Here is a 61,042-nt window from a genome sequence, read left to right as displayed (position 1 = left end):
ACCCGGAACTTTATTTTTTTACATTATCAATGACCAGACAAATCATGCTGAATGTACTTACTGCCTGGACTAAGCTTTCAATGTGTTCCTTAGTTCTCTAATAATTGATCCATCGCAAATTGAGCTTCAAGTTTGCATGTTATGAAATTGGCTCAAATTATCAAATTTTTAAGTTTACAACAACCAAGCATAACCGATTTAACTGTATATGAACTAAAACCTATTAGTTATCCCCCTTTGACAAATATTGTTTTATGTTTACATAACTACTGCATGAAATTTACATTCAGTTTGAAATATAACTTTTTTGTATAATATCTCATTAAGTATTGTATGATATGAAAATAACAAACATACATCATCTTTGGCCTTTCTCCTTGACTTTTCATCATCTTCTGTATCACTAGCCACCTCTATTTTCTTCTTCCGTCTCTTCCTTTTCTCTTTCTATAATGTATATACAATGTACCATAACAATCAAAACAAAATAAACTCAAGACAACATGCACTTAGAAAATATAGATAAATATACAGTGTAACTTCTGAAGTCCGTCAAACTTCTAAAATCTGGAAACTTCTGAAATCTGAACAATTTTTAGGGTCCCGAAATTTCTCCTAATTTTTATGTGATTCATACCTCTGAATTCCGGAAACTTCCAAAATCCAAACTTTTTGGCAAGTCCCACAGGTGTTGGGTTTTCAGAAGTTACACTGTATTTTGTTTGGTTGACTAGAACTTGACCGTCTTTTTACAAGTTTTAAGAGTTTTGTACAGGTCATATAAAAAACTATTAACAAAATGTCACCTTTGGGTGTTCTTTATCTTCCAGTCCATACTCTGTGAGCACATGAGGTAATGTAGACTTTGTATGAGTTTTATAATGACTCTGAACCAACTTTGTTACAGGAACACTTCCAACAGAACTTTCTCCAACCTTTGTACTAGCCTTATCTGAAGATTTACCAGCCTTATTGTCTTTTTTTGCTAGTCTTTACATCTTGGTGTTTGTTCCTTATCAGCATTTGTGTTTACATTGTCAACATCTGTATCATTAGCTTTAGTGTCAACATGTTCAGTATTTTTCATCTTTAGTGTCAGAAGCTTTTATCAAAATTGTCATGTTTAGTATTGTCTTTTAGAGTCAAACAGCTTCTGGAATATCACTGTCTTTCTTTGGTGTAGAACTATCAGTTTTACCCTTGTTTTCTGGAAAAAAAAAAAACAACATTAAAATGCCATTGGTCAACAGTGAACGAAGGTTATGTACTTTAATGAATTTTCATATTTTTTTTTAGTTATTTTTTTATATTTATTTTTTATTTTTTTGGGGGGGGGGGGGGGGGGAGAGGGGGGAAGGGGGAGGAGAGTAATCAATTCTTTTCATCATGTTGATTAATCAAAGTTATGCTCAAATCTTTATGTTTCAATTTGAAAAGATAAACAAAAAACAGAGTCTTACCTGTACTTGTTTTCAGTTTTTCATTTTCTTTATCTTTTTTAACCTTGTCCTAAAAATATAAGAAAACTGAAGCAAACTAAAATTAAGATTCATGCTTATGGCATGTTTATCAACATTAAAGCTTTTCTTTCCTGGTTATTTGGCTACCAGTACAGTATCCATCTCTTGTCCAAATATTTAGACGTAAACCGCAGATTTGAAGCTATTTTTTACATTGGTCAAATCCCCTTTAACGTCTAAAGATATCTACATGTATTTATATAAAAGTCCATAGCAAAATGAAATAAACATGCACAATCATTCAAACTCGGACTATCTATGTAAAATGTGACAAATAATGCTTGATATTCATAATTCTACCACAAATGTGTATTCTTCATCTCAAAAACAACTTATTCAACTTTTATTAGTTTTAAACAATTTTACATGTACACAATTCTGTGTAAAATCTTTAGAAAACATTACAGTTTGTTCACAAAGGCATGCAATTTCGTGATTAATAATCTGTCAATTGACATAAACTATAAGAAAGTAAAGTAATTGGTACTTCACATATGCCATTTTTACTTTTAAAATTCACTATAAAACAGGGGTCCTACCAAACACTGCTAAGGTCTAAGGAGGCACAAAGACGATAAAAGAGCAATGCTTAATCTCCTGCATTTGTTTTACATACCTCAAGCTTAAATTTCTGATCTTTATTGAATATGTTGTTGTTTCCTTGTGTCATACAGAAGAAATACTTAAATGTTACAGCTTAAGCCTAATGTATGCGTAAGTTCATTGTTTCCCTTCTTGTTTCAAAATCAAAGCGTTAAGTACCGTGAACGGTAACCAGACAACTCACCCCCCAGACGATTCACCCCTCAAAAAAGCAAGACAACTCACCCCTCAAGACAGTTCACCCCTCAAAATAGATAAGACAATTCACCCCTCATAAATGATAATGAACCCGGGACCCTCGGAATACCGTTCCGCGGCTCTACCGACTGAGCTATCCGGCCGCTTACACATCTTCTCCCCTATATAGTGAACAGTTCTGAACCGTGACATGACTCCCCTGCTATATTGAAATTCGTCCTGAATTTCACAGAGTTACAGAGCAATGTAAATTAAAACTCTGACTATATGCAAGTCTCACGGTTTTCCCCGTTTGGGCGCCAATTCACAGGGTGAGAAAAATGTGCAGCCTGACCGGGGACTCGGAACCCGGGACCCTCGGATACCGTTCCGCGGCTCTACCGAGGGGGGGTGGGGGGGGGGGGGGGGGGGGGGGGGGGGGGGGGGGCGGGGGGGGGGGGGGGGGGGGGGGGGGGGGGGGGGGGGGGGGGGGGGTAAGGGGCTAGCTATCCGGCCGCTTACACATCTTCTCCCCTATATAGTGAACAGTTCTGAACCGTGACATAATGTTCAGCACATATACCATGATGTATACAACAAAAAATATTATGATATTTTTATGCATAAATGATAATCATGTTTATGGTTAAAAAAGAATAAGAAAGTCAAGATATTTATTTATTTTTATTTATTTATTATGTCATACATTTGTATTTACAAAATATAACTGTATAAAATCACATATACCATGATGTATACAACAAAAAATATAATTTTATTCAATCAAAGTAAGTTTATATTGAGGGAAATGCCCATAATGTATGCATTTTTCATAGGCATATTATCTATCATTTTTTAAAGAGTCTTGATATTTTTATTGTATATGATGCAAACATGTACACCTGTTTAATTATCCATTATCTTAAAGTGTTGAAAAACATATTGTCTATTCTACATCCACTTTTTTATCAGAAGCACTTAACACCTTAATCATTGCTTGATTGTCACTTCAACAAAATATATGAAGAAGAAGTACGATTGTATCATTTCTTTTTGGAATATTGTAAGATTTCAAAATGTTATTTTATGTCATTTAAGTATACTCGGAACTCGGTGTTATCGGCGCACCTCTATTATCGACGTATTCCGAAAATACGGTAATTTACATAAAAGCACCCGCCTACCCCATCCCACGTGAGTAAACAATAACAAGGAAGTTCACGCTCCATCAAATCGCTAAATTTTCGTAGAAAAGTCACAAATTCAGGTAAAATTTTTCATTATTAATAAAAATCTATTAAAAATCCTAATAATTTAAATATGCTTATAACCTCAACGTATTTTCCTTTTTTCAAAGCTTTATCCACAATAAATAAACATCGTCTGCTATCACTTTTCAATGTACACTGATGACGTCACTTTTTTTTCTATGGAAGGCCGTTTATGTAATAATTACACTTACATTATTAACCATCCTGAGCAGAGCAAGTTGTAGATATGCATTTTTAGGTAAGTTTTTTTACTCTGTTATTCTTCTTTCAGGTTTCTCATACAGTGACTGCTAAGAGGCGTCTTTCTTTTAGTACACCACACCCAGTGAAACTGAGGCGCCAGTATGACCCAGCAAATCTTCAACGTGCCTATGATGCAACCAATAAGGTATGTCTGCCTATGTGTTCTAGGCTGTATGGGGTGCCAGAATCTACCATCAAGGATAGACGATCAGGAAGGGTTGAGACTGGGGCAAATCCAGGTCCGTTGAAGTTATTTTCATCCGAAGAGGAGCAGAGGTTGGCAGACCATATAAAGCACATGGCCAGCATTTGGGTATGGCTATACTAAGGCCAACGTACAATATCTTGCGCTGATTTTGCAGTGGCTTGTGGCAAGAAAATGACCAGTGACAAACACTTAGTGACAGTTGGTTTATGGTTTCCTAACGAGATGGGAAAAATCTGAAAGTTTGCAAAACCTCAAAAGCTCTCTTTACTTCGAGCTAAATGTGCCTCCAAGGATTGTCCTTGATAATTATTTCAAGGAACTTTGCACCATTATTCTGATAATGGACTCAAAGGGAATCCCGAGCGCATTTATAACATTGATGAGACATGGCATTAATTACAGAGCATGCTCGCCACTTATAGTAATGTGATGCAACCTCTCAGCCACAAGCAGTTACTTCCCAAGATCATCAAACTGTGACAATTATTTGGTGGTGGAAATTGCTGTTGGGAACCCAGATCCCACCTATTACATTTTTTCCAGGGAAACGGTAAATAGTGAATTTTTAAATGGAGCTCCCACTGGTGCAGATGGTGAAATGTCTGATAGTGGTTGGTCTAATTCTCTAATTTTCCAAAATTATCTTACAAACACTTTATAAAGTATGCAAATGTCTCATCTGATACTCCAAACTCTGGTTCTTTTTGATGGACACAAATTCACATGTACAACTCTCTCTTGTTGACTGGCAAGAGAAAAAAAACATAATTCTGTTTGTGCTTCCACCTCACACAAGTCACATAACACAGCCTTTAGATGTTGGGGTATTCGGACCTTTGAAGTCTATGTACTATAGGGAATGTCAACTGTATTTACAGAAACATCCAGGTCAAAAGATCACCAAGTATGAGGTGTCTAAATTAAACTTCAAAGCCATACTTGAAAGCTCTGTGTCCTGAAAACCTCATTTCGTCTTTCCGGAAGACTGGAATATATCCATTCTCAGATTGTACCATCAAAGAGTCCCAGATAGCACACCTCTTCAATTTATCCAAGTGTTCCTGATGTGTCTTCGGTTGATCCTCAATCTCAATGTTTTCAGTGTTCTCCAAGACAAACCAATGTGCCAATAAATGCCCAAGAAACTGACAAAGAAAACATTCCAGAAGGTGTACTTAGTCCTAGAAGTATTTTCTTCAAGTCAAGACCATCACTGGCATCTCTGATCCCAGTAGGAAACCCTAGAAAGAAGTTTTGTACACATTTCTAGCTGGTAGTTTGTCAAAGCCCAACAACATCACAGTGCTTTCAAGCTAAAAAGCCCAAAGCAAATCAAGCAACAATCACAGATAATTCCTCTCAATCTGTAAGATCTGTAAGTAAATCCTCTACTACAAAAGCAGTTCCACCATCTTCTTCAAAACAACTTCCTCGTCCAGTCCTTTCTGCTTATTATGTCAGCAGTTCAGAGGCTGAAACTGAGTCTGGATCTGAGGATGAATCTTCAAATTGCTGTGTGTGCCATAAAATTTTCACCTCAGCTCTTAAGCAGTGTACAAGTTTAGTTATTGTGAAGTGGGCTCAATGCGATAAGTGTCATCACTGGACAATTTGTCCTTCTACACTGAGGTCAGGTTTGTGCGGCGTCATAGTGAATTTTATGTCCCACTGCCAATAAATCACATTTAAAACTGTAAAAAAAACTGTTTAAAGACTGTTGAACTGTTTCCTGTTCCATGTTGACTTTATAAATATCCAGTTAATTGTTTTGAAATAACACTTTGACATTGTTTGGTGACATTTTATTTGGAAAACCCATGAACTTGTTGAATCATACTCTTGACTTGAAACTTTTATAAATCAACCATAATATGTGTGTAAAGTACAGAAAGATAATTATTTGACGGTGGATAGCCAAACTATAAGGTAAGACAAGTTTTCAGTCATTTTTTTTACAACAACGGCTTGCCATAGTTGATCAATGCTGAATACGTCGATAATAGAGTGTTCTCCCTTTAGGAATTGTGTATGCGGTCATGCGTATTGAAGCTAAAACATCTTTGACCCAGTTAAGCATACAAACTGAATTTCTCACGGTAAATTTGTAGAAAAGGTGTTTGCTTTTTCACGCAAAATATAAATTATTTAATCTGACACTGAAAAATAACGCGTACATAGTGGAAACTTTAAGTACGCCGATAATACGGCGTTCCAGGCTATAATCGGGACATTTGGGAAATATTGCATGATTGTCTTTTCATATTGCATGATGTGTGCATATAATGGGGATAAGAAAATGGGGGGTGAATTGTCTGTGTCAAAAATCCAATAATGTGGGGTGAACTGTCTGGGGGGTGAGTTGTCTGGAAAAAACGGCTTAGGGTGAATCGTCTGGGGGGTGAGTTGTCTGTAAGCCCCGTGAACTATGACCAGCGAAGTATGTCTTACGATATTCAGCAAAATAATTAAGTATTGTAAAACATATTTGAAACAAAAACGCACCAAGAAAATCTTCAAATAACGATTTTATACCTTATTTGAAGTTGTTTTCTCTTTTTCAGTTTTATCATCTGTGTCGGCCATGTTGGTTGTCTAGGACGCTTAATATACTGGCGAATGTTAGAAAATAGTGATATCGTTATCATCTACTTATTTTCAATAACGTGAGTTTACGTGACCACATATATCTATGTATTCAATATTTCAAAAAGTTTGGTAGCATATCTATCAACAAGATTTTGATAGAAATCAATGACCTTTGAACATCTTAATTCTGTCTGTGATTTATGGGCAATTGTTTCCCCCATTTAATTAATTTAAAAAAGCGCGCGTGGTATTAGGCCCTACCACAGTGTAAAATTAATTAAATATTAGCTCCGGACCGTATAATTTTCAAGGAAATGTTTAGTAGCAAAGTCTTTTAACACGTTTATAATCGAAGGCTCATAGGCATAATGACATAGATCCAGTTATGGTTAAGACAACCACATTTAATTAAAACTGTAATGTCTAGCTGTTGTCTTGATTCATATATAGAGCGTTGTAGGGTATATGTGAACCATCGGCTATTTTGGACCGCACCTCATTATAACGTTTAGAAGTATATTTCAGTTAGAAATAACAACCAATCGTCCTTTTTTCTGCTGGCTACCACCTAGTGCCTGTACATTATGTGAATATTATAATTTGTTACATGATGTGAAATTTAGGAGAATCATGCCACTGTTTTCTAATAACCTTAAGAAAAAAATAGCCAATACTTAAATTCATAAACCCTATTTATGATATATTTTGTAGAAGTAAACTATAAATTTAGGATAAAAAATCCCCTGATCAACATGTGAGCATATATTAGTTCTTAAAACTACTTGATTCATCATAAAATGTGGTTCCAAAACTCCCGACAACATGATGTAGGGTGTTTTTGGACACGTGAATATCATTTTTTTTATGTTATTAGATATTATAGAAACGTATCATTAACTCAGTGAAGTTGTGTTTGTATGTCAGATATGTTTAAATAGAAAAAAAAACAAAAAACAAAAAAAAACAAAAAACATCTTAAAACAAAATTATAGAAAGGGCAGAGAAAATGAGGATAATGACTCAGACTTAAAGCGGGAAAATCTGAAAAGGGAATTTGACTCCTTAGAGATTCAGTTTATTGTGATGACAATGATCTTGCAGATATGGATACTAGCATTACACTTAAACATGCTACTCCTGCAACATTCCTTTTCTTATTAAAAGTGCTATATAATGTCACGGATATACGTGAGTTCTCACTCGGGAGGATAGGGCGTTCAAAGAGGAACCTGTAAATATATTGTTGGCACACAATAAGATAGAAATACGGAGTCAATGAAAAAAACAACAGCTCTCGCTAAAAGTTCTCATTTCATGTGCTATTGATAATTCCAAGCTATATACATACACATATCATAGTAATTCATGTTTACAATGTTTTATAACCTCAAATATACCTGTAAATATATTGTTGGCACACAATAAAATAGAAATACGGAGTCAATGAAAAAAACAACAGCTCTCGCTAAAAGTTCTCATTTCTTGTGCGCATGCGTAAAGGTTAGCGTGACCGAATTCAAAAATGATGTGAATGAGGCCCGTCAACGTGTTACAGGTCAAATGAAGTTATTAATATGAAGTTGAATAATGATTGAAAAAGAGACGATAGGGGAATGATATAGAGTATGGGTATGAATTACAGAGTATTCAAGCAAAGACAAAATGACCCTGTGACATACTTCCCCGCCAAGGATAAAATGGCGTCCCGACATTTTCAACTCATAAACAAAAATTACTGATACCTGCATATATATAAAAAACCATACTGTCTAACTACAGTAGAACTTATACTAAGGACATGGGACTCGTTAAAGTACTTCTGCCATAACAGTGAAAATACCCATAAAGGTAATGTATACTGGAGGCATTAACAAACCAGAAAAGTGCCCGAAGCACTGTTGGTAATGGTGAACGCGTTCTTTGGGGATTGTGAACCATGCACGTAAGTACACTGACTCGTTTACAAAACTGTAGAACTTGTGTTATGTTTTCACATTACACAATATTCAAAGTAACTATTTCAGAGTAAATAAAATTTGTCAAATCTCTTTTTGAAGAAATTTTACAAATCGGTTAAATACAAACCATACTTACAAAATTATATATGACGAAACCCTACATTATATGATAACACATATGAATAAAACACTAATCTCAAACATCAGTAAACCAACACTGACAATTTGAAATTAAGATTATACAAAAACTCAACTGAAACAATTTATTTTCTCATCTTTTATATAACAATTTACAAAAAATGAACAAAATCAATTTGACATCTGTCTGAGAAGCTGTACTACTATTTCGTACTCAAATTCCAATCATCAGTCATCCAGCGTGGCTTCTCTCTTACTCTAGAAGTTCTTCGAGGAATAAAAGGTGGAGCTTCCGGTCTTAACAAACTATTACCTGGCCGTCTTGCAGGAATAACATACTTATCAGATTCCGCGGATACTAATGATGGATTGTCTGAAATAGAAGTTTTAATGGAAGTACTCGAAGACTAAAAAGGTTTAGGTGCTGCTGTGTCTGAAAAGGAAATAGAATTGACAGGAGAATTTCGCTGAAAACTGCCATTACTAGGAGAGTGAGGTGACAGTCGTTTCGGTTCCTGTAGCGGGAGTAGCATATTACGGTGAAGTAACTTTGGTGCATCATCACTATCTTTCGGCTTTACCTGAAATATAGGTAAATCTAGGTTAGGCTGATCAACTACAGTGTATATAGTTTTACTCAAACGATCAGCTAACTTACACTTACCTTTTAAACCAACGTTTCTCACTAATACACGGTCACCTGGAACAAGACGTACTTCCCGAACACGAAGATTGTAACGCTTCTTGTGCCGTTTCATGTACCAGCACGTTTAAAGCATAGCAAAATCTATGTTATCATAGTACAAAATGAAGACAAGGAAACGAGCAATTGCCGATTTGAGGTTTATTATCCAAGAATGGCGCTAATTAATGCACCTTTTTCGTGCATTAACATCTGCAGAAGCCTTCAGACATTTTAAATCACTCACTGTGCTGTCTCAGATTGTGTCTTCATGCTTCTGAAGATGTTAATGCATACAGAAAGGGGCATTAACCATCTTAATTAGAGTACTTAATCGAAATGAACAGATAAATTTGACCATTTGACCTCACATACTCTATAGATCTATAAAGCATCATAAAATAGTATATTTGATTTAGACTTGTTAATATTAAAACAAATTTTCAATCAAATTAAACTATGCAAAATAAGATTTACTGCTTGATGTTTTGTTACAAAATTTTTACACTAAAATCAATGTGTCCCAAAATGCCCTTCTTTCTGTCCATAAATACTCATAACATAACATAACATAACATAACATAACATAATTAATATTTTGTTCAATGATACACAGTTAGAATTACTCACTACTCAGCTTAACGCAAATACATGTATGATCAGAATATATTTAAATTGTAGATAAAATAAAATTACATATATACATACAAATCTAGCTGAAATTGAAAAGGTTAATCATCTATTTAAATACTCCCTAAGTTATGGTTATTGTTATTATAACTTAAAAGCTTATAAAGTGCATTAATTATTGTATATAAAAGCTGACCCTGCATCAATATTTTTATAAATTATATACTATCGTTGTATTTATGAAATGAAAATTATCCATTTTTTAAAGGTTAAGTATTGATAGGTGAAACATCGCATTTATAATTCCTTTCAAAAGTACTGTATAGTCACCTAACAATAAAGCATGTTTGTAAAACATTATGATTATTATTTTCTCCGAGTATATACTGAAGTTTAATCATTAATCAGTTTTACTTTAACGCTTTTTGAATTGTACTAGTTTTTTTTTAATCGAGTGTACTTATTAGCTGGAGTGCTTTGAAATTAAAAGATTATATTATATTGAAAGTACGCATATACTGTAATACTTGCATTTTAAAATAGATTAAGACGCGTGAATTGCAACAGAACTTAATTGAATGTGTATTGAAGTTCTGTATACATATATTTATAATATGTGAAGAAATGTGTTCGTCAGTAATGTACAAAAACATGATGCTTTAATTCGAGGAGAAATGAGGCTTAAGTGTCTTTCGAATAACAGGAATACATTAAGGTGGTAAAGTTGGAAATAGGAAAAAACGGAGGAAAATGGATGCTATTATGCCAGTTAATCGAAAACTGGCAAGCGGCGAATCTGGAACATCGGCGGAGTTTGTGGCGTTGATAATTGTCTCAGCAACATGCCCATCTCTCATCCGAAATCTTCTTGCTGTACTATATCCAAACTTTATCTTGTTTAACAACAAGTCATTTTGGTAGGTAAAGTTTTTCTCTTTGAGAAGAACTTTTTTTTTATTAAATTCTGGATATATACAAATTAAAATTTAAGGACATTGCAAGGTTATCGTTGAAAATGCGTACATACATAATTATAAGTCTTTTCATAAGTTCTTCTTAAAATTCATATTTAAAACAACTATAACGTAACTGTCGTTTGAGACGATACATAGGGTTAAATAACTTGTAACAGGAAGAGTCGTCAGAAGTCGTGAATTAGAAAGTGTCGACGAAACAAGGCAAAGATTACTTAGAATCGGACAACAATGACTGATAAACTGATAAACTGATAAGAGTACATCAAAGGACATAAGTCTACTGCTTATTTGAGTACCTTCTATTGAAATGGAGCTTTATATAAAGTTAAGAGACGAATTCAAATAAATGTTGCTAAGCGTGAAGTCTGTTGCTGATCACCCCCTCCCCACCCACCCGCCCCCAAAAAAAACAACAACAATCAAAACAATAACAAAACAATAACTTAGAATACACATTACCACTTGGTTAAAGATATAGTATCATGCTCAAATTGGATATTTTAGAATATTGCTTTAAAAATAATATTATATGACATAACAATGTTGTGACTATAGATATGTTATGTTTTAAATCTACGCACTATATGTGTGCACAACATGAATATAATTTATATTGTCATTAAAAAATGGCAGTTTTTTAAAGAAAAAATCAACTTTAATACATAATGCAGCTTAAATTCCAATACATAGTTTATTCATTCTTTTATTCAAATTAGAAATATTCAGTAAGGGTTTCATAGATTTTATTTAATTTCTGTGATAAAAAATTTAACTCAACGATAGGCATAGTGTATCTTTAATAATCAATACTAAGATGATATAATAAATTCGAATCAATCAAAAAAATCTTGACAAGAATTGCGGGAAGAAACAGCATTTATGACAGGGTCAAGTCATAATTTGCTGTGACTATAAATCCATGACGTACATACGAAATTGCAAAAATATGTATCCCTTAGGGAGCGTATGAAATATCATCTCGACCTTTTTGGTAATTAGATTATCTTAAGTACATTTAACCTCTTGACCAGACTATCAAATATTGGTCAACTTTTGTATTTTAATTTAATCCTTTGTAATCTTTGAACCGACTGCGTGACTTATTCTTCTTTATACATATACACATTTCATAACAAATGTTGTCTTTTTCAGCAGTTAGCTCGTTGTCTAATTTTATTTTTATATGAACTTTTTCTATTTTAAGGGTCACACTTGTATTTGAGTTCTGCATAATCATACTTCCTGTGGAGCTGATGATAACATTATGGAATGTTCAATCGCACTACTTCTTACTCATCACGTGGTCCTGCATCATTCTTGTACTTGTGTCCGGCTTGTGCAGAAAGGGGTTTCAAAGCGCTTTTAAATCGACGTCGTTTTTAAAAGTAACAATGTCAAACTGTCCATTTGTTTCATATTTCAGAGCCTATACAAATATATTCACAGGTTTTTCAATTTTAGCTGTTGATTTTAGGATTTACCCGCAATATTTTTATAAGTCACGTGTTTTCGGTACAGCTCTAATGGATTCAGGTCTAGGATTTTATATCATATCAAACGCAATTGTTTCTGCTGAAGCTAGAGGAATAGAAACAACAAAAAGGTAATTTCATTTGAAAAAGTAATTTTAGAGCAGTATTATTGACAAATATAAAACTAGATCTATAAGGCATTTTGCTACCAGATCATTTATGAATTGACAGGATTGCTTGTGTACTTTGTTGATTATTTTCCAAATGCCACAGGGTGAGAAAAATGTGCAGTCTGACCGGGACTCGAACCTAGGACCCTCGGAATACCGTTCTCTACCGACTGAGCTAAATATTGAACAGTTCTGAAGCGTGTCATTCTCCCCCACGATATTGAAATTCATTCCTAAATTTCTCAGGGTTTCATAGCAATACAAATTAAATTCTGAGCTCTATTCAGTCACTGTTCCCCTTTTGGCGCCAAATGTCACAGGATGAAAAAAATGTGCATCCTGACCGGGACTCGAACCTGGGACACTCGGATACCGTTGAGCGGCTATGCCGACTGAGCTGCACATCCTTTCCCCTTAATACTAGTAGTGAACAGTGAGATATACCATTATGAACTCTATGAAAAATAACATGCCTTATACACACTTTCGTTTGAAAATTTACATTTAATAACTCTTACAATATTTATATTGTTCATAACTATATATAGAGTTTACTTTTTTATGTTGATTTTCAGTGCCAAAAGAGCATTGACAAAAGCATCAAAAGATACCATTCCATTGATCTTTCTCGGTGTTGGCAGATATTTTCTTTTGAATTCATTAGGCTATCACTATCCAATTCAAGAATACGGCGTTCATTGGAATTTCTTCTTTACACTGGCAGTTGTCAAGGTAGAAACACATATTTAATTGTTGATAGGAATTTATTTTTGACTAAGAAACCCCTATTCGAGTGCATTGATTTGGAGACAAAAAAGATTAAATGTAATTGTAGGAGGGTTGAAAAAAAGTTTTGACACGGAAAAAGAATTGTCTCCTGTAGTTTTGCTTTTGTGGGTTAATTCCCTTTCAATATAAATGTGCTTAAGCTCATGATATATACTAGTCACTGCAGCGGAGCAAGACATATCATTACCTATTTGGTGTTGCCTTTCTGTGTTGGACTTATTTACTTGCCTATCTTTATATTAAGTTTCATAGACTTTCTGAACAAGACTTGGTGTCGATGTCATAACATTTTTGGAAGAAACTGATTTAAACAGGCAACTAAAGGCTGAAGGTCGTACATATCTTGCATGTAGTTTAAAGAGTTTTAATCATTTACAAAATCCGTCTAAAAGCCTTATCCCTGTTTACAAAGAATCAGAAACATTCCGTTCTGATAATTAGTTAAAAAAGTTTACAGTAAACATTTTTCTCAGTTCTGTCCATATTTCCAATCACATCTTATGTACAAGTACTATAATTGCAGATGGGATCAACAATTATGTTTAGTTTTACTCCTGTGAAGATGTGGAAATTCTTAGGACCTTTAGTGATTGTGGTGCACCAAGGATTACTTTTAACTACAAGCTATCGTAACTTTGTATTGTTTGGTTGGAAGGGAGATGCAGCGCGTGATGGCGGCTTCTTAGAAGCAAATAGAGAAGGTATTATAGCGTCTGTGGGGTTCTTAGCGATCTATTTAATTGGTGTACAGCTCGGAACTCTCCTGATGAAGAAAAGGTAAATATATGATACCTGAAAATAATAACTTATATTTCAATATCTAATAATCTTAAATTATTGTGATGTCTTACTTTTGTACTGTCGTAGCTTACTGTATAACGTACACGTATAAGTGTTCTATCTTATATATTAGGTAAACATACCTCTCCACAGTATCAGTAATTTGGCAATTGATATTTGAGCCGCGCCATGACAAAACCAACAAAGTGCGTTTGCAACCAGCATGGATCCTGATCAGACTGCCCGGATGCTGTTCGCTGTCAGTTTCTCTACTTGTTATAGGATTTGTAAGCGAACAGCATGGATCCTGATCAGACTGCGCAAATGCGCAGGTTGGTCTGGATCCATGCTGGTCGCAAACGCATTACGTTGGTTTTGTCATGGCGCGGCTCATTTAATTTGAATACCATCAGGGAAACTATTGGTGACTGGCTGACTATCCTGCTCTGGCTCACAGTTGTGTGTTCATCCTGTTGGATTATGCTTGAAATAACAAGGTTGACTGTTCAAAGACCATCTAGAAAGTTTGCAAATCTTTCGTACACATTCTTCGTGGTAAGTTAGATCATTTTATGTTTCTAAATATAATGCTAGAGTAACGTTTTTCATCAATTCAACAAACATTATGGTATTATTAATTATCACAATTATAAAAAGAAATATTTCAGCTAATCTAGTGTTATATTGTGAAGCTTTAGAAATATGCTTGAAAATTAAGTAAATTCAAAGTTAAAAAGCTACAGAAATTAAATACATCATGTTCTTGCTTAAACTGGACAAGATTCTGTTATTAATTCAATGAGAAAAATTAACTCTCCTCAACAAAGTTAATGTGTTTGTTTTTTTTAGATTGGTGTAACAAGTCTTCTAATAGTTGAAGGATTGGCATTTGATATTCTCATCAGCTATATCAAACAAGTCACTAACAACAGCATCCAAACTATAGGTATTTCCACTACACTGTATTTGATAGTTATTTTGTAAATCATTTTAAATGCATCTACTATCATTTAAAAATTATCATAATATATAATAGATGTATGTCATGAATTAGAACGAAATATTTCAAAATTAGCATTTGAGCCGCGTCATGACGAAACCAACGTAATGGGTTTGCGACCAGCATGGATCCAGACCAGCCTGCACATCCGCGCAGTCTGATCAGGATCCATGCTGTTGAGTCGCTATCAGTTTCTCTACTTGTTATAGGGTTTGTAAGCGAACAACATGGATCCTGATCAGACTGCGCGGATGCGCAGGCTGGTCTGAATCCATGCTGGTCGCAAACCCATTATGTTGGTTTGTCGTGACGCGGCTCAATTATGTCCATTCGTAACTTTTATTTGTTTATAGTTCTAAAGCTACAATTTCATTTCTTATAATTCAAAATTGATAAAATATGCAAATGCATTAATTACCACAAGATGTACATCTTATATTTGCCGGAATAACTTGAAAAATAAATTGAATGGTCTTTTAAACCTAACCTCATATCTTACATTACCGAATGTTATTCTTTTGATGCTATTTGTTGATTTTACAAAATATGTACTTGTATTAGTATTGATTGATCTCTTGAAATGGAACTAAATTTTGGAAACTAAATTTATTGCTTTTAGCAGCCTCTAAAACAAAAATATGATACATTCGTGTTTTTCACTAAACATGTAGAATAAATGAAAATATTATGAGCCGCGTCATGACCAGCCTGCGTATCCGCGCAGTCTGATCAGGATCCATGCTGTTCGCTATCAGTTTCTCTACTTGTAATAGAGTTGGTAAGCGAACAGTATGGATCCTGATCAGACTGTGCGGATGCGCAAGCTGGTCTGGATCTATGCTGGTCGCAAACCCATTATGTTGGTTTTGTCATGACGCGGCTCTTATTTCTATGCTTTATAGGGATACAATATCCTGGTTGACATGATGCCAAACAAGCAAGAACAATACACAATGTGTATTGTTCTTGCTTGTTTGGCATCATGTCAACCAGGATATTATGTCATATAATGCATTTGCTAATTAATAAGTTAAGAACGAAACAGTTTTATTCAAATTTAGGTTTGAACGTCTGACCACGTTTACTTAAGAGATATAAAGTGTGATAACGTCATATGGAGTATGAAACATATTAGCGTCTACCTTAAACATGAGGTTAACTGGTTTTCAAGTTACCAATAGTTTTATACTTGATGGTGTCTCTTCATAATGATTACCTTAAAATCTTACAGCCTGGGATACGTTGTTATTTTGCATTCATTTCCTTACAGTTGTGTTATTAATGATACCAATGCAACGTTTCCAATAAAATAACACTGCAACATGCTGTTGACATAATCTGGTTGTTTGGCTTATATTTTCCTTCTGATGTTTCATTTATTTGTGTATCAAAACAAGCTCAATATATAATCCATTACGATTTTAAAGTAATATTCGCTCACTATTTATGCTATCTTTTATTTTAGATCAATCAAACATATCAACAGATAGAACATGCAGTCTACTTCAAGCGATCAATTATAACGGTCTCCTTTTCTTTGCCGTCGCAAACTTAATGACTGGACTAATAAACCTCAGCATCGACTCAAAGTCCAAATCCGACAGGGAGGGATTTACAATAGTTACAGTGTATATGATGATTTTATCTGTTTTGTTTTTATATATGTATCGACATAAGATGTCTTTTAAGGCGTTTTTATGGAGGAAAAATCGTACAAAATCTCTACCAAGCTGACAACGCATTGTATGAACAGTAAACAGTTAAAGAAATAACTGCATTCAGTGTCTTGTTTTTTGCACCACATTTGGTTTTAGTATAATTATAAATAGTTGAGATTTTATTAATCCAATTAGAAAGAGGTTTTATTTAATAGAAAAATAAAAGAAACGTTACTTTCTTCGTTTGTTTTATTGTGATAGGAGTTTTCGATCACATTTCGATGTAATATTTTGTTGTAAGTTATGACAGTAATACGAGTATAGTAGTTACAGTGTACAATACATTAAATTTTACTTTATCATATTCGTATCAAAACACTATGGAACAAATAATGATAAATGTTTATTCCATAAAACATCTCCGACGTTTCGAGGTGTTTGAAGACCTCAGCTGCCATTTTGTACAGCAGGCAAGAACGGGATCCTGAATAGAACCACCGTCCTTCGTAAACTAACTAGTATTTTATTCCACTCCACAGCGGAGAAGGGAGAGTGATATAACTCGGCCACCTGAATCATGCGCCACGGCTTGGATTATTCTCCGAGCACCTTTATTTTTATAAACATTTATTTCACTTGTTTCATAACGTACGTTTCATATTTCCCTAACTGTCATTTATCAACAGGCAGGGAATCACCACTTTAAAATCCTCCCGGAGATAAAAGTTGATACTGGTGTCAGGAAAACATAACAAATATTATATCATTATTTTATTTCTCTCAAACCCACTTTTGTTAACACCCCAGTTACACAGAGCCATCGGTGATTGATCGGTAGTTTTTTAGCCAAATTATGGAGTGAACCGATGACAACGTATTTAACACCGATATCACCGATTGGTCACCTGTTTTCCACCTATCAACTGCTATTGGGGAAAGATGAGTTTCATCGGTGAAAAATTACCGATTGGGATTTTTAAACACGTTTAAAATTCTCGATCGGTGAAATTTTTTTAAAAATAACCGACGGTAACCTATTTCACGAGAAATGCAAGCTCTTAATCACCGATATCGCCGATCGGACAAAGATAACCAAATATGAATCACCGGCCATATCTGACGGAAAATGTTTAATCACTGATGACTAGCTATCAAACACCGATTAATCAGCGTTACGCCCGATTTAGCTCCGATTTACAAACGATAAAAACCAAAAGTATTTCAGCATTTAATCATCGACCCATTCCCGTTTGAGTTTGCTTTCTGTCACTGATGGCCGTTTACACAGAAAACCAGAAATAAAATCACGCATGACAACCGATCATAACAGCGAGTAAATTTAATTAACAGAAAACATAACGCTCTTATGTAAAATATTTTACTACTTCGAAACAAGTTTATCTTACCAAATTATATAAAAATATGTAGTTTTAAAGGACCATTATACCCATGAAATGCTTTTATTTTTCAAAGGCTATTTACTTTTGCTGTACTATAATAGTTTCCAAAAAGTTACTCGTTGTCAAATTAGCTAAACCATTCTTGTCTTCTGCAATGTTTTTTTGGCAATGAGTACAGAAATAGTCATTAAGTATTTTGTATGAAAGTCAAAATACTACTTTGTTTACATTTTGTTACCTTTATGACAAATTATTTCACATTCAGCGCTACTTTACTCACGTAAATAGCAACTAACATGCTCCAAAACCATTATTTTAACATTGTATAATTCACGTTTGCCTTTTCTTAAGAAGTAAAACTATTTTTTTGAGGCATAATGTGTCTTTCAACCAAGATTAATGTTATTTTGTCGTTTTCATGAAACCAGGGACTTTCTTGCGCAATCAAAACAATAAGCATTTTCTATTGAAAATTAGCACACATCCCAACACTGACTAATCAAACTTGAATATATACATAAAATTTTAGGATATTGCTTTTGTTGGAAAAGCTCTAATTCAAACAGGAAATTAAACAGCAATAAAAATATCCCCTTAAGCGACGTTAATACGTATTAAACAGCGGTGTTTGAATAAAAAGACTTAAAGATGATCTATAATACACAAGAGCCGGAACGTTCAAAGAACAAAACGTTACAGCATTGTACTTATACACAACAATATTCTATAGATGAACACAATTATGTATGTAAAAAGTTAGTTCACAAAAATACACAGACAAAACAATATAAACTATCGAATACTTACACAGACAATAATTGTTTTAGAAGGAACACACAATAATGTCGCTTTAAAGTGGACAATGAAAATGTTTTGAACTTACTTAGGAAAACCTTATTATAAACAAATTGTTGTTGTTGCATAATAGATGAACTCTATATAAAGCTGTGTCGTTAATACTTATTATGTGGTTAGATATAATCTTTTATTAACTACCATACAATGGACAATGCCAACATGTAACCGAATTAAAATTGTATCATAAGTTGGAAAATATTACGTCATGCGCACTGTGACATAAATAAACTTCTCAAACCTGCTTTGATGGATAGAACACAAATCATGTAAAATGAAAAATTCGGAATATATATGTACATGTATCTAATGAATAACTTCGCACGTTAACAACGATGGTAAAACATGCATGTAATTAATTTGGACAAGAAGACATAACATTGAAGCAGTATTAGTCAAGTTTGTATATATCATTTGTCGTTAATATTGCATTCGCTTAGAAAAATAGATAAATTATTCGAACACTTAGCTATTAAAGTTTGATCGATGAGTGAAAAATGTTAAATCTTATTTCAAAATCTAATACGATTCGTCTATCACAACTTAATGGTAATGATCCGCTTTGATTTTTGGTCCTTTAGTGACATATCGTAAGTAAATTTTATTTACTGCAGTACAATATTTATAGAAATGTGTTGTAGTGAGTTACCTGCATGAATACTGTTGTCGTAAAACAACTCTTGTTGAAAGTATTACTAAATTGATGCTAGAATCTCGTGAAGAACTGAAGTACATTTTGCATTATATACCTAAATTCATGATAAATTGGGAACAGGAAAAGAATCTAGTAAAGATTCAAAATCTAACTTTAAAAAAAAAATAGTTTTTAAAAGTTGATCATCCAGCTCCCTGTAGCTCAGGAAGTGACGTAGATAGTTCTTTAGGTAGTCGATAAGGACATTCTTTGGAGACTGTTGCCTTAGAAGAGGTTGGTTGCTCTAAATTTTCGCGAGGTGTTTGACCAAAGCACACTATCTGCATGGGGCTCTCTTCTAGGTCATAGTGTTTTTTGTTGTAATTCAATGACATACCAGTCGACTCTTTTGAATCCGAAACGATCCGTTTTCGTGTTGGTGATGATGTTGATTTTCTTGGACGGATTTCAGGGAAGCGTTTGTCTCTCTGGTACTGAGTATACAAGTTTGTATTACCCACATGGTCAACACTGTTATGAAGCATGTTGTTTTTGAACACTTTTTGAAATAACGGCGAGCCTCTTGATGAAACTGTTATGTCGTCTGCGTCACTACAGCTTGTAGGTGTTGAAGGCATCAGTGCAAAGCTTACGTTTGTTGGTATTCTTTCCATCTCTGGTTCATAACCATATATTCGAAGATTTGGATCAATGAAAGAAGTTCTGGAATTTCTAGATGCTGTGGATGTATAGACCGATTTAGTGTGTTTCGAAGCTACAGAATGCGTTCCACGGTTTGATGCGTTACTCGACCACGCAGATAGTAGAGCTTTTTCACCCGGTGTCGAATTATTGCTCCGAGTAACATGCTGCGTTCCGTTATTAGCTTCAGATTTTCGCTTGTATTTAGTAAATATTTCATCAACCGGCTGAGCACAAAGAGAACTCAGCCAAGTTGAATGCGTCTGTGCATCAATGTGAAGTGTTTTATCAATCTTTCGCACGAAATAGCAATCAAAGTTTTTCTTTTGAGCTTTAGCCATAGGTCTACTAGCTTTCATAAACTTATACTTAGAAGAGTATTTAGGAGCATTTATATTGTTCGGGATTTGAAGACTTCGGTTTAAACTTGTATATGTCATAAATGGCGGTTGAATGTTGCGCGGTTTCATGCTAGCACGGCGATTGACTGTTGGTGTGGATACCGGACATCTATATGGATCTTCAATATTAGTATCAATCACCGATGGCGACAACCTAGCAAAAGCGTCGTAGTCATAATCTGGTACATCCATGATGTCATCGGGTAACTCATCTAGTCTATATGTTGTTGTTTTCATCTTGATATCTAAAAACAAAACAAAAAGCAATAATAAATTTGATTTATCGTTACAGTAAATCAAAAGGCGAATATGTCAGGTTCTTTTCTTTCATTTTAATATAAATTAGAATAAAATATAGTTGTAACAGAACAGGATTATCTTTAACAAATAAACAAACTAGAAATATGAATTAGAAAGCTTTCACTCGGTAAAATAGCACATAGCAGCACAATTGAGAATGCAATAGGCTCTACTTTGATGTGCCAATCCATGAATAAGAGCCAGCTTACACTACCAAGCAAAATTTAACATTTACTCAGATAATACTGTGTTTTCTTGAAAAGATTTCACAAATGATTGTATATATGTTATGAATATCAAATTAAATGAAGGTTGTTCCTGAAATGTAATGAAAGTACAAACGACAACGAGAAAGTTATGATATCAGTTGGTGTCTAGACTTCAAAATGTACAATACAAACTTTCGTGATCACACGTATAAGACGAAGCTTACTACGACATGATGATATTTCAATCAAGCATACTATTAGGTACAAAATCTAAAATTACTAATTCTAACACGCTTCACACCATTCCCCTATCAAACAGACAAGGCAATCAGGTGCATTATGCACAACATTAAAACAAATGCTTACACTTGATATACGTATCGTCAGATATGACGCCAATAAACTAAATGACGTCAAGAAAATTACTACTAAACTCTCTTTTCATTAGCAATTTAGAATGGAAACACATATGTTTCCTTGCATTAAAGTATACTAATGCACGGTTAATCGTTCAAATGCTTTAATTATATAATCACTCATGCCTATTGGACTTCATGATAATATTCCTGCGCATTTGAAATCGAACCCTACTGTATTCTACAACAAAGCACCAAAAATTGTTATAGATCTATTTCCTGAACATCAAACTACATTCATATATGATTATGCCGCGAAAAGGCAGCCTAGTATTTTATTGTGTACTCATAGCTTGTGTAATGTTTAAGTAATGAAAAATATAGATAACAGTTAGAAACTAATCAGCCTTTTCATTTGAATAAATTTACTGTCAAGTATTTAAAATGTCACATTTGCTTAAATAGTATATGAGTATGCAATATAAAGCTTCAGTGTTTTAGAGACTATTGAATCAAGTTGCAATGGGAATGAATATTTATTATTCCTATGCTACAAATAACTGGTTATTTTGCGTCTTCAAGGACATATTATAAAATGTATATATGTGGTATCCAAATAAAAACTGTATATAAAAAAAACTATTCATCGGAAAACAACTTGAGATATTGTATATAAGAACTTACAAAACCATAAAATCAAATTCTGCACGATGTGAAGTAGATGTTATATAAATAATATATCATAAATTATAAATTGTATAGCTTCAAAATACCCTGGCCATATATAGAATGTCTTAAATTCAAATTTTATGAATACATCGACTCCACAAAGGTTGGTCGACCTATTTGTTTCAGATTATAAATATTGTATAGATTACAAGAAGTAGAAATAACATTATTCTATGAATTACAGGAATGCATGAATATCACCCTATATCAACAAATTATAAATTATAATCTTAGTATAAATGTGTTATAAAGTTCTATATATTAAAGAGCATTTAAACGAACTTTTTCATGACTTTATGATAAAATAAACTCGCTCTTGTAGACAGATTCGCAAGAAAAAGTTATTGTAAGTTGCTTTCATAACAGAAAAAAATATGTTTAAGAATGATGAAAAATAATTGGAAAAGTAATGGAAATGTAATCGGTTATACATTCAGGGAAGGAAATACATTCCATATATGCAAGAATGCTGTTTGTGGGTATCTAGCGGTATCACGGGGGAGGAAGTGTTACACGAAGAATGGAGTTCTTATGATAACTTGTTCAGGAGTTCTTGTGATAACTGTCACGGAGTTCGTCGGAAAACATCTGTATATACTACAAAAACACTCGTTAAAAATGGTTATTTTCATCGTTCAAAAATGAGTTTTAGATGCTAAATTAAACTTTAATGATTAAGCTTGTCTTACATCTTGTATTATGTATCAAAAACTAATTCACATGCCATTTTTAATCGCCTCTTGCTTTAAATCTGGTAGTTTTCAGTAAAATTTCGAAATAATTTGCCAATTCACAAGTTTTGACCTGTTTATTTCTGGTCTTCATCCTTGCCATACATAATTACCTAATTATAATGCAAAATTGCAAATATAAAGCACCGGCTAACAGATATATACCCGATTTTTCAAATGTTCCGGAGTTCTTGTGATAACTCAGTCTGAAGATGTCACAGAGTTCTTATGATAACTTTTGTTATTGCCGATGTGTTTCTTGCGCTAAATCACGGCACGTTTTAGCGTTTTTTATTATTTAATAAGATTGTAAATCATTATGAAATGTAGTACGCTCATCCTTTGCGCAAAAAATAGGATATATAATGTTGGTTTTGAGTGAATTTTAGTTCAAGAGATATTATTTCATACCCCCGTTTCTTTTTCATAGTATTTTTTTTTTGTTTGACGCAGATTTTGTCCGGCTCCTAGCAGTATTCTGGCCCTTTATCATTTTCATCCAGTCATACAGACTATTTTTTTCTCAGTTAAGCATCTATGTTACTGCATCAGTCAGAGAAACAATTATTTTCTATGTAACACAGCAGTCATAATAGTACAGCGATTAATATGTTTCAAAGTTTTAAGTTACATTAGAGAACTTGCGACACTTACAAGCAACACCTGGGGAATTCTAGTTTGAATGCCCATGCACAATAACTGAAATCCCATTCTAGATAAATCACTACTTTTAAACAATATATTTGCAGACGACACGGAAAAGTTTGGGAAGTTATCTACATGTGTATTTGAAAACCCAGCTTAACATTGCTTATTGGTACTGAATTATATTCAAAATAAAAAAGGTTTCGAAAAACTGCTCTGAAATTTTGAATAAATGTGAACAAAGTTGTTACATCTCAGGCCCCTAAATTCCATCAAAATGTAAAATAAAAGAGCAACATTAAAACATGATAATGCTGGACAGGTACCTAACTTTGTTCTGTCAAAGTTTGCACTCTTTGGTTTAGACAGATTTTTACTTTATTTGTTAAAAAGTGCGATTTGGTGCCGGGAACTGCTATGAAACCAGTAGGGCATTTATGTACGTGATAAAATGCGCTTTGAAATACTCAAATATAGTATTTTCATGCCTATTTCTCTGTCGGTGCTTGATGAGTATTTCCCCTGGAGGAAACTCTGCTACTTTTGCTTTAATGATAACAAAAATATAAAGTCAAACTTAGTTTTCGCTTGAACCTGGAGGGACAGTTCAAGTTTGTTCGAAAGATCGGTTGTTTAACATGTATCGTACTTTTTTAAGACATAGGTGTGGAAATTATCCTGGTTATTATACTTATTTATTATGTTATAAAATGATTACAAAATTACTTAGCCCTAGGTAAGGGAAGCATGCCTATATATTGTCTGCTTAAGAAAAGGTGGTTGCCCTTAAAACATGTGAAACTGAGAACAACGTGTACGTTTTGAGACATTTTTTGTTTTGTGGTTTAAGCCATTATACTGCTGAATATCAGTGACCGCTGGTTCAATTTTTATTGTAGATGATAGCCATTCAGCTATTTATCCTTTGCAGACACTTACGACCAACTTTTTATCTACTTTTTTGTGCAAAGGATGATCGTACTGCATTTCATAATGATTTACAATCTTATTGAATAATAATAAACGCCAAAACGTGCTGTGTTTTAGCGCAAGAAACACACTGGCAATAACAAAAGTTATCATAAGAACTCTGTGACATCTTCAGAGTTATCACAAGAACTCCGGAACATTTGAAAAATCGGCTATAAATCTGTTAGCCGGTGCTTTATGATTGCAATTTTGCATTATAATTAGGAAATTATGTATTGCAAGGATGAAGACCAGAAATAAACAGGTCAAAACTTGTGAATTGCCAAGTTATTTCGAAATTTTACTGAAAACTACCAGATTTGAAGCAAGAGGCGATTAAAAATGGCATGTGAATTAGGCTTTGGCACATAATACAAGATGTAAGACAAGCTTAATCATTAAAGTTTAATTTAGCATCTAAAACTCATTTTTGAACGATGAAAATAACCATTTTAACGAGTGTTTTTGTAGTATATACAGATGTTTTCCGACGAACTCCGTGACAGTTATCACAAGAACTCCTGAACAAGTTATCATAAGAACTCCATCCTTCGTGTAACACTTCCTCCCCCGTGGGTATCACAGTGTTAGTTTTAATGTATTCATTTCACGGGTCAGGTAAAGAAATCCCGTCTAACCTTTATTATCATAGCGATTTTTTATTTAATTTTTCGTTTTGTTTTCGTTCTGTCAGTTATTTATTTGGATTAATTACCAATTGGTAAAAAAGATTACAGAGAGCTTTTTCAAAGCTGATGAAGTGCTCTAAGAACGAATTAATGTAAAGAAATCGAAAACTTCATAGTCAGTTAAATATGAAAAATTATTCATAATTATAAAGAATTCTTTATGCAAATGTGATATATAATGAATGATCAAAATGATTACCTTCAGTTTTTAAATCCAGGTAGAACAAATTGGATCACAGACGTAGACAAAATCGTTTATAACATTTCCATTTAAACATTTTGTGTGAAAAAAACTGTTACATTTTCTAAAGAACCTTGCAATCCGTTAACAAGTTTTATAGTCCAATAAATAAGGTAGTATTGTGAAACAAATTAGTTATTTTACACCGTTATTTCAACTATTTACCATCTTACATTTTAATTATGGTAATACGATCTACAGTTTATTTTACAATCTATAGTGGTTCACACAGATATTTCATTTAATTCCAGTTTAAAAACACTGATTTTAAAGCTTTAAGAATCGTAAAGGTTATTTGTGATCGAGTTAATGTGTCTGTAACTATTTGGCGGAAATATTTCATTCTCTATATATTTAATCCTATCGTAATCTCGAACGTTAATAAATCTTAGTAGATTAACGTTAAACCCGTTAAACGTGAATCTATCGCATGATGTATAGACTTGAGTTCAAAGTAAGTTATCGCAATATTATATCTTTCCGACATTAATTTCAATATGTCAATATTTCGGCAAATGAAATATTGCTAGTTCTACTTAATTCAATGCAAGGTGTCCTTAAAACATATGGGCCATTGTGATACGTTTGAGTTAAGAGAAAATTTCCGATCTCTTATCATAGAAGTAGACCGAACATTTAATAATTAATGTTCAACAAATGATAGGAACCGTTGACCTTGTATATTTCATCAAAAATCACAAAACAGTTATTCATGATATGGTTTGAAGTAATTTAAAGTCGTTTAAGTGTATTTTTTTTTCAGACGTTTTTTTTTTATTTAATCAATTTCTTTAAAAGAAAAAAATAAAAGAGATTTACGTGCCTTAAATGTTTCAATATTGTATATGGCCTTGTGATCACCCAATTTTGTAAAACCCAATGTTCCACTTCTTTCTATAATGCACTAATCCAGCTTTGACTATAGCATTAACCATCATTTTTAATTATAGGTAATGTAAAATCATGTGTTCTGATTTGAACCCGTAGTCTGCGGAATAGCCCTACTTTAAAAATGGGAATTCTATTCAAAGTTCAAGGGGTTTAAATATCAAAACAATAAAATATATCTACCAACAGTATAGAATCTGATCAGACTGCGCGGTTGTACAGACTGACCTGGTTCTACAACGATTGCAAAGGCCAATCATTTCCGGTTCCGGCAGCTTTTAAAGTGTTACGTCAGATCGGCGGAGTATCCAAACCAGCTGTCAGCACCAGATCCAGAGTTGTATCAACTATCTAGTGATTTTATAAAAAAAAAAAAAAAAAAAAAAAAAAAAACAAAAAAAAAAAAAAAACAGCCCTAAAACCTTCTATTTTATTTAGTTATAATTATTTTGACTGTCTGGTTGTTGTCCTTATAATGCTAGTTTATCATATTTCATGCTCTTAACCAACTAATTAAGAATTAAGTTTTAAGAAATTTAGATAACATATTTATCATAATTCCGTGAAATCGCAATTTATTAGTTAAATAGTTTAATTCAGCATAAACCGCCTCTTGCTGTAAGTCAAAATAAGCAAATATTGTCGACTTGCATCAGTTAAACGTAATGTACGTTGATTGAACGTAAACGTAACAATGAATGTAGGTAAACCTTTAGTATTTTTTATTTTATGCGGACATTCACAATAAATAAAATAGCTCAATCAGAAATCGTGTAAGGAGCTGTGAACGTTTTGTCAAATAGATAGAATGTACAGACGAAAGTATAGCATAATAAAGAAGTTATGTAAAAAGATTAAAGCAAAATACTTAAAATGGTGCAATCGCATGATATAAAGCAGTGTCACTATATCAATAAATTATCTATAGGTGATATGCACCACTGTGAAGTGCCGTGTTAAAAGAAATTTCGACATTTTTTTTTCATAAAACATTTGTAGAAAAGTAACATGTTTCAAGGTTGTCTTTTAAACTTTTGTTGTTAAAAGATATGCTGCGGGCAAAATTGGATACTGCCCGTCTACCAGCCTGCCTGAACGCCCGTCAACTCGAACGCCCCCGTCTGTATGGGAATTTCTATAACACGACATGTTTTACGAATGGCCGCATTACAAAAGGCATATGAAACTACATGTATTATAAAATGCATAGTTTATTACTTACTTTATCTGTCCGAAAAGTCATTCCATATAATCTTACCCATTTGTTCCTTTTTAAGAATAAAAAAATGTTTTACAAACAGGACATTATAAACACCTTTATGATTATTTCAAAGTCCATTTTCCGGCCAATAGTTGAAACCACTCTTTTTTAGCATGAATATAACTTTTAAGAATCTTATAAAAGAAATTGATAAGAGTGTTGTATAAACATGACCACAGAAGTACGGGAAAGGGAAGTTGAAAACAACGTGCGTTATAAAAACAAATAAATAATAAAAATGAAAAAGCTAGTGTAAATATTTAACGCTTTAAATGTGGCAAGGAGGGTCAATATGTTTTCTTTTGTTTGACTTTATTTAAAAGTGTCATTGACTCGAAAAGTGTAAGCTACCGTATAAATACATTTCTCGTTTCTTTTAACTAGCTCCGCTATTAATAATTTAATGGTAAAGCATTTTATTTTCAGTGTTGTAAAAGGTAGTTAAATCAACATGTTTTGTAAGCACGGGACACTTAATCATTGGCACACATTAGTTTTTTCTTTCTTCTGCATTTGTTAATGTTTGGTTAGTAAGCACTCTGTATAATACTTTCAATGTATTCGACGCATATTTCTTATTCGGTGCTGTAATTAGGTGTTATTATATTTCAATTATGTCTAACATAGCTTCTTAAAATGTCATGTGTTTTATGCCATTAATTGACAATGTCATATGAAAGAAAGCTCATGTAGTCTGACTTGCGTCATATTTATCACTATTTATATTCTAAATATAAAATTAAAACATTTATTTTGAGATACACATGTACAGTTTGCTCATACTTCACTGCCAACTCCTTTTTAAACAATGGAGTAATCAGCAAAAATTTGCTTAGTACATTCACTAACCTTAATTGATAATTAATTATAATCGATTCATTATACTGTTGAGTTTTATCTGTGAGATATAATTTATAACAGTTACAGTATATTTACAGTACAGTATATCAAATTATATCACTGATAGAGATTTGATATCACAGAATGTCACTGATAAAGGTTTTATATTATTTAATGTCACTGATATAGATTTGATGTCACCTAATGGCACTGATACAGATTTGATATCACATAATGTCACTGATACAGATTCTATATCATTTAATTTAGTTGATACAGATTTGATATCACATAATGTCACTGATACAGATTTGATATCACATAATGTCACTGATACAGATTTGATATCACATAATGTCACTGATACAGATTCTATATCATTTAATGACACTGATATAGATTTGATATGACATAATGTCACTGATATATATTTGATATCACATGATGTCAATGATAATAATTTTATATCATTTAATGTCACTTATACAGATTTTATATCATTTAATGTCACTGATATACATTTGATACCACATAATGTCACTGATACAGATTTTATATCATTTAATATCATTGATATAGATTTGATGTCACCAAATGGCACTGATACAGATTTTATATCACGTAATTTCACTGATATAGCTTTAATGAACTTTTGTTTGTGTGTTTATTTTTAGGACTGTGTAAGTTTACATAATATGATTCTGGTTTGTTCTCCCTCCTAATGCATTGAAACTTGGGGTCGTTGGATCAAACCCTAGAAGGGTCAACATTTTTATTTCTTTTAAAATCATGTTTCTCTTGGATCCCTTTTGGAAACAAAAAATATTATTCAATTCTAATTATACATATACAATTATTACAGGTATTTTTGGCCAAATAATGATAAGTTTAATAGAATCTAGCAGATATGGTACTTGATAAGATCAACAAATATACTTTTAAGAAGAGTTAGGCAAACTTTAAAAAAAACATCCCTTCTTTTTGTTAAAATATAGGGATATTTTGAGCAAGGAACTGGTTAAACAAGTATTTAAAATGGGTGGGGTAGGGTACATTTTATTGATATTTCAAACATTTTCAGTAGAAACGATCATTTTGCTTGTGTGATTTGTTAGCTCAAATGATATTATTTGTTTCGTTACAATAATCAATAGGAAAATATTTTTCATAAGAACAGATCAGAACTTTAATTACCATTAGTGCAAAGTATATCATCTACAGATAATATCACGGGGATGATATTCTTGCATATCAGACAGGATTTTCTTGCATATCAGACAGGATTATCTACCGTTTACACCGGTGCTAGAAAACCTTGTCTTACACCCCCATGTAAGACAAGTCGCGTGCTTTAAATGACGTCATTGCTGCGCGCCTTTTATGAATAAATTGCGTTCTTAGGATGACGTCATTAACCGTTATGAATAAAGTTGTACGTTCATACGCTACTATAAGAAAAAAGTGCGTAATGAGAATATCAGTTTTCGTAATTTCTGTTCTGAAAATAATTGATACCAAATATGCAAGAAAAGAATCAAACACCGGCTGTCGGTACAGACGGGAATATCTAGCTCTCGGGTGACTGCTTAGCGGAAACTCGGCAGAGCCTTGTTACCGCCGTAAACAGTCACCCTCGAGCTAGATATTCCGGTCTGTACCGGCAGCCAGTGTAAGATTCATATAATCTACCGTTTACACCGGTGCTAGAGAACTCTGTCTTACACACCATGTAAGACAAGTCGCGTGCTATAAATGACGTCATTGACGGGCGCCTTTTAGGAATGAATCGTGTTCTTAGAATGACGTCATTTTTCCTTTATGAATGAACTTACTATATGTTAATACGCTACTATAAGAAAAAAGTGCGTAATGAGAATATCAGTTTTCATGATTTCAGTTCCGAAAATAATTGACATGTAATATGCAAGAAAAAGAATCAAACACCAGCTGTTGGTACAGACGGGAATATCTAGCTCTCGGGTAACTGTTTAGCGGAAACTCGACAGAGCCTCGGTACTGCTGTAAACAGTTACCCTCGAGCTAGATATTCCGGTCTGTACCGGCAGCCAGTGTAAGATTCTCATATTATAAATGGCTGTGACTAAAAAAAGGATTGGAGCACCACACTAAATACCGTATTCCGGTATATACCGGACAAGGCGCTTGAATGATAAAATGTTAAAATCTTGTCTTTTTACCCAACGGAATGAACTTTAACAGGTCTAATTCATCTTTTCACACCGAATCAAGTACGATAATCAAGAAAAAATGTAAAATTCGGCGAAAACAACGATATTTGTCTATTTTGTGATCATGATTTCTGCAAGCGTCTAGAGGTACTGCTCCAATCCTGTATTGAGTTAAATCCATTATAAATCATTTAAAGTTTCCTCATACCTTTATACATTCAAATATCGTTACTTCATTAAAATTGTATATGATAACAACGCAGTAATGCAAATGAACTGGATTTGTTCGCGCCGAACATCATCTTTAAATGCGCCCATAGAATAGAAAGTAGAAAAAACCTGATATCTTTAAAGTTCTTCATTACCATTATCTTGATAACATCCTTTAGACTGCTTTAGGCCTTCTGAAATAAAATAATGTAGACAAAAAACCTAGCTGAATACGAATAAATTGTTGAGTATTTAAAAAAAAAAAAAAAAAAAAAAAAAAAAAACAACAGCTAAAATCAGTTTTGGCCGGATTATAATATTAAAGAAAAAGAAGAAGAAATAAACACTCAAAAAGGGGCATGTAAAAGCTTTCATGATATACATGTTCATGTATACAGTATACATAAGTAAATTACTAATTACATAGCAAGATGACGTGGCTGCAAGTATTGCTTTTCTTTCATTATTAATGGTTGTCATTCATTAAATAATTAATTAACAAGTTATTTACTTATTTTAGTAATTCTCTATCAAAATATGTAGGGGTAAGAAAAAAATTAATGTATAGATAATACTTACAATCTCGAGAGAGACAGTGTCAGCATCTATTACATGGTGTCCTTAAAATTCGAGATAAATGTATACATGCACTATAAAACACGAACGAAGTTTTGCATTTCACAGACTCCATCCATTGGAGGTACACTACGTGGTTTTCTCTATCTATTCTAGGCGATGAGAGGACATTCTTAAACTTGACACAGCTATTCTATACTTTTTGATCAACAATATCTAAATATCTACTAAAACTGAAATCATTGAAAGTTAGGTAAAATAGTGTTCTTGAAAAATTAGTAATACGGGCATTTGAATCCTGTTTCCATGTGTTGTGTCTCTTACTCTCTGACTGAATATATTGAGAAACATTTTAAAATGCGGAACACCTTGGTTTTGCTATACATTGTTGAAACCTAATCTAGACAATAATGATCGTACGTTCGAAACCTAATTTACTTTTTTACTATCATTTTCACAATCTGCTTTTAATAGTAAGTATGCATGTTTAGTTCTGACATACTTAATTTAAACCAATAACTTATTATTTAACATAATCTGTTAATTTCTACAGTAAATTTACCCAGTTAACTATATACAAAATCATTTGGAGCATGTATCTAAACACCAATTTAAGTTTTACAAAAAAGCCAAAATTTAGATCGTGTACTCTAAAATGAACCACCTGTGCTAAACAATGTTCTTTAGAATTTAAATTGTGATACAATTTCGATGAGACTGACATAGGTTCTATATTTTGAGGTATTTATCCACTTTTTCTCAACATTATCATTTTTTCTTATCAGCAATAACTGTAATCACTATTCAGATAAAATGTTCAAGGCATATTGTATACATTCCGCCGTTTTAGGGAAAATAGTTATATCGTCCGCATACAGTAATAATCATACATTAAAAATACCAGCATACAAAACGGGACAGGCTCTCACCCTCTCACCCTGTCTAAGTCCTAACTTACGAGTAAAAGCTCCACTAATATGATGAAAATGTTTAACTCTTGAGAAAATAACCTTATATATGCTCCTTAAAACTTTGAAAAATATTATCAGTCACTCCAGGTAATAGAAAGAGCATTGAAACACGAGGCTATCTGACTTGTTCGAGGGGGCGTTGCCCCCGAGTATTAATCAGATTGCCGAGTGTTTTGATGTTCTTTCTCTTTCGTATCATAGTGAAACATAAAAACACGTTCCCTGTTGTCACAATATGAAACCCCGGGAAAAAGTAACCAATGAACGAGCATCTGGATATGATATTTTTGTCGCTTTCTCTTCCGTCACAACAAGTAAACCCCAGCAAAAATGAACCATTCAATGGGTATGCTCTGGAGTGCCGGTAACTTATATCTGCACTCCAGTTAACGCACTGTGCATATGTATACGATTTAACTCTGACACATTTTCAACAGAAAGGTCCCAAAACTATGATACAAATCTTATTAATTGTACCACAACGAAATCGTTTCATTTTTATTCAAGCAATGTGAAATAAGAGCATTTAGATAAAAACATTATCAACATTTTTTTCTAAAACCGGTCTGGGCCTCTCTATGTTAACACCATAGGATTCAGCCCAGTTATCTAATTGTCGTGATAATTTTGCAGGAGAACTTAACAATGTAAATACACAGTAGAATTAACCAAAAACAAAGGGTGTTACTACGATTATGTTACAATGTTTAAGTCATTTATATGATCGCGTTAAGATGCAAACTATTTAAACAACTTTTTGATTTTCTTTACCCATTTTCCAATAAAGTATACTATGTATAAAAAAATAACATTCAGCTAGAAGAATTTTTAATTAAACATATAAATATTATAATTCCTTTGCATATGGTCATAATACAGGTTTCAAACTTTAAGAAACTTATACTATACAATTTATATTTAACTTAGAGTACGCAAGAATTGCATATGTTCGGGCAAAAGATAACTTTGGACTGTTTGTCTGACAGATATTTGAGATATTCTTTGGCCGATAAAACGGATAGAACGATTGATATGGTCGATCGCTTTCTGACCAAATAGTTTTGTTTTTATCATCCATTCGGGTTTTGTACCTCTATAGTATTTGTTTTGAGGTTTGTTTCCTAGGCAATACAGTGTTTTTAAAGAAATACCACGATTGAGAAAATTCATAACTTTATACATTTCTAGAATGGTATTAGCTTGCAGTCTTTCGTAAATAATGACATGTAGAGGCATTTTGTACTTGGTCAGCCAATAGAGCGTTGTTTTCATCCAACGGTTTGAAATTCTCATGGCAAACGCCCTCCACCCTGAAAAATACATGAATGCTATTAGCAATTAAACTGTTTTCTTCGAGACATAATAGTTTTCCCTGTTTTTAGGTGATAATGTTCGTTGAATTAAGTTATTCACCTTCGTCTCAGATATCCAATAATTCAGCACTTACTTCATTTATATTTTTGATTGTTTCAGCTTATGATGTTAAGAAATGGTAGCTTGAAATGTTAAAAGCTCCGAAGTTTTGAATGAAAATGTTACATATTCTACATGCTGCAAATACAATAATTATAGAAACTGGTGAACTGGCGTGTAGAAAATAACATAACTCACGTGTACTGTGAAATTCTCTTTTGCTAGCGAAACCCACTTTCCCATTATTTAGTCGATTGAACTCCGCCATTATCGCATCATATGGATTTCTCAAAATAAAAATTGCTCGTGAAAATCTTGATGGTTTACAATTGTTTCGCACTGCAAGATCTGAAGCTTTGTGTGTTTTCACGATAAAGACATCTCCATTCGTAGGACATACTTTCGAGCCTTGGAAATGTGATTTAGGGTCTTTGTAGAGACTTCCGGTATGTATTCCTGTTATATAGAAAATTAACTTTTATAGTAGAATTAAATATGGATAAAGGACAGATAATCTGTCTGAGTACAAACTATGTCCTAACAGAATTTGAGAGTTTGAAGAAATCAAGAGATACAAATTGACAGTGAAGTTGGAATTGAACGGTATTGGCACCAATGCTCAGACTTAAATAACGTACTAGCTTTAAAATTTCCTGAAAAGGTTCATATCAATGCATTCGGTTCTGACGTGAGAACTTTCATTTGAGGTAAAATGAAAAAAACAAAACAAAAACAAAACAACAAAAAAACCGATTGCCCGGTATTTTTACAAGTACTACAGCGTGCGTTAGCTCTATGATTTAAAGTATTGCACTATTATTATTTAATCAAAAAAAAGGAAATAAGATGGAGCAGAAGGAATCAGATGCAGGTTATTAGACAGGACTTTGTTTGATCAATAACTATATAATCTTGAATGATTGGTACTGCACGTCAAGCTTGCACCAGTCATCAAGAGATATTCATAAAGCTTTTATAAATATTTATCAGCCGGGTCGTCTTTGTATCATGATATAAAGGTACATGTAAACATCCATATTTGTCTTTGAAATAAATGCGTGAAGTGTATAATTTATCTAGACTTTGAATATTAAAAGAAGTTGAACTGATTATCATTGTGCTTCTTTTAAATTTTCCAATTGCTCAATAAAAATACCTGAAACACATCTAAATGGCTTTTAAATTAAAGCAAAACAGTCATATGATTGTACATATCATTGTACAATAGGAACACCGCATCATTAAATATTGTTCATGTAGATTTACATGTATTATCCAATTTTTCATCTTACAAAATGAAATATATATCTCTTTGAAAAAACTTTTGCCAAAGTTTTTTCCTCTTCATCATTGGTGAATATACCTTTTTCGTATATGTGGATTATTGCTAACAGAAAGAAATATTTTGTTTTGTAATAACTTATTTTCCATATAAAAGACAATTAAAGGAGCAGTTCGTACAAATTGGCATTGGAAGTGTAAAGAAAATGTACAGATGTGTTAGCAGTGTTCCAAGGTTGAAAAATTAATCACTTTTATGGATGTTAAGAAATTCAAAAATTGTGTGACAAGATACGGTTAGCTCCTCACATAGGTTAAATGTAGAAAAATCAGACTTTTAAATATTGTCATGTAGATTTACTATTAGCCTAAAGAAAAGGGTGTTTTTCAATGTTTAATAAATTTTAATAATGTTTATATACATTGCTAGTCAGTGTATGTTAAGTATTTATGATGAAATTATAATTATAACTTAACGTAGCATGTCATCCATATAGTGTAGACAATGTGATCGGGCCAGGGGCCATACAATAGAAATTAATTGAATTATTTACGATATAAAATAAATTAAGTTTATTGTTTTACCTGTGACTCTTTCTAATAAAACTCGTGTCCATGTGTTACCTGATCCCGGAAAACTTGCCAGTGCAACCAAAGGTGACTTTTTTGTTAAATAATCCATTTTAGACGATGGGCATTGTACATTTTGAATATTTTTACTGAGCAGTGATTTATCAAGACGAAATGGAATCCTTTTAACCTTTTTTCCACTACATTTCCTTTTCAATGATTCAAAAACTGTATGATTTAAGTAATTGTTAAAGTTGTCATAAATAAATGTTTGACAGCCATTTTTATCAGATGAATCGTGGAAACGACCGGTGTAAGTTTTCGATATGCTATATTTATGTCGGCCATACACTGTTGGTTGCAAAATATCTGTCATTGTTCTTTTACCCATAACGTCCTTTCCCATCAGTTTATTTTTGTTTTCACTGGTATCTTTGGATACGTTATTGTTGTTTCTGTCAAATAAATATTGTCCTGTCGTTAGGTCTGTGCTATCATTTATGACAGATCGGTTCAATCTGATTTTGATATTTTCCTCTTGATGAGTATCACTAGCTTTTGTAAAATACAAGTTTGTTCGAACCGTTTTATTTTTAGGACGATTTAAATTACTCGATATGTTATAACTCAGATTGCCTTCTCCTCTCTTTCTTCCACGAAAAAGACTTCCTGTGACAATCGGTACATCTGTTGTGTTATTTTGTTGGTACAAAGTTGAATCAGTTGAATCGTTTTGAGTTTTGTAGTTGAAATGTTCAGTTTTGGTATTATCGTACATGTTAGATTCCATTAAAGTAAACAATTGTATTTTGGTTCTAATTGTCGTCCGTAGTAAATACTGCCTTGTCATGTCTTGATAGACTACTAAAATAATTAATACTGAGAAAGACAGGAAAGCAAATGTAGACTGATACATGTCTTGGTTTTTATTTGTTAATTACTTGTTTATCATTTATTAAAAATGTGGTGATTTCCTATCATGATTTGGTCGTGAGTTACTTTTCAGTATTGCAATGTTCGGTGGCAAAAGCTGTTACTGTACGAAGTTCCACTAAAAGACCAGTACATAAGCATACTATGACTTTATACGTTTATAGATCGTATATCTAAATAGATATACTTTAATATAATCGTTTTATGTTAACGCTAAATCATATAGTACACACTTCATTTTTGACCTTTTTAAAATTTGTTATTCCTACGAAACCGTGAATGTTTACTCCTGCACAATTTCAAACAACGAATCAGCAGTTAAAACTTTATGTTTAGGCATTATCGATACTTTGATTAAATGAAATTGTTTTTTCTTCCTGTCTGGTTTACATTCACTAATATAATAGAATAATTAATAACAGGTAGTCCAATGTAATGTTTTTTCTCCCGACAAAACAAAAGTAATTTACAACGAAAAAGTAAATAAACATTTGTCATTTTAACTTTTATACTCATATTCCGATGTACAGAAATTTGAATAAAATTATTATTAATTTCTTAAACATTTATGCCATAATAATGTTATTTATGATTTTAGTTTTGATAACAGTGTATTTACCCCCTGAAGGCAAACAAATTAAAAAGTAAAACTTCCATAACGCGCCGTGTTTTATGTGACCTTTTTCGGCAAAAACAATTTCTTTTAATTAAAATGTAATAAAATGGAAGCTTTAAAGACATTGAAAATAGTGGTATGCTAGATTGCACCTTAACAGCAGTGCTAAATGCAAGCTACCTTTAGGCCCCATAAAACTATCTTCAGTTAATGCATTGTCTATGTTGTTGTTGTTGTTTTGAGGATTTACCTTTTCAACCATTTCGTGAGATTTCATTGCATTTTTCTATTCCTGTCCATTTTGATAAGCAGTTCACAATGTGACTATATTTTTCCTTCACGATAGGTGATTTCAGACCTATCAGAGCAGATGCTTGTATATATCTATGATAAATGTCTTTTATCTTTGCAAAACAGAGGATGTCATCAAAATAAAACTTACTTTGCTTTATCAGGATGTTTTCAAGTAAATGTTATCAAAGCGTGCAGTATGGAATCAGCCAAAAATATTTATAAATACATAAAAAAACATGAAATAAAAAAAACATAAAGAAATAAATGGGTTTTCACATATCTGTTTTTGCACCGACAAATGAGCTTAAATCAATGAGATACAGCAACAGTGATAGATAAACTTATAATACAATTTTAAATGACATTATTCCATTCTAAATGCAACTTATAAACGTAATGCATATTTTATCATTGTTGCATTTTTTTACAAAGAGGGTTTTTCAACGTGATTAAGTATAATGACATAAAACGCATGTGTAACGCATAAATGTTTTAATGCGGCTACTTTAGAGTTCTCCAGAATATTACCATCATTACGAGGAGGCTATTTCTATAATGAACACATCAAATAAACAAGCCGGATTCTCTACGAATAGAACCGCTAACGAAGGCAGGTAGTACATATATACAAACAATATCACGTAATTACTGAAAAATTTACAGTATAGGACAGTTATATGCCTTAAATATCACCTGCATGCAAAATTTAAACACAATTTACCGTGTGGTTTATGAGTTATGGACATTTTTCTGAGCTAAAACTGCGCCATTAGAAGGGCTTTTTCAGAAATGAGAAAACTCTAAATAATCTATAATATCATCATTATGGAACATGTTTTCCTATTGCTCATTGTTAACAAACAAATAAAGACATTCAGGTAACAAATAAAACAATCAAAAAAATTGTTTCTAAACAAAATGTTTTAAATATGTATAAAAATGTAACCCTACCCCACCCACTTTAAACACTTATTTGACCATTTCCCTATGTAAAAAGCCTTATTCAAAATATCCCTTAAGTTTACCAAAATGAGGGGCGGTTTTAAAGTTTGTATATTGGATTGTCTTGCAAAATATAAAATACTTTTACCATGTAGTTTTTATTTTATTAAACTTTGTAAATATTTGGTGTCATATTTGCCATTAAATTTGACATTTTTCAGCAAATAAATACCTACACTAATTATATAATTAAAATCAAACACTTTTTTCTTCCATAATGGATCTGAGAGATACATAAAAATGTTAAAAAGAAAAAAAAGAAAAAAAAAAGTTGCCACTTTTGGGACTTGAACCCACGCCCCTCAGTTTCAATGCACTTGACAGTGATTCTATCCTATTTAAATACTCTTGAAAGTGGAGATAATGCATTAGAGGTGTACTTTTAACCAATATATGAAAACAGAATGCTTATTATACGAATGTCTGATAGCGGCTTGCCACTAACTAATGTCTGAAATGTAAGGGTTATGAAAATGACTGAGGAAATGGCAGAATCAACATAATGTTACCAACTGCCTCACAAATATATGCATGCCATTGGCCAGGCACGCTGGTGTGACACAACAGCATGGAAGTTACTGTCGGTTAGAATACTCTAGTCGGTGTTCAGGAGGTAGTGGCTGGCATACTCCATATTGGCGTGTCACAAGAATGTTGTTGAAAAAGAATAATGACAGTCCAGCTATAAGGTGAGGATATACATGTAGTAATACAAGCACAAAGAAAAGTTATACTTCGTTTAACAACCTCTTCTAGAAATGATTAATCAGTCATAAAGAAATATAAAATGCCCGCTATGGTGAATAGCTGTAATAATAAGTATAATCAAAATACGACAAACTACTAAGTGCCATCTGATTAATTGGATAGCGCGTATGACGGAAGAAAATATTAACAGACATGAAAAGTCTAATGAATAAGCATTAAATCTTGTCGTCTGCTAGTGTTGCTCATGATAGTATTGACTGTATAAATATATACATGTACATATTATTAATAATACTTATCGAACATACAGGATCCTTACAATAAATGTACCAATACGAACACAATCACGGAGAAATTTATCGTTATATTATAAAAAGAAAACAGAAAAACTATCTAACATAATAGTCCGACATGAATTAACAGGGTCAAAACATCGGTCCGGTAAAATTGTTTTTATTATTTTGGCAACATCATCAAAATTTAACATTTTAGCATGATCCAAATTATGGTCTCATTGGCGTCCATTGCACCACTTAGTCATGTGTACTGTATATCAAATAAAAATTTTAGTCGCATTCAGTGAATTACTAGATTCAAAATTAATATGTTATCATTTGGAAATTTAATACAAATTTAGGACATGAAAGGTGACATGTTCGGGGTCCGTACTCTCAGTGCCCGAATAGGCGGATTGACCCTTATTAAACTTAGAACACATTCACGCTACAAATATTTTTGATAAACAAATATAAACTAATTCTTCGCTTTCATAAAATGTTTGCAATATCCTACAAAGAGTTGAATTTGATTGTAAATATTAGCTGTAAAAATTAATCTCAGAAAAAAATAGAAATGAGGTTAAAAATGAAACATTATAACACATATTGAAAGTGAGCTAAAATCTGACATAGAAATTGTTCTGTAGTGAAAATGAACGAATAAGTGAACAGGAAAAAATGTCTGGATCATAACAATATAGCATTTCAATTCACAAAAAACAGTTGGTATACGTTGACGATTACGTAACCAACCTAAAATGACGTTGTGTAACCGCCACGTGCCCAGATGATAGTCTCAACTCATCTCCTCACACCAGGCATTTTGCCTCAATTTTGACATGATCACAACTGAAGTTCTGAATTTTATTTGGGCAATGGTACAAACCACCTGTAGACAACCTGCAACAGCTGGAACAAGATTGCAAAATTTACCTCAAAATCGCATGAGACGCCTTACTGGTAGTACGAGGAGAAGGTATACAGCTATCACCCGGGCACGTGGCGGTAAACACGTTATAAAAATTTGCCTACATAATGTCATTTTAGGTTACGTAATCATTAACATTTACCAAAAATGTCCACCAGAAATTGTTTTGTAACCGCTCCAACACCATACTTATAAGCACTTATATTTTTTGTATAAAACAAACACATGTGCTTATACTTCAATAATTTGATAAAAATTAACTAAACTCATAAATTTACTGGTTTGTGATTACGAAATCGGTATTGCTACTTATCACATTAATATGTCTTAGTCAGCTCATGAAAGTGCTTTCAATCACAACCAATTTTAAATTTCCAGGGTGTGCTCAACTTATTTCCAGTAGTAGTAATTTTTTTTTACATCTCATCATTGTACAGACATACACAATGTTAAACAGTTAAGCATAAAAGTACAATGCCACTCCAGCATGGAGTTATAGGAGATGAAAAACCTTAATCACACTATTAGAATATATGCATAAATCATTATAACAACGTGTAAGAGATAAAACTGAGAAACTATTGCTATACACAGACTAATAAAATTAAACATCGTGACTACCTGAAAGAAGCAATTTAAGATAGTAAGCATACAACATTAAAACTGAGAAATCGTATAAAAATTAACTAAAATAACGATTTTATTTCAGTAAAAAAATCAAACTAATAGGAATAGCTGATAAGAATAGCTGCAGTATTTCATACAAATGTGAAAGATATAAATATTTACAATTTACATAATAAAAACCGGCGTCTTTGTAAAATTTCAAAACAGGTTTTGACACAAATATGAATCATATCTATGTTTGAAAAAAGAAAACATTATTTGTCATCATCAGACAGTGTCGAAAAGCTGTTACATGCTTTAGCCAACAAATCTCGCCTTATATCATTGTAAAGAGAACAATTCAAGATAACATGCAATTCATTTTCTATAGTATCATTATTGCAAAAACGACAGATCCTGGCTTGCTCTGGTAAGCCTTCATACCTCCCCGTTTCAATTCTGATGGGAGCGACCCAAATACGGAATTTACAGAAAGCAGTTCTATGATTTGGTGGTAATACATGTACAAGCTTACAGTATTTTTCTACTTTAAACTACTTTATTTCTACTTTACACTCGTAGTTTATTACGTTCACGACCAGAGTGCCCAATAACATTGTTGATTTTGTTATACCAAATACTTATAAATTTATTTAATGTTTTTATTTCAACATCATTGGCAAAAAAACGAGGTATAGGACTGATAAAACTGGTGTACAAATGTAAATCATTGACATTATAATAACTCCAGGTGTATAGTACTTATTTCATAAACAACAGACCATAGAAACAACCCAAACTATCTTGATAATTATGCTGGTTAATTAAGAGTAGAGCAAACTTATGTATGATTATAAACAAGGACTATAACTGCAAAGTTGTTTATCGTGGGAGGACTGTTATTGTTTCGTCCGATGACATAAATAGCATTAAAGGTTTGAAAATATAATAAATAACACAAACTGATAGAACGTTAAAAATCTGGCAACAAAGTGATCCCTCGGAAGCATTATTTTAAAATGGTGTCTAAAACAAAATACTAGTACAAGACCCATACAACAAGCGTATTTTGTGCCATTATTTTTCTATCTCATCTTATCTAATGTGATCATGTTTACCGATGAACAATTTATATTAATATAATTAATAAAGTTTCTTATGAATTTTGCAGATTTAGTTTTGTTTTGACTAATAAAATGAAATGACAATATATAACATTTTTTGTTCTGCTCCTGGATGGATTAACCTTTAATCTTTGTCACATTACTATATTACACCGACTCTTTCCAAGCTATTGGCAGATAAGATCTTTACAATTATTTTAAAATCATTTGAAGGATAATAATACGATTTAATTTGAAATAATACTTCAGATGCATCAAATTTTGTTGTTGATATAATTGCAAAATTTTCATTAGCAGAGAGAAAGTGGTTTTATATACAAAGTCGCTGTTTTGTGCAAACATGTAAACGTTTGGCGTCTGGGAATTTTTCATTAAGTCTGTTGTTCACAAGGTAAGATATTCAGCTTCAATCTACATCAGGGGTGTTAATTTGTTTGAATATAGGCCTAGTGATGGATTATGTCTGTTAAACCAATCTAAAAGCATTCAAACAGCTATAAGTTTTATTTGATGGTTAATGAAAAGACTGTCATATAAGAAAACAATTATCAGATACCATTCAGTGATGAGTGCTATATATTTATTGATTTAAATTGCATGAAACACTTTTAATCTAAATGCAATTTCTTTTTAAAATATGATAAACAAGATCAATAAGGAAAGGTGGCGCTCAACGAACAAAGTTTAAAGATAACTGACGTTCCTTAAGCTTATCTTTCATTACCTTGTTTGTGAACGATTAAGAGAATTGGTTGATTTGTGCCAGAAGAATTTTCAAAGGAAAAACTACGTGTTTTCTTACATCTTTTTATTCCTTTGTCATAAATGAATTGACCAATTAACATATGGCATAACATATGAAATGTTAAGTTATTATGTTATTATCGCCCACCGATGGAATCGGAAGGTGTATATTGTTTTTGCGTTGTCCGTCCCTCCGTCCTTCCTTCCTTCTTCCGTCCGTCCGTCCGTCTTTCCGACTGACACTCCATCTGTCCGTCCGAATTTCGTTTCCGCGCTACTTCTCTGCAACTACTGGTTGAAATTCAACAAAACTTTGTGGGTACCACCAATACCAAAGGGAGAGGGGCATATATGTGCCTTGCTTGGGTCAGACACTTCAACACAGAGTTATAGTCCTTGATGAGTTATGAAGTATACATTTAGTCCAAATTTCGTTTCCGCGCTATTTCTCTGCAACTGCTGGCTGGAATTCAACGACACTTTATGGGAACCATCAATACCAAGAGGAAATGCACATATCATTGCCTTGTTTGGGTCAGATCATTCGATATAGAGTTATGGCCCTTGGTTAGTTATGCAGTATGCATATAGCCGAATTTAGTTTCCGCGCTATTTCTCTGCAACTACTGGCTGGAATTCAACGAAATTTTATAAGAACCATCAATACCAAGAGGAGATGAGCACTTTGTTGCCTTGTTTTTACTGTTTATGCCATGATAAATATATAAATAAAGCCTTATGTCTCCAGTTGTTGTGTTAGTAATAACCAATACTCTGCAGGGGATATAAATTCAATAAATGTGCTTGTATATAATTTTTTGATTGATGTATTAATTTAGACATGAGCTTTCACAATCCTCATCATAATTATCATCATAATTGTCTTGATCACGAAAATCGTAATCATTCCTTTCAGTGTCTTATAATGAGCCGTATGTTTTATATTGTACAATATATGGATATCCGCTCGCAAATGAAGCACTTTCTACAGTACAATAGTAAAACAAATATTGAATGATTTTCCCTATCTGCCTCTGCTTATGATTCTAAGAAAAGTTCAGACATAGATAAAGACATAAGTTTTAACCGGGCTTCTGGGGTTCGACTGACACGTGGTTCTCGATCGATTACTATAGTTAAGGAATCAGCTATTGTAATCAACCTTTGAATATTGCTAAGCTAATATGAAAATCTCGGTAAGAATCGATTTGAACATCTCAGGTTCAAGGTCACTGTAATTAGAAATAGAGTGATGTTTTTTTTAGAGCAGGGAACTAGAGCTAGAAGTGAGATATTGTAATCATGCTTGGGATATTAGAACTTTTAGTCAAACAGTGCTTAAAATTGCATTTCGGTCTCCCATGATCAAGTTCAACATCACTGATGCTAAATATAGGAAAATGGTTTTCGGTTAATAGCTTAATAAGGAATGAGATATTATAATCACAGTTAGTTTACTAGCTTACTACCTTGATTAGGGTTGTTAATGGAGCTAATTACTTTGTATATATGTTATTTTACAGTAAGGACTGAGCTTTTGTAAATAAATTATTGTATATAGCAAGTTTTTGATGATAACTTGCTTGGCGTTTTTTCAGGTAAAGGTCATAGTGGAAAACGAATATGCTCCTTTGGTTTCGATATTAGTTTATGGCACATAAAATTGATTAATGTGATAACCAATGTATCGATTTCAAATTCAGCTTAATATATGATTAGGACTTGACCAGCCACACATTAACGAACATTGAAATTCGATCCCAGGCGTACCGTCTCCGGATTTACCCGAACCACTGTTGTTACACGTAGCCATGCTAGATTATCCTTCATATTTATATCGGATACTCAGTAGATTATGCAAAGAAGAAACATGTTTTATAAACGCTTCTGTCAATATTCTTTCTTGAATTCAGAGGTCAGTAATAATGGATTTACTGTTGCCATGAAATTTTATTGTATTGTTGTCGTTTTAGCATTTGGAGATGAGTGGCTTCAACATGATGAATGGTATTGTCAAGATTTAAATACAACACAGGTCATTTAAGATATTTAAACGAGGAAATGCATATATGGTAAATGTGAATACACCAGCATAAAACACTTTCCACAGAATCACGGGACATTTTGTTGTAAAATAACAAAGGATTTTAGATAATATTGATGCAAAGTCAGAATAAATAGAACAATTAATTCCGCAAAGACAGTAATCGGTCATTTATGTTAGCTCAAATCACCAGTAAATTGTATCTATGGCAATAGTTTCACGCCTTAATGTCAGTGCGCAATATCACTACATGTCACGTGATGGTAGATCAGCCAGATTTAGTATAAATACAGCCGGCGAGTAAAATAAATACAGCGGGAGTAGAATATGTTGAACCCAAAGACAAGCGAATTGCATCGCTTCGCCACAACGAGACGAGTTTAGAATGTTATCGGCAATTTTCTTCATTATTCTAGGTACGTACATTATTGTTAACCTGGTTTACATTTACAAATAATAAATAATATATAGTTTCTTTTACTGATAAATTTGTTAAAAAAATGTCTTATAAAAAAAGCATTATTGGGAGAACTAATATCAGAAAAAACAGTGTTTCTATGCAGTGGGCAATAAGTAAAATTGTTCTGCAATTAGAAGAGTTAAAGTAAAGCAATATTGCTAAATGTTTAATTTGGAAGAAAACAAATTCTATAATTTATAAAAGTCAATAGCTACAAAGATAAAGTGGATAAACAAAAGGGAAAGATGCAACAGTTTATCATTTTAAAATATTCACTCTGCTTTTTTTCTAAAATTGGGCTTGTTTATAGAAAGCGGGAAAAATATATCAAAACAGGAAAAACATGGAATCCCTAAAGAACGTTCAAAACAGATTTAAAAGTATTTAAACTATGAAATCAACATGACTGTTTTCACTAAATTATAATTTTATCTATTTCATTTAAATAAGGATATACGAGTTCATGTATGTAATAATCATTGAAATTCTTCCAACAATTCTAATTAGGTTAAATCTCTCTGATTAAATAAATAAATAAATAAATAAATAAATAAATAAATAAATAAATAAATAAATAAATACAACACCAAGATAAAGCGAAGAATAGCCAATACTTTATCTACTTTAAGAGGAAATCAAAAATCATTGGACAAAAATAAATATTGTTGAAATGATAAATTTTTCCATGGATATAATTCACCTTCATATGTCGTCATTTGCATGCCCAAGACCAACAATATCCATATATGAAACAAACAATATAGATTTATACATTTTAAGTAAATAAGAGTAGAAACTTACAAAGTAAATACAATTTAATATTTGTTTGTTTTGTTGTTGCTTTTGTTAAATCAAGGAAACGATTCTTCGAGTTGTTTGTTGACCAGAACTCTCATGTTAGAGAACTAAAATTACTAAATCAAAAATAGTATTATATAAATGATCTTCCAAAAGTTAAGATCGCCTGTCGTTAGTTCTTTAAGTACTCCAAATAATATGTATTGTTTATTTTATGAGCCCACTGACTTATATTCTAGTTTAAGCTTAATCCAAAAATAGAGAGAAACAGAATCCTTAAAGAACGCCCAAAACGATAAAATTGAAAACGTTTCAGGCTCGGTTTGATTAAGCCTGTTCATAGACAGTCATGTAAAGTGCAAGTTACCACCCATGCCCTAGTTAACCGATGTCTATGGAACAGAATTAATGCATTTATTCCATCTTGCTTTATGGTATCGGAACTTACATTATGCTTGCTTCTATACTTCTTTATGACAATGTAAACCTGCGTTTTGCTGAATTCAATCATGCCTTATGATTACTGAATGCACTTTCATGTAATTGCAACCTTGTGTGTTCCCTACTTAACCATCAAACTCACATATTTTAATATGCTATATGTTTAGTTGCATCTTTTTTTTAAGGACAACGTATTATGTTTGGTGTTTAAGATAACATTCTTTATAACTATATGTAACATGGTAGTTGTATCTTTAATTTGCTATAAATCTGCCACTTATATTGTCGACATTATGTCAAAATAAACTATTCATTTTGATCAATAATTGGCGAATTTGATGTGTCTTCTTCAATATATTCACTGATTACAAATATAATGCAATACATGATCACTGCGCATCGACAACGAAGATGACAACGATAGCGATATTATAGTCGCATGTGACAGTACGCACTAAGCAGTTGGCAGTAAGCATAAGGGGGCAGGGGACATATTCGAATGATGGCCCCGGTCAAATTTTTTAATAACTCAGACATGGTGTTTTGAAGGTACTGATAACTTCTGATATTTCCTTGTCATTGTAATTCTTTCTTGTTTGTGTGTAGGAAATGAGATATATTTTTGGGTTTTTACCCGAAACTAAGCATTTTGGTAGCTTTGTATGTATTTCTGACTCTCGGAATGGAGGTGAAAAAGTTAAAAATCAAGCTTTGACAGTTGGCGCCAAACAAGTAAGAAATTTCAGATAAATTTTGTGAAAAATCTAAACGTATGACAGACACTTTATTTGTCATTTCTGAAAATGCCATAGCTTGCACTGCGTGTTACTGATATTTTTAAAGGAATCGGGCGGATTCTGGAGTATGCTGCACCTTCATGAAGATTGCCCATATTGGTATATTTTTGGTGTGATTTTGGCTGGGTGGGGGTAAATATAAATTGCTGTCAGTCATGTTTTGAAGGAGCAATGTATGCAAACTATTATTTTCTTCAATGTATGTCATATATCATTGAATAATGCTGTGCAACTGGTTATCTGCCTGTGAAACAGATTTGAAATATTTGGAATTGTGTTTCTGGTCACACTAAAATACAAAATTTTTCATTTTTAGGTCCCCTGCCCCCTAATGCGAGTTGCAATAATTTGTGTTCATATTATGACAGCAGGTGTCGCTTTGTCGGTACATCCCGTTATTTTCCGGATGATCCCGTATTTTGGCACGTGGAGTAAACAAAGTTACGTCCACTTTATATAGGGGCGTATACAGAACAGTGTTAGTTGGGGACTGACATGTAAATTTACTGAAAAAAAGAGAACACGATGCAACAGACGAAAAGTGCGTGTTTTGGAAGATTCCGCCAGCATGTGGAAAAAAAGTTATATATGTCTCTAATAACTCATCCTACAAGTGGCAACTCATCTCTTATACAATTGTTTACACTTCTTTTGAGCGTGTGTGATAAGTGAAATTGAATTTTATCAAACTTAAGGTGGCACAAAGGTGGCATGTGTGTGTTTTTATTTATCTCGTGCGCACGAGATATTGTGTCGTGGCCACGGGTTACTAAATCGTGGCCACGAGATATTAAGTCTAGGGAACAAGATACTATGTTGTTGCCACGAGTTACTAAGTCGTGGCCATGAGATAATTAAGTCGTGGGAACGTGATAACTAAGTCGTGGCCACGAGTTACTAAGTCGTGACCACGAGATAAATAAGTCGTTGGAACAAGTTACTATGGCATGGCCACGAGAAAGTTTAGTCGTGGCCACGAGAAAGTTAAGTCGTGCGAACGAGATAATTAACCAATCAAATTACACTATTTATATGAATTTTCCTAACAAGGATGCCCCTACTTCACTTGCCCGTAAAATAGCCATTTATACAAGTTATTGATTGGTCAAAGATTTAGCGTCATTGTGACACTGATTTCTGACCAAATTGCCTAAAAATTATTAGGTGTCATCTACTGATCTTTTTAGGTTATATAAACTACGGCTTATCCTTTCTAAATCATTCATCAGACAAGGATTTTACATGAAGTGTCATGCTTATCTGACCTGTGACCTTAAACATCCTTATAGGATATCTACTGTCCATGGGCAATGTCCCTTCCCAATAAAATAAACCAGGACTAAGTCCCTCTCAAGTTATGGTATGAACAATGTTAACAGGCCTTTGTACGTACAAATGACCAATTCTATCATAGAATTGTCCCAACAAAGGGCTATAACTTAGTCAAAATTAATGTCTGATTTATGGGTCTTATGATCCTAAAGACATGTATTAAGTTCAAAGTGAACACTTCAGTATTTTCAAAGATTAATGTTGCACGTAAATCTTTAAACAGAAGTTTTCTAAGTTTAAAAAAATCATGGTGTAATCTTATTTAATTATCTCGTCTGCACGACTTAGTTATCTCGTTCCCACGACTTAAACGACTTAGTAACTCGTGGCCGAAACACAGTATCTCGTGCGCACGAGATAAATAAAAACACACACATGTAACTTAGTAACTCGTGGCCACGACTTAGTACTGTACAAACTTGATTTTTTTGTAAAATAAAATAAATATAATTTGGCTTCACACAAACATTGTGCTTTAAACCCTTTACACTGTAAGTGGGCAGTATATAGTGTTCTTACAAAAATAAATATATAAGTTTCTTTTAAAGACAGGCACAACTTTACTTGACCCGTAATAAGGAAAGCAGATTCCTATACATTATGTGTATGTGTTTTTATTTAAATAAAACATATTTAGTAAGAAATTTATAGATTTCAATTAATTTCTGTGATAAAAATATATTACTGAAAGATGTGCATAGTATATCTTTAAGCACAAATGTATGTGAATGTGGTGGTGTGTGCGGGATGTCTGATCTATAATCAGACACACATATGCCCAACATTTATAATTGACTATGCACATGTCACAAAAATAAACAACTTCCTTCTTTCCTTATCATACATGTATATTTTAATTTGTTACATACATATTCGCCACTATTAGTGACTCTGAGACATTAATTAAGTTAAAAGGCCAATTAATAAGTTTTGCTTTTTAATGTCCAAGTCATTAGATAAAGACCTTCGCAATCGCAGTACCTAGGCAGGTGCTTAACAACTGGATGACAGCATTATATGTTTTGATAAGGGAGTACACTATGACCACTATTGCATGAAACTTTCACGTATATATTCCATCCCAGCTCATCAACGAATCTTTGGGGGTAGGTGCAGCCCTTAAGCCAAGGCCTGAATCCGCCACTGTACGTATAACTGCCCCATTGAATAACTGTTTACGAGCATATTTTTTCTATTAGACTGTATACATATACATGTATAAAATTATATTGCATAATCCTTACTACTTGTATTTATATTCTTTCCACTGCAATTTATGTATTAAGCGCTTGGTACGTATTTATAGCATTGTCGTATTTTAACGTATAACCACGATGGCCCTAACGGTATTCCGTAATATATTCATTGTACGGAAAATTCCGATGATAGGCGAATCATGGAAAAAATCCGTTGATATCGATAACAGAGTTCTCGCCCCTTAACAGTGACATTGTTTAAATTGTTTATCATAATGTAAGTTGATCAAACATAATCCACAAAGCCTCAGACACCGAGCTTTATTAAGCATAAACACTGAATAATGGATATAAGCGAAAGCTAATAGTAATCACGCCATGCGAGCTGTAAATCAAATAAGTCACATTTTAACAAAATCCATCAGGGAACAAAAAATAGTCAATTTTAAATGACTTCTACATAAAAGTAATACAAAAAAAAAAAAACTAAAACGTAAATAGTTTGTATAGAGCATGAAGAAAGGTAGCTTATACATAAAGGTATATGACGTTAACATTTTAGTATTCCAAATGGCTTGTTCCAGTTTAATAGTTATCACTCAATGAAAGAATTGGTCACTACGAAATGTTTGAATGAAATAATGGAAAATGGAATCCAGAATAATGCAACGTTTAAATATCATAAAGCAAGATGGAATCAATCATAATGCAAGTTCTAATGTCATGTAGCAAGATGGAATTAAGCATAATGCAAGTTCCAATGTCATCAAGCAAGATGGAATCAAGCATAATGCAAGTTCCAATGTCATCAAGCAAGATGGAATTAAGCATAATGCAAGTTCCAATGTCATCAAGCAAGATAGAATAAATGCATTAATTCTGTTCCATAGATGTCATTTGCGTATATCTCAACCACCTATCATAGACTTAACCTTTTCCCCATGAGAATAATTAAAAATGGCCATTTTCACTGAAAAGCCTCCTCTTACAAGTTCAAACTGCTATGAAACTATGAAAAAAGCTTCAATACAAATCAAACTTGGCACAAATGTCGACTGGACTATTGCCTTTGTAACGATTTGCTCAGTCTTAAATTTCCTGTTACCATGGCAACGAGGGGACATCTCAAAATTGCTAAAAATCACTATTTTGCCTCGATTTTTTTCATCAAAATTTATTTCAAAGTGCTGCAACTTCACAAGGGATTGAGATAGAGTCAAATGCTTTTCAGCGTTGGTTGTTACACGTTACCTTATGGTCGACCTGGGGTCATTTTTTAGCCTCTCACAAGACCAAAATTTTCTTGGCGATGAGGGGACTCCGCCCCCTTCAACCCCCCAAACAGAAGGGGACACATCCCCCTTCTGGCAACCCCCGGATGTATCTTTTGAATGGGGGCGGCGCCGAAAAAAGTGCTCACTTTTTTAGCAACATTTCTCAAACGAAAACATGTGTTTGGGGCCCAAATAGGACATTGTTTTTACTATTTCAGGCAAAAAAAAGGGGGGGGTGTTAAAAGTGCGTTGTTTTGCGTATATATGAGGTAAAGGGTTAATAAAGTAATAACGATTGCAATAACCCGCTATACCCTACCGAAAGAAAAATCATTTTATACCATAAAAGGCTCTGGAAGCCGGGGTCACAAATGACAATTGTGCAATTAACAAAATATACTCTAGTCCCAGTCCTTCATTCTTATTTTATTTTGTTATCTACAGCACTGTTATGCGCATGTGCATGCCAAGTCTGCTACATTTTTACTGAAATAATACATGCCTACCAAGTCCCTTTTCTTCTCATATGTTTGATCTCTTTTGTCAAGCATCATGACCATATCATATGGATATGACGGCAATGGAGTTTAAGCGGATTTAATATAATTTTTTATCTCCAAAATTAGCTCTGTTTAATTAAAGCCCAATTTTCAAAAATTGATATATCTCCATTGTTTAGTTTTATTTAGAGTGAAATAATGTTTGTGTTCGGAAACGTGAATAAGCAGTTAAGATATTTCTCATCTGAACATTGACTTACAAATGATAGAATAGCAGAAACCGGTAAAAATATCGTCTGCCTGCAGTTCAAGTAGCGTTGTGAATATATCTATTTTAGATTAAGCAAAATTCATGAACAGTGTAATTTCCGAGGGATCACTTTGTTTCCAGAATTTTGTACTTCACAACAGCAGGTGTCAAGTGCCGTGTGGCAGCCGTAAAAAGTTGCCCCGTACTTCACTTCAGTGTTGTTATATTTTCTGGTTCTTCGGGATCATTGATGCCAACACTATAAAGTGTTGAGAATTGAGTACCGCTCAAGCCGGTGCTAGGGGGCGTGAGGGATGTTGCACTTATTCATTTTCCCTCATGTACAGCTTCAATCAAACCGAGTCTGCAATTCTTATGTTATTTTGTTGTGATTAATGTTTCCGAGGGATCACTTTGTTTCCAGAATTTTAATAGTTCACTTTTGTAGTATAAGGATATAATGTTTTTTCTGACAGTAACTCATTGGAGGGGCATAGCTCTAGATAAATGCAATTGGCAGTGCAAATGAAAATAAACATCTTTATACGCACCTAATTATAAGAAGAGTTATTAATATACTGTACTAAGGTTTTTTGGACCCCGCTGTTTGAAGAAATCAAAGTCGAAAAAGTGAACAGATTGCTTTTTCGTAGCTTGAATTATGGTTCTTATCAAATCAAAATCATTTGTAAATGCCTTAGACAAAACGTATTATTAATGTCACCGCAGTATCTGCGATCCGGTGCCATATTGCGATTCACCTGTGTGTGTGTTTTCACTCCGAATCACGGCTGTCAGCCACGAGCCGAGTGATTGTCTAATTGTCGAACTCCGGCGCAACACGGGTGTTCTGCGCTCGGTCTCCCGATAGAGCAAAAATAAAGAGTCATGCGTACAAGTCGAAGGCGGTCTTCCATGACTGAGGGGTGCCTTTATCTGCAACACTCGCGAAAACGTTGGTGTACGCTTTGGAGGGCATCGTATCTCTCGATGCACCGTTCGAAGGAGGGTTGGAAATATATTGGGGGCGCTTTCCCCGGCAGGGAGAAAATCGCTTTACCGCCGGCGTCGTTCGCGAGCAGCTTCGGGAAGCGAACTAGATCCGGGACCGTCGTTGCTCTCCGGCAGAAGAGATCGAGCCGGGTCCTCGAACGCCAGCACTTCACAGGGTTGCGAGAGCGACTGTTGCAGGCGTGCAACATCTCTGGCGGACAGAGGGCCTGAAGGAGCGTGCGCTCCGTTTTGTCGCTCATAGCCGCCCTGGCCAATCCACGGCCGGGCTGCTGACCGGACTTTTGCGACGTAATTTTTGCGCGCGCGTAGTGCGTTCGGAAAGTATAGAGACTCGCCGCAGTCAGCAGCGTTCTACCATCAGACTATAATAACGTTACGTATATGGTATGATTATCGCGTTAACGATATTATACGTTACCTAAAGTTACGTGTACAACATTGAAAACGAAAGAAACCTATTTTGTTTATATTAAGATATTTATTTAAATTTCTTCAGATTCTAAATGTAAACAAATGGAAAGATTGAAACATTTAGATATTTTGTAACAAGGCAATGCAACAGTTATTTCACCGATGCGTTTTGTCAAATGTAAAACAGTTCCCCTTTAGGTCGACGCATGCTCTAATTTAAGCCTGATTTCACGATATTCGTTACATGAAATTAGACAGTTGTATATCATTACTTGCTTACGGAGATATGGAACCATTGTCTTTCCATTTAAATAAAATGTAAATAAAATGTTTTGCAACAAAGAAAAAAATAGGTCCAGAAGTGTAAAGCTAATTTATGCACATAAGCTTTTATTCACTTTTACGGCTGCAAAGTAGCTGAGTCCCTAAGCGCATGATTTATCACGGAATGACACGATTAACTTTGCGAGTCGTCAATAAAATAACGAAAGTATATAAAAACATTCACATTCATCAGCTTCACACTTTAAGACCAATTCAAGATTTTTTGTTATGTCGCAAAACACTTTCCATTTACATTTTCAGCAAATGAAAAGACAATGTTTTCTTATCTCCGTATACAAATAATAGACTGTGCAACTGTCTGTAGTTTATTGAGATTTGATATCGTGGAATCAGGCTAATATGGAGTCATGTGTAAACACGTTTCGTCTATAAAAGCAAAAGTAAACAAAAAGGGGAACTGTTTCACATGGAACACAACGCATTGGTGTTGCATTGGATTTTAATAAAAATCATCTGAATTTTTCAATCTATCAGTTTGTTTACTTTTAGAAACTAGGAAATAACTAGTAGTTTCTTTTGAAGACACTTATATGTATGTATTTTAAAGCTTTGTATTTTTTTCTTTTGAGTCGATTTGGACTGTGATGTGCAGATTCAAAACTTCAATAGCCGCCTTATATATAGTAAAGCGATGTCACACGTGTGTTTTTATTATTATTTTAGTTACGTTTGGTAACGTGTCTATTTTCTATAATGTCTTGTACATGTATATTGTTTATGCTCAAATTTGAATTTTCATTGTTGTTTATTTGCTTATTAAAAGAGTAGATATCGTTTAATTGGGATAAAATAAATAATGTTCAAGGCATAAGGATAAACAATAAATAGCGTGTCATCTCTGTCTATATATAAATAAACTACATGGCATCGGATTCCTGGCACAATACGACATTGACTAAAGGATACCCGTCATGTCACAGTTGAAAAATAGTACTACTAGTACGACGTTATAAAATTTTCGTGTAGTTATGCTTCCCATTCAGTTTTAACAAAAGCGCAGATCTAAATAGATATACAAAAACGTAGCAATTGTTTGGTTATTCTTAAAGTATGCAGTGCACAGCTGACCATTCCTGCGCAGTCATTTTACGCGTGCGAAGAACCACGCTTGTATATTTATTGACAAGTCGCAAAATAAATGCCATTCCGAAGTTAAAAAATCATGTAAAACTCGGATGCTGTTCAGGCAAATAACAAATGTGTGTACCCTGTTATATATGAATGAGTATAATTGCTCCAATTTTCAAAAAGGGAAATGTAGAGGAAATTTTGAAGCAATTCCATAAATACCAGGGGTGTCCAAGAATTACGTGGACTTTTGCTGTAACTCAAAAACTACTGAAAATAAAAACAAACAAAATTAACATGAACAAAATGCAACTTTATTGCATTAGTACAAAAAAATTCAAAGTTATCCGGCAACTGGATCAGTGTCTGTGGGCAGGGAAATGATACATGGGATAGCGGGTGCGGGGCAGTCCATTCCGACGTTACGACGTCATTCCGGTGGCGTCACTTGTTGTTAATAAATGCGTGGCGTCGAATGTTATGTTTTCTCATCAAAGTCGCCGCCTAACTCAATACACCTATGGTGTCGATATATCCACTGGTCGTACACCGCCCTGTATAATAATAATAAAGCATACTATTAACTTTTGTTACGATAAAAGTGTTAAGGTGACAACAGACACTTTCCGTGGTACTCACAAATATGTCATTTAAACCAAGTTATTTTAGTAATAATTGTTATTTATTTAATCTTTGTGCATTAAATGTCGTTGATCATCATAAAAAATAACATTTTTAAAAAAAAATGCCTTTGTAAATGATTGATTTTGAATAAAAATCCTAAAATTTTAAAACGTCATATCAAAGTCATTTTTTATTTTTTTGTCATCAAACTTTTGGAAAATAACCATACTTATATTATCTGGGGAACCGTGTCTCAAATTTTTTCTATCTTTTCTCAAAAAAATATTACGTAACGTCAAACATTTTATGCGGCTTTTTTCACCATACATATTACGTAATTAAAGATAATTAAGTCGCTGATTAAGCAAACAAAAATCCCTGACACAGTTCCCTCCGTAAATGAATTTCCTTTCATGTGCTTTAAACCGCATGTTAATTGCTTGATTATTAAAAAAGTTATGCCGATTCAAAGTTAGTCCGACCCGCATCAAACGAAGTGTCATAAATCTGTTCTCTCTCGGACCCCTACGTTTCACGCTAAATAATTGCATAATACACAAATATCGCACCAGAGAGGGTCAATGTCAGGAGAAATGTCTGCCTTGATGTTATTTAATCTAAGAAAAGATTTAGTAATAAATACTAGAACCAATTTCCAAGATATGGAGGCTGGGCAGCACCGCCTGACATAAAAGTGAAATATTCTCAGTTGGAAAACTAGCATGTAATTGTTTAGTTAACACTATCTTTTTTTTAGGTATTTTTATCCTTTTCTATCTCAAATCAATATATACATGTAAACAACAAACTCTGATTATTATTTACACCCAAAACAAAGAACTCTGATCATTATTTACACCCAAAACAAACACACATCATTTATCAGCCACTTATATGAAATATCTTTTCACGTATACGTCTTTTATACGAAACAAGACACCTGGCGAGCCCAAGCTCTAACAACTTATGATCAAACAACAATAAAATCACCACAAAATGAAGAACACACAAAAAAATGAATATTTTTACAACTCTAAGATACGGTATAAACCACAAACATTCATCCAACAATATTAACTTCACACAATCTAATCAGCATCAGAAAACAACTTAAACTAAAGCACCCAATATTTACATATATCCTCAAAACAAAGCAGCAACTAATATAATCTTGATATAATACCAAACATTCAACCAATATCAACCAATTATATCTTCACAAACAGATATAACTCAACAACCAAAACAACAAATTACAACCAATAAAAAAATAACCCCTCACACTATAAGCGTGTGTCTCCTAACTGATGTAAAATCTCTCTCTAAACGCGCATATTTGCTAGCTGAAACGATTTGACATTTAAACATGTATACATATTTTATACTCCCAGCAACAGGTTTATAAATGAAACTGTACATTGAAATATGATACACTTCAGTGTATCGCTGACTCGTTGTAAAAAAAACTATCTACAGTGAAACTGTGATTATTCTGACAGCCCCCTACTCAAGAAAACACTCCACTGTTTTCAAACAAAATGAATAATCTACAATGTCTCTTTTCAAGTATCGAGTCTACTTAGGTAATCTGCACACACGTTGTCCTTTCCTTTCACAGCTACTATTCTAAACTTATAGTTCTGTAGAAATAATGCCCATCTCATTATGCGGCCACTTTCAACTTTACATTTCTGAATATACGTTAAAGGAGCATGGTCTGTATGCAGCTCAAATTCTTTCCCGTACAAATATTTGTTGAATTTCTTTATTCCAAATACCATTGCAAGACATTCCCTTTCGATAACCGAGTAGTTTCTTTCTCTATTCAACAATTTCTTACTCGCGTAAGCTATTGGAAGCAGACCATCATCAAACTGTTGAAGAAGTGCCGCGCCAACTCCGGTATCTGAGGCATCACATTGCAAAACAAATGACTTTGAAAAGTCTGGAAGTCGTAGTATTGTTGATCGTGTCAGTACTTGCTTCAATGTCGTAAAGGCTTTTTCATTTTCTGGTTTCCATATTATTTTAATTGGCTGTCCTTTCTTCGTAAGATCAGTCAAGGGTGAAGCAATTTCTGCAAATGAAGCAATAAATTTTCTGTAGTATCCAGCTAGACCAAGAAATGATCTCAGTTGCTTCTTTGACTCTGGTCGCATAGCGTCTCTAATTTTGACTAATTTGTCATCTTCCATTTGCATTTGTCCTTTGCCAACAACATGACCGGTAAATGGTATACTTTCAAATCCAATCATACATTTAGAAGGCTTAACTGTGATATTTGCGTTTCGTATTCTTTCGAACAATTGTCTCAACATCTTCATGTGTCTCTCCCATGTAACCGTATGTCCAAGCACATCGTCAACATAGTTATCAGTATCATCATCACTCCGGAAAGCAACCTCCACATCTTTCTATAAAATGTTGCACCAGAATTGACAATTCCAAATTGCATCTTTCTGAATTGGTAACTACCTTCTGTTGTAGAAAATACTGTCAGATGTCTTTATTTTACTTTCTTGGTATTTGCCAAAAACATTTGGTCAAATCAATTTTCGTGAAGAACTTATCTTCTTTAAGTTTCGCCATCACATCCTCAACATTACCCATTGGTTCTGTATCAAACTTTGTTACAGAGTTGAGTCGTCTGAAGTCAATACAAAAGCGGTTTGTATTATCCTTTTTCTTCACCAAAACAATTGGAGAATTATAATCAGAATTTGCTGGTTCAATGATACCACATTCAAGCATTTTCTTAATTTCATCCTCTACCGCTGTCCTTTTTGCATATGGTATCGTATATTGTCTAACACGAATTGGTGTTTTGTCAGTCAACTCAATCTTGTGAGATTCAAGATCTGTAGTTCCAGGAACGTCAGTAAAAATATCCTCAAATTCTTGAAGCAACGCATTAACTTCTGATTTTTGTTCAAGTGTTAATTGATCATTAACATTAACATCTCTGTACGTCTCTTCACCTTGTGTGTCTACTAGTTCTAAAAGATTTTCATCATCAACTACCCCAGTATCATCATTATTTTCGGCTTCTATTACAGCTACACTCGCACAAATTCTATCTTCTCGTTCTTCATATTTCTTCAGAAGATTTATGTGGTACATCCCAATTCTATCACCTACTTTAACTTTGTAGTCAAACTTGTTAACTGCTTCACTTACAACAAATGGACCTTTCCATTGTAACATCAGTTTATTGTGTGTTGAAGGCAGGAGCAATAAAACTTTGTCTCCTTTCTTAAGACTTCTTGGTCGTGTTTTCTTATCATAATGATGTTTATACTCTTCTTGTTAGTTGCTGAGATTCTCTCTAGCAATCTTGCATGTTTGTTCTAATCTATTTCTCAAATCTAGTACGTACTCATACGTATTACGTGTCTCTGGCACTTCTATCTCTGTCCACAATTCTTTTAGTGCTGCATGGGACCTCTAACAGTTCTGCCATATAAAAGTTCAAATGGTGAGAACCCTGTACTTGACTGAGGGACTTCTCTGTATGCAAAGAGAACCGCAGACAAATATCTATCCCAATCCTTAGGTCGTTCTTGGCACATTTTCTTCAACATGCTTTTTAAAATACCATTCATTCTCTCACAAAGACCATTACATTTTGGATTGTAAGGGGTCGTAAACAACTGTTTTAGTGATACTAGCCTACAAACTTCTTCCATAAGTTGTGACGTGAACTGACTTCCCCTATCACTAAGTATTTCCGATGGGAAACCTACTCTTGCAAAAATATCTAACAATGCTTCAGCTATATTTTCAGTCTCAATTCTTGGTAAAGCAACAGCTTCTGGGTAACGTGTAGCATAATCAACTACAGTTAATATGTACCTATTTCCCTTTTCCGATACAGGCGTTATTGGCCCTATCAAATCAACCGCAATTCTCTGGAACGGAGTATCAATAATAGGCATTTCACCTAAAGGAGCTTTCTGAAGTCTACCCCTGGGCACCGTCTTCTGACAAATGTCACAGGAACGACAAAATCTAGTTATATCACTAGAAATACCTGGCCAGTGAAAACTAGACTGTATCCTGTCTAAAGTCTTGCGTACAGACAAATGCCCACCCACTATAGATTCATGAGCTAATGACATAACTCTTTTGTGATATTTACTAGGAACAACTATTTGTTTTGTTTCAGACTTCAAATCACCTTTCACCGTCTCAAATATTCTATACAACACATCTTTTTCTACTTCATATCTAAAATTGTTACCGCATTTTGTTTTCATGATCTTATTTTCCCTAGCATACTGCCACAAACGCTGAAACGTATTGTCATTTGATTGTTCTTTCTTAAGAACATCTACCGTAATTTCATTATCTTCGACCTTTGGAACTTTAAGAGGTTTCATTGCTTTCTTCTCTTTTTCTGTCTGTGCTCTAGTAACAACAGCAGCTATATTTGTTACTTCTTGACTAACCCACTTCTCATTTGGCTTATCAAGTACACCCTGAATATTGCCCAAGACTAAGTCACAAATTGCTGACTCTAAAACCATAGCTTCTATTTTACCCTTATAATAAGGTGTATCAATGTCTATTTTTGCCATAGGTACCAATCTGGCCCGACCATCTATTGCTATCATGACACAATTTTTATTCAGCATTTGATCTTCTTCCACTAACTTCTTTCTAACTACTGCTAACTCGCAACCAGTGTCTCTTAGAACTTTCACCTCTTGATTCCCAACATATCCTAATTTCAGATCCAATTGACGTTCACCTTCTAATGATTCAATTGTACAGCTACTTGTAATGACAGGCACAGAATTACCATTGGCTAATTTAAGTTTTCCCTCTTCAATACAACCATCATAAGAACTTGTTGGAGAAATTGACATACATAACCCCGATACTTTCTTATCATCTGATCTCCAATCACGTCTATTTTCTCCAGGCCTACTACGCCAGTTCCTTGGCGAAGAATCCCGATTTTTTTTAAAGTAATTTCTATTTTGCTCTCCATATGACATTGCAGCAGCCCCATATCTTTTCTTAGTCTGATCTCGACAATCTCTGGCCACATGCCCCTCTCTATTACATATGAAGCATGTTACTTTTCTATTTTCTCTGTGAAAGTGCTGTATTGGTTTCGATAGATTACCTTGATTAAGGCGTATTGGTGATTTATTTGAAAAATTGGCAACTTTTGAGCTTTTACTATTTGTAATTGTACCGCCATGAGCCTCTAAGTATTGTTCAGCCAAAGAGGTGACATCTCTACGATCCTTTGGCTTTCGTTCCTTTAGAAAAAGAGCTAGCTCTGTTGAACAAATTTTGACAAATTGCTCTCTAATAATAAGATC

General features: G+C 33.5%; 3 protein-coding genes and 1 long non-coding RNA gene across 5 annotated transcripts; 1 reads left to right on the top strand and 3 right to left on the bottom strand.

The window, feature by feature from the left end:
* Window positions 1-357: 357 nt before the first annotated feature.
* LOC132728401 (uncharacterized) lies at window positions 358-6,631 on the bottom strand. Its single transcript, XR_009625478.1, has 4 exons — window positions 6,555-6,631; window positions 1,461-1,509; window positions 807-1,207; window positions 358-447 (listed from the first exon to the last, which is right to left on the bottom strand). It is a non-coding gene; the product is annotated as an uncharacterized LOC132728401 (long non-coding RNA).
* A 3,948-nt stretch (window positions 6,632-10,579) lies between these two features.
* LOC132728396 (phosphatidylinositol-glycan biosynthesis class W protein-like) lies at window positions 10,580-17,081 on the top strand. The gene is made up of 7 exons (XM_060714045.1): window positions 10,580-10,933; window positions 12,198-12,596; window positions 13,211-13,367; window positions 13,948-14,201; window positions 14,618-14,759; window positions 15,054-15,150; window positions 16,670-17,081. The coding sequence occupies exons 1-7, from the start codon at window positions 10,767-10,769 to the stop codon at window positions 16,936-16,938; spliced, it is 1,485 nt and encodes a 494-aa protein (XP_060570028.1). The 5' UTR covers window positions 10,580-10,766; the 3' UTR covers window positions 16,939-17,081.
* A 2,314-nt stretch (window positions 17,082-19,395) lies between these two features.
* LOC132728395 (uncharacterized) lies at window positions 19,396-27,968 on the bottom strand. 2 transcript variants are annotated; one of them, XM_060714044.1, is made up of 2 exons: window positions 27,834-27,968; window positions 19,396-21,099 (listed from the first exon to the last, which is right to left on the bottom strand). In XM_060714044.1, the coding sequence occupies exon 2, from the start codon at window positions 21,089-21,091 to the stop codon at window positions 19,955-19,957; it is 1,137 nt and encodes a 378-aa protein (XP_060570027.1). In that variant the 5' UTR covers window positions 21,092-21,099; window positions 27,834-27,968; the 3' UTR covers window positions 19,396-19,954. The 2 variants fall into 2 exon arrangements, with proteins under 2 accessions (XP_060570027.1, XP_060570026.1); XM_060714043.1 differs by lacking the exon at window positions 27,834-27,968 and adding an exon at window positions 25,682-26,140.
* A 5,180-nt stretch (window positions 27,969-33,148) lies between these two features.
* On the bottom strand, window positions 33,149-36,988 carry LOC132728402 (uncharacterized). Its single transcript, XM_060714051.1, has 3 exons — window positions 35,938-36,988; window positions 34,270-34,527; window positions 33,149-33,968 (listed from the first exon to the last, which is right to left on the bottom strand). Exons 1-3 carry the CDS (start codon window positions 36,836-36,838, stop codon window positions 33,577-33,579), a joined length of 1,551 nt encoding a protein of 516 aa, XP_060570034.1. The 5' UTR covers window positions 36,839-36,988; the 3' UTR covers window positions 33,149-33,576.
* Window positions 36,989-61,042: the final 24,054 nt, after the last annotated feature.

Source organism: Ruditapes philippinarum, unplaced genomic scaffold (assembly GCF_026571515.1).
Source record: "Ruditapes philippinarum isolate M1 unplaced genomic scaffold, ASM2657151v2 ctg1370_1_1_1_1, whole genome shotgun sequence".
Lineage (NCBI taxonomy): Eukaryota > Metazoa > Mollusca > Bivalvia > Venerida > Veneridae > Ruditapes > Ruditapes philippinarum.
This window is presented reverse-complemented; position numbering and strand designations above follow the sequence as displayed.

What these genes read in the sequence shown, in the direction of transcription:
- LOC132728396 (XM_060714045.1), top strand. Translation starts at nt 10,767, where the DNA reads ATGGATGCTATTATGCCAGTTAATCGAAAACTGGCAAGCGGCGAATCT. An exon ending in ACTCTCCTGATGAAGAAAAG is followed by an intron (nt 14,202 to 14,617) that starts GTAAATATATGA and finishes GAATACCATCAG; the next exon opens with GGAAACTATTGGTGACTGGC. An exon ending in CAACAGCATCCAAACTATAG is followed by an intron (nt 15,151 to 16,669) that starts GTATTTCCACTA and finishes CTTTTATTTTAG; the next exon opens with ATCAATCAAACATATCAACA.
- LOC132728395 (XM_060714044.1), bottom strand. Translation starts at nt 21,091, where the DNA reads ATGAAAACAACAACATATAGACTAGATGAGTTACCCGATGACATCATG.
- LOC132728402 (XM_060714051.1), bottom strand. Translation starts at nt 36,838, where the DNA reads ATGTATCAGTCTACATTTGCTTTCCTGTCTTTCTCAGTATTAATTATT. An exon ending in TTTATTAGAAAGAGTCACAG is followed by an intron (nt 34,528 to 35,937) that starts GTAAAACAATAA and finishes TCTATATAACAG; the next exon opens with GAATACATACCGGAAGTCTC. An exon ending in AAGAGAATTTCACAGTACAC is followed by an intron (nt 33,969 to 34,269) that starts GTGAGTTATGTT and finishes TGTATTTTTCAG; the next exon opens with GGTGGAGGGCGTTTGCCATG.